At 42.0% G+C, this 72,089-nt stretch overlaps 1 protein-coding gene and 1 pseudogene across 1 annotated transcript; one reads left to right on the forward strand and one right to left on the reverse strand.

The window, feature by feature from the left end:
• Positions 1 to 694: 694 nt before the first annotated feature.
• LOC116423505 (aryl hydrocarbon receptor-like) lies at positions 695 to 60,164 on the reverse strand. The gene is made up of 11 exons (XM_031968260.1): positions 59,503 to 60,164; positions 56,853 to 57,040; positions 32,571 to 32,683; positions 23,384 to 23,473; positions 18,531 to 18,654; positions 12,488 to 12,618; positions 10,472 to 10,674; positions 9,801 to 9,910; positions 7,347 to 7,488; positions 5,528 to 7,124; positions 695 to 4,089 (listed from the first exon to the last, which is right to left on the reverse strand). Exons 1-11 carry the CDS (start codon positions 59,541 to 59,543, stop codon positions 3,934 to 3,936), a joined length of 2,895 nt encoding a protein of 964 aa, XP_031824120.1. The 5' UTR covers positions 59,544 to 60,164; the 3' UTR covers positions 695 to 3,933.
• Positions 14,730 to 15,257, forward strand: LOC100915693 (annotated as a pseudogene).
• Positions 60,165 to 72,089: the final 11,925 nt, after the last annotated feature.

Below are 72,089 nucleotides of genomic sequence, written 5' to 3' on the forward strand. Positions count from 1 at the left end.
ATTCATATTCCCATTGCCTAGAACAGAGCCTGACACATGTTCTTGTTAACTGACTGCCAAACTAATTGGAAAACTTCAACATCAGAAAGCTGACTACACTGTGACAAATGTTGTTGTCCCCAGCATCTCATGAAAGATTTGACCATATAAATGTGTGTTTTAGGGAAGGTGTTGTCTCTGCAGAAGTACCACGATAGTGCCTGAAGTCACAGTGTTCTGAAGTCTTGAGTAATCATATGAGCATAGTTTTGAAAGCTAATGGAGTACCAATGTTAAGTGATTTTTAAAGATTACATCGTAAGAAAAGTGAATATACAATTGAATTTTAGTACCCTAAAATCCAAACAAAAATTCAAAGGTAAGGAAAAAAAGTCAATTAAGGTGTTTCTATCCCCTTTCCTACAATTGACTCCAAAGACAATGACACGCGCATGTTATATATTTCCTGCGTATTATCAACACAAGTTGATAATGGCCTCTGTTCTTATACTGGTTTATGTTTATCAACTTCACTGGCCCCTAATTTCCTTTCTTTTCACCTATGATACAACATCAAACTCAAAATCACCCAGTATCTTCTGAATACAGAAAAAAATACATATATATCAAGCTTTTTACTCTAGAGCAAGTATAATTTCTGAAATTTGGGGTATTATTTCTACTTCTTTGCTATCACAGGAGACAATTTTGACATTTAAAGAGATACATTTATTTGGTTATTTTCTCAATAAAATAAGAATAAAAATGTAACCACATTACATCTCACAGGATCAAACCATAGTTTCAGAGTCTATGGTGACGGCGAGAAAGGGGCTCAATAGTTTCCCTTCCTTAATGTGAGCAACACCACTATAGACTAAGCCTCCACTTGAATGTCACTGGACGGTCTCATCAAAACTCTTCGATTTTGTTTTCTTTTCCCTCCATATTCTGTGCAAGTCCAGCCAGAATACAGAGCCTACCCTGTCTCAGGATCTCAGACCAATGACATACCAGACAATTAAGACATTTCTATACCTTTCCTATGCTTGAGTCCAAGGACAATGACACATGGTTTATGGATCCAGCATAGATATGCATTTTCTATATATTACAAATGCCAGTGGAAAATGGCTTGTGTCCACAAACTTCTTTCTTGCCCAATCGGTGATTCTCTATTCCATGACTTTTAACTGTGGATGAACTAAAGTTTTACTGACTTTTACCCTAAATTATAAGGAGTGATAATTTTCCATAATATTTGGAAGGGACCGCAATTCTCCACAAGAATCTAATGGATTACATGCTTAAATTATAGTTATCCAAACTTTTCTTGAAGACTTTCTAAAATGTAAAAAGTCATTGACCCTTGAGGCAGCTGCTAGAAGATGCTTAGGAAACAATTCTCTGAGTGGAGCCTAAATTTGTCTCCTTGAATATTCTATCCACCTCTCCAACTATTGCCTTATGGATCCAAGTTGAAAAAGTCTAATCCTTCTTTTCCAAAGCAGCCTTACAAATCGTTCAAGTCAGCCATCATTCCCATCTTTGAGCCTTTTCTTCTTTAGGTTAAAAGGTTCTAATTCCTTCAACTGTTCCTCATAAGGCACAGGCTTCAGACCTTTCACACCCAGGTACCCTGTTCTAGATTTTCTTCTACTCATCAATGTCCTTTGTTACCACATGCAGTGCTCTGAGATAAATCAGCATTTCCAAATTTAAATGAAGCACTCTTTTAGCTCCAAAATCTTTAAACAAAAACCTTTGCTTAAGCCTTTACCCTCCCAATGATTGCATCTTTCCTCTAAGGTTTGTCTAGATATAGATATAGCTAAACTATAACTCATTCATTTATTTATTCATTCGTTCTCTTTTCAGGTCTGACAATTAGAACACCAGATAGTAAGGGATGAGTCTTCAAATCTTTCTCCTTATACCTCATCTTTATTTGGAGAAACTATTTGGTGACTATTAAAGGTGGAAATCAGCCAGTAGGGGCCCACTATGAATCACACAGTACCGTGACCAGCAATAACCTTCATTGCCATAAAAACTCCAACTTTGGAACCCAGAAAGGGGATTAAGACTGAAGGGAATGAAAAAAAAATGGACTACAACATTTTGAAGGCTACAGTACGCTCCATGTAACATGAGGATATAGGAAAAGTTTTTTGTTCTGAACTAAGTTCCCAACTGGTACTTTGCATCTTAGCACTGACTGACACCATCAATAGTACCCTATTCAGTTCCATTTCTTTCCTTTCCCAATAGCTCTCTCCTCCTCACAGCTCCTGGGAGCTGAACAAGTCTATTTGATCCAATTCTAATTTATTTTAATTTTCTTTTTTACAAGTATGTACTTATTGAAATTCTATATCTGTATTTCATTGCCTGTGAATTGTATCCATCTCAAAGTGCAAGAATATAGTGACGTGAGCGGACAATTGTTGATAATTCTTAACCCAGGACTGGATTTCATATGATTTTTTATCAAATTGGATGTTTTAAAGACACTTGTTATCAAAACTCTGAACAGAGATAATGTGGAATAGCTGGGCTTAAAATAAGGAGGACCTCAATTCCAATCCTACATAGGAAACTCTGAAAAGGATACTTGGCAAAACAGTTACTTCATCTCTGTGGACCTCAGTTTCATCATTTGGAAAATGGGACTAATAGCATTTACCTCACAAGAATGCAAAATAAAATCTGTAAAGAGCTTTGTAAACCTTAATGTGCTGTGGAAGTATGAGCCACCTGCAGTTTCCTTGCATAAGATGGAGGGCAAGAAAAAGCAGGTCTATCCTGAGCCCCACTCAGGTAGGTTTATTGCAGACCAGCGTGGGAAGGATTTCATTAGACCAGTGTCTCCCTCACAGCAGAGGGCCATTGCACAAACCCCATGGACACAACGAAACTGTTGATTTCCTCCATTTGAAAGCCACTGAAATTAAATCTACCACATTATGGAAAACTTGACTAAGATATTAACTTTGTATGATCCAGAAACGTTTCACAGGCTGAGTTTTGTTTCTCCCACCCTCTCGTTCCAGACCGGAATTATGCTTCTTCAGCCAAACAGTGCTTTAAGCTGCATTAGCTGAAAGCCTGGAAGTTTGTACCACAAACACAAATTCACTTACTAAGCTTGAGAGATCAACTCAACTGGAAAGAGACAGGCAGTCAATAACCTGGGTCTAAGCTTGTCACCGGATATCTAAGATCCATGGGACCTCAGAAGCTGTCTGGCCCCATCCCAGCTGTTTTCTCTTTTTCACTTGTGTATATCTATTTCTTTTTTTTTAATGTCATCACCATCAGTAGAAAGAACATGAAATTTGAAGACAGGGGTTCTGAGTTGGAATCCAGTTATGCTATTCACTGATTGGGTGATATCTCGCAAGTCTTCACAATTCTAAATTGGTGAAAATGACTTTTTGAGCCTCAGTTTCTCTGCCTGTAAATGATAGGATGGTACTAGATGACCCCAAAGGTCTCTTTTTACTCCAAATTCTGTTTTCTACCTAAGAATGTGGAAATATCAATAGAAGTACCCTTGAGTTCTGGATCTCTGAATGTAAAGGCTTTTTAAAGAAACTCTTGGCAATGATATGAGCCAATTGCTAAGGTTAATGAACAAGAATAGAGGTAGGTTAGTCTATGAATGTGGCTCATTGACAACTCATCCCCATTCCAGCAGGTGGTAGCTGAACCGTGTAGAACATTGTAGTGAAGATGGAATCGTTTCCGAGAGCCTTCTTTCATCTTCATTTCTCACCTACACATTTCTCAAGTCATTCCATGAGAGCGCCAAGGCTGAAGATGAAGGCATGAAGGGAGAAGAGATAAGCAGAAGGATTAATGCAAACCTGCTTTTTTCCCTCAACTTAAATATTGGCTTATCTCATCATATGGCTTTAAATTGCTCATGTTTTGTCGATGTGAAACTTTTACTCAAAAATAAAAGTCGCCCTTGGAGGAAGAAGATGACTGGGGAAATATTTTGGAGCAGGAGTGTCTCTCTGCGCTGGCATGGGGCTGTCCACTGGGCAGGAGGAAGTCTCCCCAGGATCCCATGGGTCTGTTGTTCAAGCCATGTAAGTTTCCTGCCTGGGAAAAAGGAAAATGAAGAAATTATTCATTGTATCTAAGAAGTAAAGTATGGTAGGAAAGTTTGCACAGAAATTCAAAGATAATATCCTGGATTCTACAAGGGCTGGTATTTGTTATTTTGAAGAGAGAAACCTCTTTAATACAATATCACATCTGACAGGAATGGAAGGATTGAAATATTGAACACGGAAACATTTTCCCTGAGGACTTGCCAGGCTAATGGGGTAAAGGATACTAACTAAGTGTCTTTTGGCTCCATTCCATCTGCATGGGCTCCATTTTCCTACAAGAGCTGCTGCAGCTGTTTAAATGAAATTCCCCTTTTGCACTGAATTGTTATATAGCATAGACCCCATCCAATGCCTTGCCCATCAGAGCTACAAAGGATTGGCAAGTGAATGAGTGAACCGACTGCTCCATTCCAGACAGCCTGCCGGAGCCCAGAATCCTCATGTGCGTGATTTTACACTTATTTGTCCAGAGAAGAGACAAGGACTGGGGAAGAGGAACTTGCATAAGAATCAACAGGATGACATGGCGGGCAGGACGAGTCCTTTGGCTACATTAAGAGGGTCTGTGATAATTCCGATAATTAGATGGCGATATCAGTGCCATCCTCTGCCCTGGCCAAACACTACACAGAATATGGTCACTTGATAAACTAGAAATCATCAAGAGAAGGTCCTCAGAATGGTGAACAATCATCCAAGACTGACTGGAGAGCATTCACATGCTGAGCCTTCACCAACCTGGCGCCTCCCCCGAACACTTTCCAGATGATTCAGAAAACTTCCTAAAATCTGGTACATGAAAGGCAGTGTAGCTGTGGCTCTCTGGGCTGACAGTGGAATTCAAGAGACTGCACGTCCCATTTCTGCAAAACTCAGCCTGTGAAACGTTTCTGGATCGTACAAAGTTAATATCTTAGTCAAGTTTTCCATAATGTGGTAGATCTAATTTGGCTGCTTGATTCCAGGGAAGTCACTTAATGTCTAAATACATTTAGGAAAACCCTTTAAAATAACAATTGGCGGGCAGTCACTGATCTGCATTGGTTAAGGAAGTCATCCTGGACTTCCCAAAACCAGTGAACTCCTAAGTCTGGTTCCTCCAAAATGGGACCTACTCCTTTTGAATCTCACTCTGAGATTCCTCAGTTTCCAAAATGAGCTTTTCCCTATAATCCCTAGCAGTGCAGGCTGGTGAGCAGACTCCCTGATCTGGATTGCTAGAACATGTAGCATAACGTTCTGTGAATTATACGAGATGATACATTATTGTACCTATGCTTATAATTGTTACAACATGACTGGAAAAGGCCGGTCCAGCTGTACAAATGTGCTTCAGGGACACACCGTATTGGAAATAGCCAATGAGCATTCTGCTTTCTGAGTAGCATCCGGGTTAACTGCCATGCCATCCACCCAGAACTCACCAGGCATCCATCTCCATTAATGAGATAGTCCGAAGTGAAATTCTGCAGTGGAAACGTGCCCTCAGGAGAAATGGATGAAGAAGGTTTTGAAGGAATGGGGTGACATCTGCAGGGGTGTGAGAATCTTTGTCCAGGTTCCATCTCAGCTTCAGTCCCAAGACTTTGGACGGTATCCATATTGTCTAACTTATCTCCCTTGACCCGGGTCAGGGACTTGTTAGAGCATCGCCAGTCATTTCTTGAGTGGAGCGGTGGTCCAGGGCTATTCCTTGCCTGGCCCAGAAGTTTTGTTTGAGTTGAGTACTGAACCCTGGAGATGTGGTTTGGCCATAAATTGCCACCTAGAATTTGCTGAATGGGTGAATCACAGCTCTGAATCCTCTTCATAAATAAGCTCTGGTCGGTGTTAGCTTGTGGAAGGGTTTCTGATTCTAAGGGGCCATGGCCATGGAATTGCTCTGGTTGAACGTGAAGTTGGTTGGGGGGCTGATGCTGAAATGAGGGTTGGAGACCTCCAGGCTGTGATATCAAATGACTCTCCGGCTGCTGTTGACTTTGTTTGGGATTTTCTAAGGATTGATGAGAAAAGGGGGAACTCAGAAGGCCTGAGCTATTGGATGGTGGCCACGGCTGCTGGAGCCGTCCAGGTGACTGTGTGAAATGAGCAGACAGAGCGTGAGATGTCACTGACGGCTGCCTCCATGATTCCCAACTGTTCTGGTGATGGCTCTCATTTGCCACAGGCTCCCAAGGAAGGAGACATGGCTGCTTCTGGCTTACACCATGCTGGTCCATTGTATTTGGAAGGCACAGAATCTGGGCTACCTGGATGGGTTGTGGTTCTTGGGATAAATGAAGTAGATATTGATGTGCCATTTGAGAATCGTGAACATCAGGTTCTTGGCTTGGGCTCGACAAGGAATGAGTTTTCAAGGAAGCCTGGGAATCCTCAACCTGCTCCTCCTCACTTTTGTTTAAGAGGAAGCCATGAACATGGGACACAATTTCCCTGTTTGTTAACACATCTTTAAGAGATGGACTAGAGCTTGGAATCTCCCCTCCCTTCACCTTCCACTCATCCAGCAGCAGGAGCTCTAGCTCCTCAGCATTAAGCCCCAGGTTTTCCAGAGCACCCAATAGCTCATTATTGGAGCAGTTCTCATCATAGTCGAGAGAGAGGGAATCCAGGGTAGTTAGAAGGGCAGCTCCTTGATTCAAATCAGCCAATTCTTTCTGCTCATCCTCTGAGGAAATCATCTTTGAAGATCCATCCAGAATGTCTCCCACTAGCTTAGCCACCAAGGGATCTTCAATCTGACTGAAGCCTAATTCTGGAGTCACACCTGCACGTGACACATAGACAGCTGCGTCCTGTCGCATCATGGCCCCAAGAAGTGAATTAGGAGCTGGGGGATCTTTCTGACTCCTTTCTCCTTTGGGAGACTTTTTGAATTTAGGAATTTTCCCTGGAGTTTGGAAAGGGGCAGGAAAAGCAGGATCTGGATGGGTGGCTTGGTACAGAAGGGCTTCCCCAGTAAGAAAGGTAAAAGGGTGGTGGAGGGACCTTTTCTGAAGGTGCTCACCTCCTTCTTCATCCCTGCAGAGGAGGAAATAGCAACATTTTCAAAAAACACAATAAATATGCAGTTTCTCCACATAGAATTCCTAATCAGTGTCAAGAGAATGGCTTTGTCTCTTGGCATCTGGCAGAGTTGATTGGCTAATGGAGGATCCATCCTGCCCCCCCCCCCCTTAATTTCTTAGCTGTCTGGGCACCTGAGAAGGAAATGCACAGCTGCAAGAGAAGCTTGGTACTCACACAAGAGGCCTTTGGGTGGCGATGATGTAATCAGGCTTGCCATTTCTGTAGACAAGTCTGGCGTTAGACTGGACCCATCGCCAACGATTTTCTTTGGTCAGGAGACGAAATACCGTCAGACCGCTTTCCCCAGTTCTCATCACTAGGAAACATGTGAATGGTTAAGATTAATAAGATTATCATCTTAGGTCTTTAACAAACTAAAATTTTCTAGACATTATCCGATTTGATTCTGGTGATAAACTGTGAGAGGGGTACCATGGGAATCATTATTCTTTTTTTCCCCTGAGGGAATTAGGATTAAGTGACTTGCCCAGGGTCACACACACACAGGTAGGAAATGTTAAGTGTCTTGAGACCAGATTTGAACTCAGGTCCTCCTGACTTCAGGGCTGATGCTCTATCCACTGAACCAACTAGCTGCCCCCCAAGTCATCATTCTCTTGTGCCAGATGAGGAAACTCAGTCCAAGAAATGGCAAGTTATTGCTTCATGGTTGGACAACTAAATGTCACAATCAGAATTTGATCCCGGGTTACCCTGACTTCTGGTAGAGGCATCCCTCATTGCCTTGGAACCTTTAATAAGTCATTTATTTTATTTAAAATTCTCACATCTAGAGCTGGAAGGCACCTTAGGGATCAGGCTGTCAACCCCATTCCTTTTCCATATGAGGAAACTGGGGCCAGAAAAATTACAAGATTTTTCTAGAGCCATACAGAGAGTAAGTGGCAAAGACCTGATTTAAGCCCAGGGTCTCTGATTCGAAAATATCTGCTCTCATTGACTCACTGAAATCTGTATGCATCTGATTTATTTTTCTCCTCATACCATGTCTGTCCCTTAGGAGGCATACAGCATAGGGACTTAATATCTGTTGACTTGAACTGAATTTTCTTGTTTTTTTAATTATAAAAAATTATGACATTAACTTTATTTTACAACTGGGAGAGTCCACTAATGAAACCTAAGTTCCCTGAAAGCAGAGACTGTTTAACCCCCTATCCTTGCACCTCTGGTGCCTCAGACAGAACTTCATCATTGGAAGCTTCGGTTTGGTTTTTCTAATCCCCAAAAAAGGAGCAGAAGGAAATGCAGATGTTTAGTCTGGAGAAGATGTGAGGTTGAGCTTGGAGTGGGCTTCGAAGAGTGGTCGCCAGAAGGTGGAATAGCGTGTTCTGCTTGTTCTCTAAAAGCAGAACCAGATGTGGCCAGTACCTCTCTTTGACTTCTACTGGCTGCTCTGGGTTCTGCCTTTTGGGGAACAAGCAAAACATGCTATTCCACCTTCTGGGTCTCACTCTTCAAAGCCCACTCCAAGCTCAAACCCAGATCTTCTCCAGATGAAACATCTGCATTTCTTCTTCTGCTTTTTATCTGACATCATTTCAGATCGACAGGCACTTTCTGAAGTCGATTGAGCAAATATTATTGTTCCCATTTTGTAGATGAGAAAGTTAAGGTCCATAGAGATAAAACTACTTGCTTGATTTGCCCGCAGATGGTTTACCAACTAAGGATCTAAACGTGTAGCTTTCAAACCAGAGGCTCATGCCCTCAAAGCGTTTCTAGGTACAGCTGGACACTGACAGCAGATTTGAGGGAGATAAACCAGTTCCCTCCTTCTGCCCTACTGAACAGCAGCAGAATATTCAGAAGTACATGGACAATGTGTCCATGCCCATCTGCAGCTATGAAAGGGAAGGAGTAAGCCACTTAACTCAGTTTGCCTCAGTTTCCTTATCTGTAAAAATGAACTAGAGAAAGAAATGATAATCCACTTCAGTATCTTTGCCCCCAAAATCCAAATAGGTCACAGTGATTAAAAACAACTGAACCATGACATGTGCCATCTTAAACACTGGAGCAATAAAGGGGCTGCCTGGGAAATGGGCGCATTACCCCTCACCAGAAGGAGCTCTTTGATAGGAGGCTTATCGGGAAGGTTGTAGTTCAGATCTGGGTGACTCTGAGAAGGCGAATTTCCAAAATTCTCAAAAACTGAGAATTCCTCTCATCTTGGGACGAGATGCCCCTGGGGTCCCTTTTAGCTCTGAGACCCTCCATTTTGTAACTTAATATTCCAATACCCCAATGGACTTGTGATTGATTTATGAAAAACTGTAAACTACAGGTCCTCCATGGCTGCCCATCCCATGCCCCCTCCTCAAACTGCTCCCCAGGGCACCGTAACTAACACCCCTCCAGAAAGGCAGTGGTGGGCTACCCAGGAGTTCAGGCACCATGCTGGCCGGAGCCTGGGTAATGCCCCAGAACATGAAGACCCACTCTTGGTGCTGTTGCCTGATATCACGTGCTTGTTAGTGATCTGACAGCTAGAGAGTCTGCAAGGAACTGTTCCCCTTTTGGAGGATGATAAATCAACACAGTCATGTTCCTTTTAGCAAGAGGGGCAGGGCAGAACAGAGGCCGGGCAGGGCTCTCGACTCTTACTCCGGATGTGCTTCTCGGCACAGTAGAGCATGTCAGCAGCGTGGATAAACTGATAGCCGGTTCCTCGCATGCGCAACTCCGCTTCTGTGTATCCGAGCACTAGCTTCCCTCTAGGAAGAAGAGGCACAGGGGAGGTCACAGAGCAAGCCGACATCACCCCCACTTCTCTAATTCTGGTGCACAAAAAAGCATTTTCCTCTGTTCAAAAGATGGAACTTATTCCCATTTTGTAGACGAGACAGAGAGAGGCAACATGATCTATCTCTTCATTAGACCTTTCCCTTCCAGCTTAGCCAGACCAACCTGACCTCAGTCTCTTCCAGGTCATATGTGTATATACATACATACGTACATATATACACACATACATATAAAGCTTTTTATTTCCAAAACTCGTGCATAGATAGTTTTCAGCATTCACCCTTGCAAAACCTTGTGTTCCAATTTTTTCTCCCTCCCTTCTCCTCACTCCCTCCCCTAGATGGCGAGTGATCCAATATATGTTAAACATGTGCACTTCTTCTATACATATTTCCCCACTTATGATCCAAGTCAGCCTTTAAATACCCGGGATCACCCGCCGACCTCAATGGGGCAGCGGAGCAGGACGGATGCATCGGAGAGCGGCAGCCACTGGGGTCAGCTCCCACCAGCCCTGCCCTCGTGCTTACTTAGCGTCACAGGCCACAGGTGTAAAGTCCAGTTTGTGCTTGGTCCGGAAGGTCAGCGTTTTTGTTCTGATCTCCAGAATGGATGCAGGCTGCAGAGGCGTAGAGATGGCAAAAAGCGCCAGCTGAGGGGGCACTGGGGAACCATTCTTGGATCTGTGGTTCTGCCCATGGAGGGGTTTCAACCTGCCTTGGAGGCTTAAAGCCTGCAGAAAAAGAATTACAGCTTAAATGTGTGTGTATTTACATATAGACACATGTATTCAAATTTATATACCATATGTTACACATAACATTGTGTACTATAACAACACACTGGAGTTTTATATAATTTTACATATGGTCTATTACATGACATAATCTAACATAACATGACATCACATGATCAAATATAATATAATGTGCTAAATTAATATATTCAACATAGGATATGATTTTTGGATTTGGCTCTGCTCCTGAGATGATCACATTTGCATGAATCACCCCAAGGTTACAATTTCTTCTTATTCTAGTGACTGGGTTGAATTGATTCATGCTATTTTTTCCATTCTGCTCATGGTCAAATTACACCCCGATTTAGGGACTGAGCTTTTCTCCAGGAGCTGCCTTCTCTTCACAATTCAATCCCTCCCCCTGTTCCAACAATTAACGCTTTTTTTAGTTTGATAACGATGTGCCTTCTCCTTTGCTGGACTTTATATTGCACCAAACTCGGTGTAATCACAATAGCTCAGAATATATAATATAATCACAACTGCTCAGAATCCTCAGTTAGGAATGTTCTGAACATCCAGGCAGAGCTTGGTCCCTCTGGTCTAACTTAAATGTGTTCATTTCTCAGTAACTACTGAGCTCTTTAAGCTACAGTCGGGGAAGGCAGTTTACATTGTCCTGGTGCATCCCGGGCCCCAGTGGCTCTTTTCCACACATATTTACTTTATTTTAAATGTTCCTTTTCATCATGAACTCAACAATCATTATTAAATGCCCCAATATACAAAGACGATTATATGAATGACAGTCTATTTTTAGCATAAATTTCTATATCTATATTAGAATAATAGCTTTTTTATTTTTCAAAATAAATGCAAACATAGTTTTTAACACTCACTCTTGTAAAATCTTGTGTTTCAAGTTGTTTTTTTTTCCCTTCTTACCAACCTTCTCCTTTCCCTAGATGGCAAGTAATCTAATATAGGTTAAATATGTGCAATTCTTCCAAATATATTTCCACATTTATCATTCTGTGTAAGAAAATTCAGATCAAAAAAGGGGGGGAATGAGAAAGACAAAAAAAAAACCCAAGCCCACAATAACAACAAAAAAGGTGAAAAAATTATGCTTCAAACCACATTCAGTCCCATAGTCCTATTTTTGGATACAGATGGCTCTCTCCATCCAAGTCTATTGAAATTGGCCTGAATGACATCAATATAAATTTAAACTTAAAAAGGTAGTAATAAAGGGCCTTGCTTAACACAGTTTTAAGTCACCTAAACTTTCTCAGTGTTAGTTTCCTCATTTGTATAGATAAGGATGATGGGGATATAATGTATAATGGGGATAATAATAGCTTCTTCCTCTCAGAGTTGTTGCTAGAATCAAATGAAGTAGCATTCATAAAGTGTTTTGTCATTCTAAAAGTACCAGATAAATATTATCAGGGCCTCTAAGGTCCCATCTGGTCTTATGACACTAAGTCCCTGCTCTGTCTGGCCTCCATTTCCTTCTCTGTAAAATGAGGAGATAAAACAAAATGATCTCTAAAGCCTCTTCTAGCTCTAGATCCTTTGGTCCATCACAAGGTTATGAAAGAGCAGATCATTTCATATAATTCACAGACCAAAGGAAAATGTCATCCTGAAGAAAGAGGAGGTGTGGCTACTGAGTCAAGCTAGCAAGAGTGGGATGTGAACACTCTTACTCTACACCCTTCAGTTCCATTTGCATCACACTGAAGGATTAAACACATTTTCCACTGAGCTGTCTAGATCATGCTCCAATGGGGCCATGACTTACCCGAAACCCTGAGGAGTTATCCAGCAGGCACCGGAAGCGGCAGACAAAGCTCCGTTCCAGGAGGGCTGAGTTCTCTGGAGGGAGCTCCTCTGTTTTGTCACTGCTACCAGATGGGCTGGACGTTGTTTCACCTGAACAGCACAGGAAGAGGAATGACCAGAGAGTCTCCATGGCCATCTAATAGAAGTCTCACTTTAATAATAAGGACAATCTGGCCCTGTGATTAATCAAGGTTTCTCCTCTGCTCCCACCTATGTTTGAGTTAGGAATGACTCACAGGTAGTAGGTGAGAGAATCTCTGTGAAAAAGAAATGGAGGGTGAGTTCCCACCTGTTGCTTTCTGGTACATATAACATGAGGCAGAGGATGAATCCTACAATATAGAATGCTGCATATAGAGGTCCCTGTTCCATGGGCAGCTTGTGACCACATTGTCGCCCTTTCTGGAATGTACTACCCCACCTACCCATCAAGAACCATATTGAAAATAGCAAATGCCTAAAAGAGGAAGGGGCCGCTGCCTGAATTACTGAAATAGGTTATACAGCCTGTATAGAACCTGAGGAACTTTCCAGTGAGAAAAATTAAAGCCCAAAAAGGTTCATGAGCTGGTCAGATGAGAAATAAATAAGAATACGAGAAGCAGAGGAACCATTGGATTGCCCAAGACCATAATGAACAGGAGCTCTCCAATGTAGTGGCAGGATCTTCTATGCAACAACATGAACAAGAACTACATTGATAAAAAGAAATCTTTCCCAGAGTGCCCTAGGAAATCTGGGGCACTCTAATGCCAAACATTTTTATCAATGACTTGGATAAAGGTAGATGCTAACAACACAAAGATAAGAAGGAAGGGCAGTTAACTCCCTGTGTGACTGAGTCAGGATCAAAAAGATCTTGACAGGCCAGAGAATTGGATTGAATCTATTAAAGATGGATTTTAATAGGAATTAATTAAAATCATATGTTTGGGTTCCAGAGATTGACTCAATAAACTCAAAACTGGAGAGATGGTGCTATAAAGAAGTCTGTCCATGAGATCCGGAACTCTGAGAAAAAATTGAAGAAAGAGAGAAAGGATTTATACATACAAATATATTAATAGCAGCTCTTTTGAGGAGTGGCCAAAAATGGGAATGAGGGTATGCTTACCTATTGGGGAACAACTAAGCCAATTATGGTATTGTGCCATAGAAATTATGAAATGGACAGTTTCAGAGAAAATTGGGAAGACCTTCATGAACTGATACAGATCCAAAAAATGAAACACATAATTGCAACAACTTGATATTTAAAAAAAAACTTGGAAAGACATAGACTCTGATCAATACAATGCCCCCAAAGGGATAAAGATGAAACCCTCCAATCTTTTTTTTTATTTAATAGCCTTTTATTTATAGGTTATATATATGGGTAACTTTATAGCATTAACAATTGCCAAACCTCTTGTTCCAATTTTTCACCTCTTACCCCCCCACCCCCTCGCCCAGATGGCAGGATGACCAGTAGATGTTAAATATATTAAAATATAAATTAGATACACAATAAGTATACATGACCAAACCGTTATTTTGCTGTACAAACAGAATCAGACTCTGAAATAGTGTACAATTAGCTTGTGAAGGAAATCAAAAATGCAGGTGGGCATAAATATAGGGATTGGGAATTCAATGTAATGGTTTTTAGTCATCTCTCAGAGTTCTTTCTCTGGGCGTAGCTGGTTCAGTTCATTACTGCTCCATTGGAAATGATTTGGTTGATCTCCTTGCTGAGGATGGCCAGGTCCATCAGAACTGGTCATCATATAGTATTGTTCTTGAAGTATATAATGATCTCCTGGTCCTGCTCATTTCATTCAGCATCAGTTCATGTAAGTCTCTCCAGGCCTTTCTGAAATCATCCTGTTGGTCATTTCTTACAGAACAATAATATTCCATAATATTCATATACCACAATTTATTCAGCCATTCTCCAACTGATGGGCATCCACTCAGTTTCCAGTTTCTAGCCACTACAAAGAGGGAAGCCCTTCAATCTTAACAGAAAGATGAAGAAATGCAGGGAGTTATCTGCATTTTGGAGCATGGGAAATGTGTGAAGTTGTTTTTCTGGTCTATATATATATATATATACATTTATATATATATATATTCTGATTTATAGTATTTGCTGTTTAATTGGAAAATGAGGAGACAGATTAAAATGTGTCTAAAAATGAATTCTGTCCCTTTCCTCTAAGATGGCATCAAAGACAAAGAAGGAAGACATTGCCCTCCCACCAATAACAAAGCCAAATCCAATACCTTGAAGGCCAAGAAGGTGATGGTAAAGGGTGTCCATAGCCACAAGAAGAAGATCTAAACATACCCCACCTTCTGACGACCCAAGACACTAAGACTTCAAAGGCAGCCTAAATAACCTAGGAAAAGTGCTTCTCAGAGAAACAAGCTTGATCACTGTGCCATCCTTAAGTTTCCCTTGACCACTGAGTTTGCAATGCAGAAGACTGAGAACAACTACACCCTCGTCTTCATTGTGAATGTCAAGGCCAACAAGCATCAGATCAAAAAGGCAGTGAAGAAATTGGACAGCATGGACATGGCCAAGGTCAACACACTGATCCAGCCTCATGGAGAGAAGAAGACTTATGTCCCCCTTGCTCCAGACGTCGATGCTCTAGATGCTGCCAACAAAATCAGAATCATCTAAGCTGTGTCCAGCTCTCCCACTTCACTTACAATAAAAAGGTTTTCGGTAAAAAACGACTCCTGTATTTTTAAAGAAAAGATCTGAGCTTTGGTGGACTGAGGACTCAATATATCATTCAACAGTGTGACCTGAAAACCAATTAAGAAATAGGAAAAAAAACCCAAACTTTATAAGTTCTTGGGCTGCATTAGGATAGGCAAGATATAGCTTCTAGGAATAAGGAGAAGTCCTGTGGTGCTCTCCCTAATCTAGAAAATTGTATTCAGTTTTGGGCACTGTGATTTAAGGAAGACATTGACAATTGGAGAAAATGCAAAGTATCTCCTCCACTTAAAGGAGCATGATGAAGTCTTTGACATGAGCACCAGGTGAAGGAGCTGGGGATGTTTAGCCTAGAGTTGCTGGGGATGTTTAGCCTAGCAAAGAGAAGATTCAGGGGGGGACATACTAGCTGGCATGAAGGGCTTAGGCTTCTACTGGGACCTAGAGAGCAGAACCAAGAGCAAAGGGAGGAGAGAAGGCACATTTCCAATGATCTCACCCATCCAGAAGTGGTTTGCACTTGGGGCTGGAATGATTCCCCTCCTTGTAAGTCTTCAAGAAAAGTCAGATGGCCTCTTATTGGTAAGATTTGAGAATGTAATCTCCTCGAGGGAAGGTTCTATCTTTTTATTTGTTTGTATTTGTCCCAAGAACTTAATACTATACCTAGCACATAACATTAATAAATGATTATTGATTTAGAATTTGGGAGAAAAAGCTTGTTCAGGTAGGAATTGGACTTGATGGCCACTTTTAGCTCCAGACCTAGGCCCAGATCATCTGCCAGGATCTGGAGGGCAGACACATACTCGACTGATCCTGGAGGGATTTAAGCAACCCCACACATCCACCAAACACCACCATAGACACATACAAACAGAGCAAATATAAATATTTACACATGAAAGACAAATCCACTGGACCACTCTCAAGCAAGTAAGTAATTGGAACCAGACTGGAGATGTGAGCTCAGGCTGTGCTTATATAATACCAAAATAACAGTCAGACCAATTAAAAACAGAAAATCTGGGGCATTGATTCTCTGGCACTGGAGATACCCAATAGCCCTAGGCCTTTTTCTTTTTCTTTTTCAACTTTGAACCCGTCCTTTTAGCATGGGACAGATATGCTCTAAAAGGAAACAGGTGGCAGGGCAGGACTTGTCCAGGAGGCTCCAGGTCCTGGCTCAGAGGTTTCTACCAGACCTTTTATTCCCATTCCTATGATAGACTATAGTGTTTCCAGTGTGGTTTTCTCTTTGGGAGAATATCAAAGATCAGAGCACTTGGGGTTGCTTGGAATCTGGCACTCCATTATCCTTTGGACAAAGACTAAAACTGGGAGTTAAAAATTGTGAAGTTGTGAATTTTATGCCCCACCCCTACACACACACACACACACATACACACACACACTCCTTGACACCTCCCCACTAACCCCCATCCTCCTTCCCAAGGTCAGTTCTATGACTCAGAATTGATGAGAATAGTTACATGAAATGGCCTCTAGGGTCCTTTCCAGTTCTAATATTGTCTAAATCACACTCATCCTTGTCTCTAAGGCGGGCGAATAGAAAATACCGAGTGCATTTTTATCAGCAAACATGGCACGAGGAGGCTGTTCTAGGTTTCCAGTTTCTCCTTTCCCAAAGTCCTAGTCACAGGTGCCAAAGTAATTCTTCTAATACATAAGTCTGATCCTGTCACTGTCCTACTCAAGAGCCAAGTAGCTCCCTGTTGCTTCTAGGAGGAAATATAAAAGCCCCAGCTTGGCAGAAATGTCTCCACAGATTTGCTCTAACCCACCTTTGCAGCCTTATTACACATAACTTGTGTCCACAAACTCTATGTTCCAGTCAAACTGGCCCATTTATTGGTCCTTACTATTTGATCTCCTGTCTCTATGCCTTTGCACCTGCTATTACCCTGTGTCAGGAATATTTTTCTCCTTATCTCTACCATCATCAAGCCATCATCAAGGCTTAGCTCTAGCTCCTCCTCTGAGAAGACTTCCTTGATGCTGCTAGTTATTGGTTCTTTCTGTTCCCCAAACTTATATTGACAAATTGTGTCTTCCATGCAGGAGAATATAAGCTCCTTAAGGGAAGAGACTGACTTCATTCTATCACTGAATCCCAAGGCCTAGCCAAATGATGGGAACACAGTAAGCACTTAGCACATGCTTATTGAGTTGGACAGTATCATTTATTTCACCAGGAGATCATCATTTCAGCTAAGTGGGCATAAAACCGATAGGACCATAGAGCTGAATGTTCCCTAAAAACGGCTATTACATCCTTCTGCAGCAGCCAAAGGAGCTCATACCTTGGGGTCAAGTAGCTGCTCTAGTTCTGCCATTAAACAGAGAAGTAACCCATGGGTAGGTTCCTTCCACTTTCTAAGGCCCATTTTCCCATATATCGATGGGTAAGCTCCTCTATGGGGTATTTGATAGAACATGGGGATAAGACGTAACAGAATGGAAAGGTACAGATCGGTTCACTGCATGAGAAGACCACAGACTCAGAGCTGTCAGGGATGTCAGAAGTCACCTAAACTAAATCCTTCAATTTGTTATTGATAAAGAAACTGAGACCCATGGAGGTGACATTTCTTACCCACAATCTCACAGGTTGTAAGTGGCGACGCTTAAGAGATGAACCAGAGCTCTCCCCAATGGCCCAGGGCCTCCTATTCTGGGATCAGCCCATGGAGGACCTGACACCATTGAGAAGATTAGGGATCCAGTAGGAAATCGAAGTCAACAGAGATAATAATTGTTTTAATACTTTCCTCACTGGTCTGTTGTGGGGAGAAAGTGAGAGCATGTAGGCAAAATGCTTGGCAAACCTTATTGATCCTTAGAAGATCAGATAATCTACATTTTATGTTTCTCTTCTCATTGGTCCTTTAAGAAACAGACATTCAGCTGGTGGTGGGATTAGCCAATATCTGTGTCAGTTCAATAACTATTTATTAAGTACCTACTGTCTGTCAGACACAATGATAAACACTGGGAAAGCAAAGAATGGCAAAAGGCAGCCCCTTCCCTCAAAGAGGTCATGGTCTAATAGGGAAGATATAGACAAGATAAACTGTCTATATAGTAGTAGAATCAGAGGGAAGGCATGTATAAAATGATGGGGCTAGACTAAATAGCCTTAAGATTCCCTCCAGCTCTAGATTTAATCGTCTGTGAGGGAATTGTATTCGAGGGCCTCAAAGATTCCAACCTAACAGACAAATGACCACAAAGTGTCCCAAGTTAGTGCAGATGTCCTTGAACCTACCAGAGCATGTCGGATCGCTTTCAGGCTTGGGGGTTGATGTTAGCTTCCAGTGAAGATTGCGCCTGAATTCTGGCTGGTCTTCTGTGTGGATCAGTTCAAAGACACTTTGATGTAAAACATCTGTCTGGCAAGGAAAACAAATGCCACAGTAGGGTCATAGTCTGTCCACCGAGTGTTCAGTAAAGTCATTAAAACGGACAAGTCGACAGTCATTTATTTCTTGAATTCACACATGAGATATTCCCCCTCCAAAGTCTCCCTAATACCATACCAGCCTCTGAGGTCGGGAGTGATTTGGAGATGTATAACTTTCCAGACATTCTAAAAAGAAGACCCCAAACATCCAGAAAAATGGCCCCTGTTCACCATCTTTGCTATTCCATCCTAGTCTATTGATCCATTTGGAGGGTGACTTGACAAATGTCCGTGGATCACCTGAGGACCCCAGTTCTCCCCAGATCCAGCAATCTGGTCAACAGGTTTTGTTTCAGATTGGGAGGGAGCAAATGTCTAGCATTCATTCTACTGTCCCACCTGCTTCAATGGAAAATCACAAGCCTCCAAAGCCTCCTGGAAGCTCTTGCCTTATGAAATGTAAATAGGGTTTAAGATGCCCAAGGGCCATCTTGCAGACAAACCATCCCCATACCTTTGATCTCTCAATTTCTATTCTTTTATTAAAAAGGGAGAGGACCCCTTCACTGGGAGGAATCATCTGTGGCCAGCTGGACGTCTGAGCAGCTGTGGGATGAAAACACTCCATGGCATGTTCTAATTCTGAGGGATTATTTGGAGGCAGCTCAATATGGAGGAAGGCTTTGTAAACACGTCAAAAAGAACACATAATTCGACTCAGTTGCCTTCAATAATTAAGAGGAGTTAAGGGAGGCCAACTTCAAATGGGAGAGATTAAGCAGCCCCATCATAGGGCACAAAGCACACTTTGAAGAGTTTCAGAGAATATATTAAAAAATAGTAACTCCAGATGAGAGAGAGAGAGAGAGAGAGAGAGAGAGAGAGAGAGAGAGAGAGAGAGAGAGAGAGAGGGGTTTTTATTTCTTATATTTTAAAAATGAGGTGTCTTTCATGGAGTTTTCAATAGAAATCTGGTCATTTTCACAATAACAGGATTCAAATTCAAGAACACTGTATTTACAGTCTGGAAGCATGGATTGGACTCCCACCTCATCCACTTACTCATTACATAATCATTTAATCTTCTGTGCCTCAGTTTCCTCATCTATAAATCCCTATAGGACCTACTCCACAAGGTTACAGGCCGGTGAAGTTAGCTCCTATAAAAGCCTTCCATGAAAGAGATTATGGGAGGTCTGGCCAAGCTGATGAAATGACGAGTAAACAGTGGTAAATGTCATCTTCTATTTGCTTATGGGACCTGTGTTTTACAGTATTCATTCATTCAGCAGAAACTCATTAAACCCTTCTGAGCTCAAAGAATAGAGCTAGACATACAAAGATAAGAGGAGAGCTTGGGAGAGGGGGCAGAGGATCACAGGGAGATGGGACATATACAAGATTCTATCCTCTGCAATCCGTCCTTCACACAGCTCCCAAGACAATATCCCTAAAGCCTAGATCTGAGCTCATGGAGCATCTTCATTAAGTTCTTGCTGCTACTAGGGCACACTAGAGACTCAGCTGAGAATTGAGTCCTCCACAGCTGAGTTCCAGATGACTCCTTTAGACTTCCTTTGTGCTCATTAGTCTTCTTTACTCAACGGTCCAGTAAAATCGACTATTTTCTATTGCCAGACTCAGCACTGCACCTCCTGCTCCCTGGTAACTTTGTCCAAATTGTCCTTCGTGGCTGGAATATCCTGCTTTGTCTCTCTGCCTCTTGGAAACTCTTGCTATCTTCAAGATTCAGATTATGTGCTACCTCCTTCCAATTTGTTTTTCTGAACACACACTCACACAATTTTGCAAATGTGTCATACCCCTAGATCAGGTGTTTTTAATCTTTTTTTTTTTGGCCGGGGGGGAATCATTGCCTCCAGTTCCAGTCTAGTGAGTTATGGACCCTCTTCTGGAAATGTTGTTTTTAAATGCAAAAAAAAGACATTAAGAAGGAAATCAAATTATTGAAATCGTTATCTCAATATTTTCCCATCCAAGTTCATGGAGCCCCTGAAATCTCTCCATATACTCCGAGACTCCTAGTTAAGAACTTCTATTCTAGAAGTCTATCAACTCATAGAAAGGGAATACTAATTCATGGCTTTGGAATCCTTAATATCTCGTAAAGTAGTGCTCAAAATCTCATTCCTGAATGGGTCATCCATTAAATACCGGAGGCTTCCAAAGTGCTTTACTTCCATTCAATATACCCTGTGAGACATTTGCTACAAGTATTATTATTCCTATTTTATATTTTATGAATTATATACATTAGGAAACTAAGGCATATGGTGGCCAACTAGCCTGTTCAGGGTCACATTGTGTGATCCTTTTTGCAGTGAAGTTGACTCCAGATCTTTCTACTTCCAATGCTGCTCTCCAGCCATTGTAACATATTGTCTCTAAGAGAGGGCTCCAAATTTTGCTTTAAATCAAACTGTGATTTGTGGACAAGGAAGGAGTTTATGGCCAAAGAAGAACTAGCAAACACGGTGAAATGCAAAATGGATGGTTTTTTTCCCTTTTATTTTCCCTTTTTAATCTGATTTTTATTGTGCAGCATGATAAATATGGAAATGTGTTTAGAAGAATTGCACATACTTAATCTATAGTGGATTACTTTGTCTAGGGGAGGGGAGTAGAGAGAAGGGAGGAAAGGAGAAAAAAGTGGAATACAAGGTTTTGCAAAAGTGAATGTCAAAAATTATCTTTCCATGTATTTTGAAAATAAAAAAGCTATTGTTAATAAATAAATAAAATACATTCAAGCTGTGAGGATACTGGGAATAGGAACCAGGGAACTGGAAGCTGGTGCTCTAAAGAAGAGTTTTGCTTGACTTCATTGGGAAGCTTTCTATTTCTGTATGTATAAACTGTCTCTACCCAACAACTTTGCCCCAAAAGCAACTTAGGGAAGAGTTCGGGTGCTTGGGTCAGGTTCAAGACTGAGCCCATGTCTGTGTGTGGCCAAGTAGCCGGAAGAAGGCAGGAAATCAGTCAGTCACCTAGATGTTTCTGAAGAGCCCAGTTGTGGTCACACAGACCAACAGTCTCATTATTTAATTAGCATCCTCCAGGGATTTGGATCATGAAAGCTAAGCTAAGGTCTAGGTGCACAAATAGACAAGGGAGACAGTCTCTGACCTCAAACACTTTCTAGTATGGGAAGTGGCCCATAAAGAGGCGTTCAGGGGCAAAGCCCATCGGGCCTTAGTATGCAGTGACAAAACAGATAACATTGTCCAGCCCCCTGAGATTACAGGAGAGAGCAGGGAGACAACCGGGTCCAATGGCCCTGCAGTTTACTACAAAGATTATAGCTGTGATTCTCCGCTCAGTGAATGGCCATGAACAGCCCATAGAATGGGACCTGGGCCCATCCTTTTAAGAAGGGGAGGTGGTAGGGGGATGCCGAAGGTCAGGGGTGGAGTCGGGGCCACTGAATTCATTCCAGGATGATTCCATCATCCTCCACAGTACATAGCCATGCAAGACTGAGCCGCAAGTGACAGCATCTCAGCCCTTGAGCAAACCTAAGGTGCACATTTACAGATTCAATGTCTGAAGTCTAAGCTGCCTCCTGGCACTAGGGTTTCCAGATCATTTTGCTTAGCAGGGACTCTTGGGCCTTGGGGTTTTCCTTGCTTCTTCTCACCAAGATATTCTCTCCTGGACATTGCTGAACGTCTTCCTGGTATTCTCCTTCCTTTGTTGTGCCTCCTATTAAAACGTGTTATCTGACTACTTCCATCTAGGTGGGCAGTTTTCTCCATTTATTTGAAATATATTTGAAATTTTAAAAATTATTTGAAAATGTCTCCATTTTCCATTTAAAACCCTCTTGGCCTAATTCAGAGCAATTCAGGTTAATATAGTTTTGGCGTCCTCTTATTAGGGGAACTGTGTACCCAGACAGAAGCTCACCAAATAAAAACTGACATGCGTATGTGTATACTTATGTGTGTTTCTGTATATATGTGTGTATATGTATATTTGTGTGTATATATATACATGTGTATATATGTGTATATTATATTTGTATGCATATATGTGTATACGTCATATGTTTATATAGTATATTTGTATTTATATATGTATATATAAGTATGTATGTATATATGTATATACAAATATATGCAATGGTCATTAGCAGAATGGATATGGCTGAACGACCATGTTCAACTCTCTGCTCTCACACTATTCCCCCTCCGGTTTTGCAGGGAGCCGTTACTGCTCCTCCCTGGACCACTGTGGCTCAGCAGTGCTTCTGCTGCTACTGATGAGGTCATTCCTTATGTAGCCTAGTGTTTGTCATCCTCATAAAGAATATTGGTTTGAAGGACACCCAATAAGTGCATGACAGAATGGGTCCGGACATTCCCTGGACAACACTGAATGCCTTGGATTTCAGTAGGGCACAGTGGATGGAGCACTGGGCTGGGAACTAGGAAGATTCCTCTTTCTGAGTTCAAATCTCACTTACAGCTATGTGGGCCTGGACAAGTCACTTCATCCTGTTTGCCTCAGTTTCCCCATCTGTAAAATGAGCTGGAGAAGGAAATAGCAAATCCCCTCCAGTGTCTTTGCCAAGAAAACCCCATATGGGGCCACAAAGGGTTGGACATGACTGAAACATGACCAAATGACAAGAGTGTCTCAGGATGTCTGACCATCCACAAAGCTCGTACCTGGGTTTCAGTGGGAGGCACACTCACCTGATGGAATCCCAGGTAGTCCTGAATCGTGTGAGATGAGTAAAAGATTAAGCCCTCAGAGGTGACCACCAGCACAAAGCCGTTCAAGGCCTGTAGGACAGAAAAAACAGACACATTCAGGATCAGCTTCTCTTCTCCTCTTGTCTCTCAAGTCACACAGCCCAGCAACAAGCCTTTATCAACTTTATTAGTAACCTACTGTTTGCTCTGCACTGTGCTAGGTCCCCAGGTACAAAGACAAGAAATAGCCCTTTCCCTGCAGGAGCCACAACATCATCTTTGATTGATTGAGGGAGCCTGGTTTTCCGCTGCTTTCTCAGGATGTAATTCTAAGGAATCATGGAATTTTAGAACTGAGTGGAATCATCTCGTCTGTCCTCTGAATTTTAAAAATAAAATGCCAGAGACCAAGAGGTCAAATAAAAGTAAAATTCCCAAGGTCCCCCAACAACTTAGCAGCAAAGTTAGGATTCCAGCCCAGAGTTCCCAGTTCCTTCAGTGCCCTCTCCATGGCCTCCGTGGACATTGCGTGGAGGCTGCCAGCAGGGTGGGAGGCTGATCGCTGGAGGACTGATATGAGACTGAGTCACAGTTTGCCCTGGTAGAAGGTGTGCGTATTCAAAGGAAGAAAATGAGCATTTATTTTAAAAAACTCCTATTCTGTGCCAGGCACTGTGCTAAGCGCTTTGCAAATATCCTCTCAGATGATGTAGTTCTAAACGTGTTAGAATAACCCAGAAGTCACTTTACTTCTATGAAGGAAGGAAGGAATAAGTAAGGCATTTATTAGGACTTTACTGCACACAAAACACTATGCTTTACTGGGACTCATCTGGTAAATGGGCGAATTATATAACGTTATTTCCTAAGGTTTTTCATAGATCTCTGATGAACTAAAACCTATCTGATTTCAGGTTCATTCAGTCAATCACCAGTCCATCTGTCCAGCCAGACCAACAGATGGCCTAGAGAACTCAGAAGAAGAAGAAGGGCTTCTTGATTCATGTCTAAAGGCTGGCCTATTTTCTGCTGTTGTCAACCAGTTTGTCCTTGAAGGAGATGAAGAAAAAGAAAGAAAGGTGAGACTCTGAAATGCGTAGCTGGGTGACCGTGAGCAGCTGGTGTTCTTGGGTTTTCTCATTTGAAAAAATGGGGATAATCATAATCGTCGTTCCTATCTTCTAGAGTTATTCTGTGGCTCGAATGAGATGATTCTGCAGTCTCTGATATGTTCATGTCAGACGTGTTGTGAATACGAGGAATATTGTTTCAGGACCGACTTTCTGTGATATAGTTACTTTATTCAGATCATTCTATCTCTTCCTTCTCTAAACCACTAATAAAAGTATTGGTTTTCCCTTAAGTCTCTAAATTTCTAATTTACTTTTTTGGAATGATGAGCTCAGCCACTATTTTTTCTCTTATTGAGAGGAGAGACCTTTGTACTTGGAAGCATTTTCTTAGGCTCTAGGCCAAAAAATAAAATAAATGATTGATCGTCTCCTGCCATTCTGGGATCTTGGGACACTTGCTGTCCTGGGCTGTGTCCAGATTGCTCTAGGAGTATTTACATGGCACGCAGCTACTCTGTTTACTTAACCACACAGCAGGCAAACAGGCTCTGTGTGCGATATGTGTGAAAGATGCAAAATGTGATTTCCTGCTGAGATGATTTTCCATGGATATTTATTCTAGGGCAAAAGAAATCATCCAGATTCTCTCCTCTCTCACTTAGGAGTTTTACACAAAGCGAGTCAGTAAAAAAACTATATTTAACCTACCCTTTGCCCTGAATTTATTAAAGCACTTTTTAATGGGATCCTCCCGCCTTTTCCTGTGCTGGAAGGATAACACTGACTCTCTCCTATAACAGGGATTCTGAATTAGAATGCTTAAAGTTTAAAAAAATAAGTATCTTTCTTTATAACTAGCCTTTTCAATCTTCTGTATTTGAGTTAAGGCATTTAAGATTCTTCTTATGAGAAGGCGTCCTCAGACTTCACCAAACTGCCAACTGCCAAGGGGAACCAGGGGAGGTAAAGACCCTACAAAGATCCATATTGGTCCTGTACATATATTTTAAGAGATCATGGCTTTTTAGGTGATTTCTAGATGGCATTTCTTCATCACCCTACTCAATAGCTACTACATAGAAAATAGTAGAAACAAAAGAAATCCAAAATCACATTATAGTAAAAAATATCAACTTCTTGCTTTTGGACTCTCCATGCCTTTGGACATTCTGTCCTCCATGCATAAAGTACAGATCCCAGTACCTGTCAAAGCTCATTTTAGGTGCCCCTCCCACACACATCCTCTTCGATCCAGCCAGGCGTTGGTGCTCTCCCATACCCAAAATTATTTTATAATTATTTACCTGTTTATTACCCCCCCCCCAACTAGAGTATAAGCACCTCAAGGCCAAAGAGGTTTTGTCTTCATTGTCATGTGGCTTAGCATCTTACCCACAGTAAGTGCTTTCTAATTACTTTTTTGGTCATTTAGTTATCAGAATTGTTAACAAAAATGATAATTGTTAACTATTGTTAACAAAGAACAACATTTCAGTGATTTTTCACCTCTTCTTTTTTAGCTCTTCTATCCACTGGGGGAAAGAAAAAGATTGCTGATTTCTAAAACAATTGAAATAAAGATAGATATAGATGCCTGAAATCTAAAAAGCAGGAAGAAGAAACAAGAGAAATAAAGATAAAAGGAAACTAGCAATGGGTTTCTGTTAGAGAAGAACTAAAGAAAGCTTTTATTTGCATTTGGGAGTTGGCAAGAAAATACCTAATAGAAAATGAAGAAAAAAAAAGCCATATTTCTAAGAAAAAAAATCTTCCTTGAAAGTTAGCTCTTTGATAGTCTTCAAAATGACTCTATTTATTAGTGTTACATTTATACTGTCTGTCTCTCTCTCTGTTTTTCTCTCTCTCTCTATCTTTGTCTCTGTGTCTTTGTCTCTCTCTCTCTCTCTCTCTCTCTCTCTCTCTCTCTCTCTCTCTCTCTCTCTCTCTCTCTCTCTCTCTCTCTCTCTCTCTCTCTCTCTCTCTGTCTGTCTCTCTCTCTGATTCTCTTTCTCATTCTCTCTCCCAGTTAATTTTCTCATTTTGTATTAGCCCACACAGTTCTTGGGATGAGGAGTGGAGGTTAGTCCTGGGCACCACCACAGTATCACAATTCAGCTCTTATGGTCCCAGCCATAACCTCTACAGAAAAATACACTGCACTTCTTGCTCTAGCTCCTGTGCTCCTAACAGTGTGCAATCTATTTAGACAAAATTAGTCACAATGACAACATTGACTCTTAATCATGAAACACTGACTAAACAAGAAAACAAAAGCAATAACAGTTGAGTCACACCGTCACGCCAATGCAAGGAATGTCCACAGGGACAGGGCATATATATTGCAACCTTACGTGGATTTCTGTAATTCTCTTCTTGGAGCACCTCACAACTCTAGACATCAGACCTCGATGCCCTTGGTTTCTTTACAGTCTGTAGCACACACTACCTCTGGTGAAGACTGCTGCTCTGAAACCCTTGCTCACTGAAGCCGTGTCAGACACTTTTAGCACAAGGCCACCCTTAACAGGCTACTGAAAAAGTGTTAACCTATTTCAGTGAAAAGCAATTCCATTAAGTCAAAGAACTACAAACTCTTCAGACACTCTCTTGGGGCTCTGAAATGTCTCCCTCTTGATCCAAAATGGCTCCTTCTGGGTAGTGGAGAGAGACTACTACTGTCAAACACATGGAAGTTTCCCAACTCTTGAGATGGAAAGGGTGAAAAAGGGCAATAAGCCCTGCAACTTTCCTTCCCCCAGAAGCCAGCTTCTGAAGTCCTCTAGCAGCCTTCATCAACTACAAAGCTCCCCTCCAACAAGTAAAGCAGCTGCTAAGCCTATCTGATTTCAGTCAGTGTGCTCGGCTGATTCACAGGAGATCTCTCTTGTCTTCGGATTTTTTTTAATACAATACTCCTTCAAGTATCAGGGGCAGCCTTCATCATCAGCTTCTCTCTTCACTGTATTTTTGGTTGCCAGCTTCTGATTCCTGCCCTTATGCTTCTGACTGACTTCCCTTCCTCAAGGCAGGACCTCCTTATAGTGACTGATTCATCCCTAACCAAGGTTGAAGAAGCCAGAGTTCACAATTCTATCATTTGTAATAAAAACGATAAACAATTTCCCCATAATTCCTACGCAGTTCTTGGATTTATGGTGGTGCTTGTTTTTCAGATATATCCTTCAATACCCTGAAAATAGACTACATAAGTGAACTGGTGGATAATGACGCCTTACAGAAATCCCAAGTTTGGTCTGCATTTGTGTCTTTCAATTCCCTTCAAATATATTCTTTCCATACATTAATCTGCTATTGACATAGTGATAATGATGTTGGTACCTTTAAATGCAAGATCATACAATATTCAATAGATTAAAAAGGACATGAGTCATACTGACTGGTAGTTGGTGAGTGTCCCAAGGGATTACTGACAACAGAGAAAAGAAAAAAAATGACTTTAATTATTATTTTGCTTCTGTTTTCTCTGTTTAAAGAAGGGATCTTTAGAAGGGAAAGTACATAAAAATGGTTAACAGGGAAAGAAAATTCAGATAAAAGAATTCAAAATGCCAGATCCAGATGAACTAGATTCCCAGGTTCTGAAAGAGGTGGCAGCGATGACTGTGGAGTCTTGGGCAGTGACTTTGCAAAACTGTATAAAACAGGGACATTATAAAAGAACAAGAGAAGAACATACTTTGTACTGCTTTTCAAAAGAAATAAAAGTCTGAGGTAAATGGGAAGGTCAAAAAATTAGCTTTTATTTTTGTAACAATTTGGGTATGCATTATTAAAAGGATGCTTTGAAAGCACTTAGAAAGAGAAGCAATAATCGCAAAGAGCTACATGGTCTCATCAAGAAAAAATAAGGTCAGTCTAACTTGATTTTTAAACAAAACTGCTGTAGCTTAGTCTAACAAGAGAATGGCACCAGCGTGGCAAACCTGAATTTGAGATGGTCCCTCCTGCCAGCCTAATGGAAAAGAAAATGAGAAAGGCTCTGGAAGTTGCCACAGAACAGCCAAGGGGCTCAGAATTAGATTAATGATTAAAACAAAAGAATTTATATGGTTTATTAGTTTTATCAATGAATTGGATAAAGAGATGCCTCATGTTTATCAAAGTTGCTGATAACACAAAACTGAGAAAGAGAGAAACCATTTTAGATAAGAATCCAAGTTCCAAAAAAGACCTAAAAATGAGCTTATCTTAATTAATGAATTAATGAATCTTAATTAATTTGTAATTATCTTTGGATAAGACGAAAAAGTGGCATTTACTGGGATAAATATAAAGTCCAACAATTGGGTTCAAATAATCAACTCTACAAGGACGGGGTGATGGAGACACTGACAGGTAACAGTTCCAGTGAAACAGATCTGAGCCTTTTAGAATATCCCAAGATCAAGGTGAATCCACAACGGGAAAGAGTTTCTTCTGAGACAGTGGATTCCTCCTCCATGATGGATATTGTCAATATTCCAAAGGTCAAAGGTATACAGACAGTCTGGGTCAAAGTGAACTGGGAAGGCCCTTCCAATTCTCAGATTCTGTGAAAAGGATGTAAACTCCAGGGAAACATTGGAGGGCCAGATGAGACCCACAGATAATTATGATCCTATCAGGGTTTTAACCATAACGAATGAAGAGTAGAAAGAAAGTAGTTCATTTCCCTTTCATTTGTGAATACAAGAAAGGCCTGAAGGCTATTTGGCAGGCCATTCATTCCTCATTTGGCAGACAAATCAGCTTCCTTTCCACCAAAGTTGGGGCTAGGACTGAGATAAAACAGAAAAATTTTTGAGTCCTCTCCTTGGCCTCCAGAATCATGAGAGCTCTTCTAAATGGACTCGCCTCTAATCAAAAAGATTCAGTTTTAGAGAAAAAAAACACAAAAAACCTGGAAACAGGGGCTACCTGCCAACCTGAAAACATAAGACAGGCCTTTGGGGCCAAAACTCAATCCCACTACTTGGAAGAATGTGTGAGCTGGGATGTGTAATTTAGAATAGGGCACTCCACCTCTCTAGCTCTCACTGGGGAAAGAAGGGGGCTACATTATTTGATCTCAAAAGTCCCTTCCAAGTTCCCATCCTAAATTACAGAGTAATAGAGCTGTCCTGGCCCTAAATTCGCGTTTCTAGTATGTATACTTTTTTATATTTTCTTTGAATCCTCAACATTTGTGCCTAGAACTCAGTACGCAATTAATAAATACTTAATCGATTGAATTATCTACTATAATTGCATTTCACCAAAAGATAAGATATTTGTTCTCTTCTGCCACTTCTCTAATACACACACACACACACACACACACACACACACACACACACACACCCCAAGTCTGCTGATGAAGTACAGCCCTCCCATCACTTGAGCTAAAATCATTGGCTCCATGACTTTCACTGCTAATGGCAATCTGAAACCTTGACATCCAACCCCAGCCCACTTTCTCCGACTCACTAATGCAGAGACATGTCAGAAGTCATTAGGGTCTGGCGAGCACATTGCGCCAAGCTCAGCTATTGCAGCTCACCACTCCCCTTCATTGCCCAGGTCTGCATTTTTCCCCTTCACTTTCCTTTATTCTGGATACAAATGGTCTTTCTTTTTATTGAGGAGGACCCAGTGGGTGGGAATTTACTCCAGAGGTTAATTAGTGCCCCCAGTGCCTGGCCCTCAGCCCATCATGCTGATCGTCAGCAGAAATGTCAGTGGCCAGATCTCAATAAGCCCTTCACTGAGGTTGGATTGTTTGTCCTGAGTTAGCAATAAAGACTGTGATTATAAGTTATAGGACCAGAGATTAGAGCTCAAAGGGACCTCAGAACCATCTATCCCACTGCCCTAATTGTTCATATAAGGGATCTGAGGTCCAGGGATGTAAAGGATTTGCCCAAAGTCACTAAGGTAATAAGGAGCAGAGAGAGAATTCAAACTCAGTCCATGACTCCAAAATCAGAGTTCTTTCCACCGAGCCACAACTAAATGGAATCCTATAAAACTGGTCTCAGTGATACTTGCTAAACGGATCTGTGCTGGGTTTTGATTTTTGGTGGTGGTGGACTGTGGCTTCCTTAGCATAGGGCACTCCTGATGCTGAAATTCCACCTATTAATCCAAGTCAGAAACCCTCTCATACAATTCCATCCTAGGAAATCGTCAACCATCCTGAAAGAGCTCATGACCTTCTCAGACTTACACAGCCAGGATATGTCAGGGGCCAGGTCTTCCTGACCCTAAGAAGGACTCTGTTCCATATGGCATTTTCCCATGATAAGAACAAATGATTTTTTAAAAGAATTAATGATAAATAATGCATCCACATTGTAGATTAATGTATATATAAATATATGTATATATTTGTGTGTGTGTGGATAAGTCATTGAATAAGTCAGTTTAAAAGTGTAACTATAGTTCATTTTTAAAAGGTCTTAATAGAATCTTATAATTTCCAAGTTGAAAAGGAGCTCCAAAATCATTTTTTCCTATCTATCCTAGAGCTGAAATCTCCCTTAAATTATCCCCCATAAAGGACACTCAGTCTTTACTTCAAAGGCACCGATGTTGGCCACCTTCTTGTTTAAGCCCTCACCATTTCTCCCAAGGGCAAGAAGTTTTCACTTGTACATTTGTGTCCTCACTATCTAGTGCAGCCTTTGGTATTTAGTAGATACTTAATAAATACATGTTGAATGAATGAACAAATGGATGGGTGATTGAATGAATGCAAAGTAAATGGTTCTGATCCCTGGGCCAGGTCAATTCTAATGAAATCAATTAGAAGCTTGAGACTAAACAGGTTGAAATGTGTGGTGTATTAAATTAATTAAGTAATAAGTCAGCAGAGAGATTGGTATCTTGGCCAGAAGTTTCATAGGGAGAGCCTCCCCTGGCTTCCCCATTCATGGGTGCTCAGTGATCAGGAAAATAATAACTCTCCTCAAAGTTCCCAGCAAAATGCTATATACCCTTAGCCCAGCGATTCCACAGCTAGATAGAAACACTCCAGTGATGTCAATGACAAAAAGAAAAACACCACACAAAACTTCATAGCAGCACGTTTTGTAGTATCGAAGAGCTGGGAACAAAATAGATGTCCATTGATGGGAAAATGGATGAACAGATCATGGTACATGAATATAATGAAGTATTACTAAATTATAAGATACAGTGATAAAGAAAAGCAAGATGGAAATGTGAAGTGGTATACATAAGAATAAGCTCAACAACATATATATGAATATATAATATATGTATGTATATAGACTATAATACAACTTGAATATGATGGAATTGGCAGTGGCAGAGAAAAGTGGCAAAGTAGAGAGAGTTCTGGGCCTGGGCTCAAAAAGACATTTTCATCAGTTCCTCAGAAATTTCCGAGCTAGGGACCCTGGACAATTTACTTAACCCTGCTTTCCTACGTTGTAAACAACTTTAATAGCATTGCCAAGAAAACCCCAAATGGAATCATGAACACATGAACGCGACTAAAATGAACAATGAAATTATGTGAAACAAATACAATATTATAAAATATGAAAAGGCACTTCCCTCCCTTCTTTAAAGAGATGGAAGGCTGCAGATGTGGAACACTATGTTTATCAACTTCTTTGCACTGATTTGTTGCTGATATGGACAGATAGAAATATAGATGTGTATTTTTTTCTTTTTCATTCTCTGTTATAAAATATGGCTCTCTGATTAGGGAGGGATATACTGGAAAATATTAGCTGATGCCAAAACAATAGATATTTGTTATTAAATTAAATTAATATAAATTGTATGTTACATATAAATTGTTATATACAAATTATATATAAAATATATAAATTTAAATTTTTATTTTTTTAAAAAGCAAACTAAATAGATTTGAGAATATGATAAGTTAGCCAGAAGGCTTTGGTAGAGTAATTTAGGCTATGACTCAGCCCCACTCACCTCCTTTCTTTGCCCAGCCATACTTAATCTGACAGTTCTTTAGTTTAAAAAAAAAGGTACCCACTGTTAGGAAAATCCCTAAACAATCACTATCAACAAAAGAGAAGATGCATCTTTCTGAGTGTGCTAGACAGAGTCCAATGAGAAAGCATGCCTGGAGCATTAACCTGGAGGAGGAGTTTGCCCTCGGGCACAATTCTGCCAGGGCAGCGCCAGCTTCGGTCCCCATCGTGGAGGCGGCTTGTGGACCAGTCCTTGGCACATCGCTTCTTCTGGGTGACTGCAGTAAAGCAAAGGAAAGTATTTCAGTGCTGAGCTAATGTTTACCAAGGAACTGCTGGGAATGTCAGCTTCTTTTACACACGCCTCATTCACAGGGCGTGTGGGGCCAGACTTCTCCAAAGGAAGATGGCATTACATTACACACCCAGTAGGTGCTCAGTACATGTTAGCTGGATGCATGGGGTTCCTATTATTCAGCAGATGAGGGAATTGTTATGGATGATATGTTTCCCGGGCCCTTCGGTTTGTCGAAAGGATATATTGGGGATCTGGTTAAGAACACGATCCTTTTTATGCAATAATATTATTAAAACAGAAAACACTGCCCAGCCTAACCAATGATGGGAATGATGGATGTTGGAAATACATTTTTCATTAGATTCTAAATTTTATTTATTTTTTTTATTATAAGGACCACTTGAATCCCCTTTATAAAAAAAGTTTCATCAATTGCTTCCTTTTCATTTCCACTGCGGCCACACCAGCTCATTTTCTTGTGCCTAGACCAGAGGCCAGAACAGCTTCTCAACCAGGATTCTTAGCTCCCTTCCTGCTATTCCCTTCTACACAACCGTTCTTGATACCACAATAAGGTTAATCTTTCTAAAGCATAGTTACATCACTTTCCACCTCAAAAATTTTCCATAGAGCCCATGAAATAAATAAGTTCTTGACCTCACAATTAAAAAATATCATAATGTAATTATAGGCTTTATATCCCTAGTGCTCAGCACAATGCCTGGCACACAGCAATTGCTTAATAAATGCTTGTTGACTAACTATAACATGGTAAAATAGGACTGAAATTAGAAAAGAGCTGGGTTCAAATCCAGTATTTGCTGCCTTCTAGCTGTGTGATCTTGGTTAAATCCATTGATCTCCTTTTCTTCACTCCTTCTTCCCACTGGTCTCCAATTCCCCCTTGTAGGGGTGGATCAATAAACCTAATATTTTATGAGTATTCCATTCCAGTACCTTTCTGAAAGTATCTATCCGCTTTCCCTCATATGTATTGCCCACCCTCTTAATTCAGATATAAGATCCTTAAGAGCAAGGGCTAATCTTTGCTTTTGTCTTGGTATCCCAACCCTTAGAGTCATGTTTGACATTCAGTAAGAATTATTAAGAAATATTTGTTTTCGGGGCAGCTAGATGGCCTAGTGGATAGAGTGCCGGCCCTGAAGTTTGGAAGACCTGAGTTCAAATATGACCTCAGACACTTAATATTTCTTAGCTGGGTGAGTCTGAGCAAGTCACTTAACTCCACTTGCCTTCAACAACTACAATAACAACATAGGAAATATTTGTTATCATTCACTTGTTCATTCATTCTTTGTTTTCAGATATTTAAAGACCACCAAATCACTTCTGAATATTCTCATTTCCACTTTGAACATTCTGGGTTCTTTCAGTTATTTCTCTTATACTATGACCTATATATAGCCCAGGGCACTGAGACTTTATGTGACTAGACCAGGATCACAAAGACAATAAACATCAAAAATAAAAACTTAAATGTGTGTCTTCCTGGCTTTAAGGTATTTCCTTACCTATTATGTCTCTCCCCTTAATCAGTCAATAAATAGTTGTTAATCACCTACTGTTTACCAGGATACCAATACAAGGTTAAAAAGAGTCCCTGCCTTCAAGGAGCTTACAGTCTAACAGATACATATTCAGACTTCATTCTTCAAATACACCCTGTGCTTTCTCATTTTTGTGGATTTGCTCATGGGACTCCTTTGGAATATCCTCCCTCCCTTATCTAACCCCCTCCTTCAAAGTCCACCTTAAATCCCCCATCCTTCAGCAAGTCTTTCTAGAAGCTCTACCCTTTGGGGTATGAATCAAACTAACTTGCCCACTGAGGTCCCTTCCAGAGCTCAAGTCCTGTGATCCCTTCCAGACCCACACAACACTTTGCTCTGCCTCCTTTTTCTGTACTTCTTAGGTATAGATCTTTGAGGGAAAATCTCAAGAGGCAAACTTTTCACTAGTACAGATGAACAACCTTTAAAAAGTATCTGGAACAGTGATGTTAAACTCAAATAGAAGGGGATGGGACGCTAACCTGTAGAAAAGAGTCGCTATAGATTGCAGCATCTAAACAGTTCTAAAATGCAACATTACTTATAATTTATTTCCGTTTCTTTATTTTAGCAAATGTTTTCCAATTATATTTTAATTGGGATTGGGCTGTTCACAGGAGCGGGGCAGTATGTTTGACACATCTGGCCTAGAGCACGAAGGTTAAGTGACTTCCTTCAGTCCCATAGAGTGTATGAAAGAAGCAGGTCTTAACCCCAAGGCTTCCAGACTGTAATGAAGGTCACCTGACCTGCAGCTGCAACCTGCCTCCTCAGACTGTGAGATGCTTGAGAGATGCTGTCTTCCTTTTCTCTGTATCCCTTAGCACAGTGCTTTGACGGTAGTGACTATTTAACAAATGCTTCATTTATTCATTTAACTGGGCAACAGGGGAGAGATGAGGTCCATGCCCTATTTAAACACTGCATCTCTAAGAGCTAAGTGTTGTGGATTGTAAACCGCAGACTCAATTAATTTGGGAGGGTTGAATTAAACAATCTCGCTTAATCTTCACAAAAATGTGAATTGCAGAGTGCAAATGATTTTCACCCACTTTCATTGATGAGGAAATTTAAGCTTTGAGAGGAGAGAATTTGCCCCAGGCCACACATATGCTAAGTGCCAAAACCTAGATTAAAAACCCAGGTCTTCTGACTCCCAGCCCAGTGTTCCCCTGCCTTCCTTGTGTCACCTCCTATTTGTGTCTTAAAACACTGAAGTGGAAAATCTGCTCAATTCTGGAAGAAAAACATTACCTATGTCTAACCCTCCTCTTCAGCCCTCTAGCAAAGACTAGACACCTGATCCCCATTTTAGCAGGATTAAGGTTTTAGCAAAAGGCTGACCAGGCTGTTAACCTCTGCAGAACCAAAGCCGATTGTACTTAGTCCTCGCCCTCCAGGCTGCTTCCTCCTCAGCTCAGTTCAAACCATCTCCTATAGGGGCCCCTTCCTGATTGTTCCAGTGCCCAACAGCTGCCCACCCCAAGCCCTACTCCCTCCCACATGTACAAGTTATTCTGTGTATAAATATGTATGGATATGTACATAGGTGGAATGTATACACACATTTTTTAAATTGAGTTTTCTATCTATATGCTCTTTCTCCAAATTGAGCACCTTGGAAGCAAGGATATTCTTTTTTTTTTCTTAGCACCTGACCCACAGAAATCCAGTTTCTGTTGTCATGTGAATCTCTCCCTCTTTTTTAAGTGGATGTTGGAATAGTGGGTTTAATCCCAGGGAGGGAATTCTTGTAAGAAGCCTAGGTACACATTTAGTCCTCTTTTTTTGCTGAGAGGCCAAGGAGGGCCCCTGGTTCCAAAAGCGTTGCAGTAACATGGCCAGTAGCAACCCCCTTCCCATGATCACACGATACATTTTGGTCTCTACGTCACAGACATGGGAACAGAGGGATATGGATTTAGTGCTAGGAAAGCCCTCAGAGATCATCCAATCCAATTTATTGTGTAGATAAGGAAAAGCTGAAGCCACAAAGAAGGGAGCTGTCCAAGGTCATGTAGTTCATAGGCAGTCAAGCACGATTAAGATACAGGTTCTCTGTGCCTAGCATTCTTCCCATTACACCATGTGCTCTTCCTACTGTGCCCAAACTCAGTTTGGGCCATTTCCAAATCCTTTGTCATTTGCATAGGACATGTCCTTTTGAAGGGCAAGCGATGCAACTAGAGATCAAATAGTTACTTAGAGATCTGGGAGCTACTCTAAGATCCTCAGAAGATGTCTTCAGACCTCCTCTTTGAAGGGATTCTAAGCATGGGATGGGAGAAAAGGCACAAGTTGAGCACTCCCAGTATCCATTCTCAGCCTGGCCATTCACTTTCTGTGGGACCATGTGTAGGTATCTGGCCTTTAGTTTTTCTTTTGTAAAATTAGGGGGCTGGACTGGCTCATTTTCAATGCTCTTTCTCTCTCCAGCAATCTGTTTAGACAGACACTTGAGGGTCCTAGTCCTCTAATACATTTTAATAGGGTCTACTCTGCTCCCCAGGTACTGAGCTAGAAGCTATGTAACTATCCCAGGTACTTGAAATAGAGCTATAGCCCTTTTTAAATTTTTTATTTATTTTTTAATTTTTTTACAAAAAATCAGTCCAGCCTCTCTTTTGCTTGCCTCTCCTTTGTCTCTCCACAAATAGCCTTGCAAGGTCTCCTGGGTCTCTCCATCATCACAGCTGTCACACCAGTTCAGGTTGATGGAGTGAAGACCAACTGGAGACCTGATAATGGCCTCCCCTGCATCTGGGTGGAATGCATCTCCCTCCTGTCTGTTATAATTATGTCTCATTTTAAGAGCGGGCCAGAGAATCAGGCTGATCTTATTTCTAACAGCACAAAATCTGAAACTCCAGGGCCAAAAACCTGGAATATGGTCCATGCCTTGCCCTCAGGAAGCGACTCTTCTGGTAGCAACCAGGGGACTTCAGGGAAGAGAACTCATGGCCCCATCTCTATGGAGCCTTAGGATGAAAAGGCCAAAATGACATTTTGATTGGTAAGGTAATGGAGTCCAAACCTTGGTCCTGACAATGGAGGAAATGTGGAAAGTAGAGAACTGGGACCATTTCAAAATCACATAAGCTAGGAATTGGTAGCCATATAAATCAATTGGTACATAAAAGGGAGGCAGAGGCAGGATAGTCAGAGGGTTGCCACTGACTAATGCAGGTATAACTTCACACAGTCCACTAAATTAATGATTCTTTTTTTTTAAAAAATTATTTACTATTTTCCCAGTTACAATCAAAACATTTTTTATATTTGTTTTTTAAAATTTTTGAGTTCTAAGTTTTCTCCCTCATCCCCACTCACAATTAAGAAACTACGTGTGAAGAAACATTTCCATAAAAGTCAAATTGTGAAAGAAAACATGGATTTCCCACCCTAATGAAAAAAAAAAAACCTTGAGAAAAACTAAACTAAAAATAAAAAGAGAGCAATAGAGCCTGTTTCAAGCTGTATTCATACACAATCAGTTTCTTCTCAAACTATAGACAGAATTTTTTATCAATAGTAGTTGTGGATGATTGTACTACTGAGAATAACAAAGTCATTTACACTGCTTGCCATCTGAGGGATGGGGTGGAGGGAGGGAGGGGAAAAATCAGAACAGAAGTGAGTGCAAGAGATAATGTTGTAAAAAATTACCCTGGCATGGGTTATGTCAATAAAAAGTTATTAAAACAAAATAAAAATTTTTTTAAAAAGTCATTTACAGCCAGTCAATCCAATACATTTCTATTACTTTGTATAGAATATATGTCACGTTGTTCATGGAGGACTTTCCAAGTTGTTTTTCTCTTTCCTGAGAACATCCTGCTCATCATTTCCCAGAGAATAATAATATTCCATCAGAGAAACTTGCTTTGAATTTTTTTTTTACAATTACTATTGCTAATTGTATTTCTTCCCTATTTATTCTCTCTCTCTTTTCACCCTGCTCCTCTTCAAAAATGTTTTACTACTGACCACTCCCTCCCCCACTATGCCCTCCCTTTTATCACTCTCCCCCCCTTCCCATATCCCTTTCCTCCTCTATTTTCCTGCAGGGTAAGATAACTTTCTATAGCTTTATTGAGTATGTATGTTATTCTCTATTTGAGTTAATTCTGATGAAAATAATGTTCACTTATTCACTCCCCCTCTTCTCCTCCACTGTATAAGCTTTTTCTCGCCTCTTTTTTGGCAGATATAAATTAATGGTTCTAAGAGAGAATCATTCCTCATTCATTTCTTCTGCTCTCCTCCTGATTCTACTCCCTGATCACTTTCAGGTAGGAAGGGATGATGAGTTCAAAAAAGTCCTCATAAATGAGAGAATCCTCAAAGCCTTGACAAAGAATTCTGAGACTGGGCTAGAAGAAGGAAGCAGCAACCAAAGGGAATTTCCTTAAGCACAAGCCTGACTATATGATCCCCCTCTTCAGTAAGCTCCAATAAACCCCTATTATCTCTGGAATCCAATATCAAATCCTCTGAAATTTAAAGCCCTTCATAATCTGATTTTTCCTACCTTTTTAGTATTACAATACCTTACTTCCTCTCATATTCTTGTTGTTCAATCATTTCAGTCCTATCTGGTTCTTCTTGACCCCATTTGGAGTTTTCTTGGCAAATGTACTAGAGTAATTTTCCTTTTCTGGCTCATTTTCCTCCTCTAACTCATTTCCTTCTCTAGTTCATTTTACAGATGAGGAAACTGAGGCAAATAAGGTTAAATGACTTGCTTAGAGTCACACAGTTAGTGTCTGATTCCAGATTTGAACTCCAGATCCAGTGTTCTAACCATACATCACCTAACTACTCACACATTCTGTGATCTTAATACTTAAACTAGGAGAAGATTAGGCAACATATTAATATCTAATCAACATTGATGCAAAAATATTGAATAAAATATCAGCAATGAAGCTGCAAGAGAAAATGTAAAAGATTATACACTATGACAAGGCCAGATTCCTACCAGGAATACAGGAATTGTTCATTATTAGGAAAACTACAAAGAAAATAGGTCATATTAATGATAAAAGCAATTTTAAAATCACATAGATGTAGAAAAATTGTTCCTTTTTTTTAACAAAATGTAACACATATTAAATAAAATTAAAGCATAATAAGAAAATGGAGTTTTCCTTAATAAAGTAAATCTTATCCATCTAAATCCAAGATTTAACATTATCTATAATGGTGAAATAGTCAAGGCTTTTCCAATAAGACCGGAGATAAAATCTGTTATTCGGTCAACAAGTAATAATTAAATTTTAAGTGCTGGGGAGAAAATTCAAAGCAAAAAGTGTTCCCTGGTCTTGAAGAGTCACATTCTAATGAGGGAGAGAAAGTGTCAATAACTTGGTAATTATAAATACATACAGCGAAGACAATGTAATTTCAGCCAGACAGGATTTAGCAAGTAGAGGGTCAGGAGTCTGGGTTCAAGGATTCTAGTGGTAGAGACTGAAAAAGGCTTTCTGCAGAATGTGGGATTTGGGCTGAGTCTTGGATTCATCCAAGGAAACTAAGAGGCAGAAAAAAGGGGTATATTTCAGGAATGGGAGCAAAGAGCCAGCAAAAAGTCCAGAAATGGAAACTGGAGTGTCTGGTGTAAGGAACAAGAGCTGGTACAGCTAGGTAGATTGGCGAGTGTGTGGGGGGTAAATAATGCATGTTAAGATTGGGAACATAGGAAGGAGGCCATTGTGGAGAGCTCTAAAGCCAAAGAGTGGGGCCAGGAACAACAAAGAAGTCAGTGTTGAAAGGTTTTCTTATCAAAATAGTATGATGGAGGAGCCAAGGATATGGCATGCTTTAATATTTTTAAAGAGGGCATTGTTAGGGATGGCTAAAGACTAAAAACTGGGGCTAATCCCATCTGACCTAACTAGTCACAGAGAAGAAACAAGTCCTTTCCCATTGACTAGAATTAAAGTAGTAGGGCTGGAAATTCTGGAATACTGGAACCTTCCTTCTCTGATCCCTTAATCAGACTAGCCTCGGGGGGCCTTGGAACCTCAAAGTCTCAAGTACTTAGAGGAGGCATCTGGAGGTGCTGTGATGCTTAGAAGGAAAGGGGGAGGGCATTGAGGAGATCAATGGGCATGGGGAAGTGTAGGGAGAAAGGAATTAGAAGGAAGAAAAGAAAGAGGACCAGGAAGGACCTTCTGCCTGACAGAGATACCAACAGAAAATACCCTCAGGGCCATCACTGATGCTTAATGGTGCCTGGCCTGGGCCAAGTGGACCAGAAGGACTGAAAACATTGGTCTAGGAACTGCTTGACCAAGTCTTCTGTCAGATCCCATAATTCAGTCCTAGGAAGAGCTCTAGACCTGAAGTGAGAAGAGCAGGTAAAATTTTTGGGTCTAGCACTTCACAGATACTGGACAGAAGGCCAGAGGGTTGAAAAGGCAGAGTCCAGTGGAGTGTGCATTGGTTCTAAAGGTCTGAATTCGATTCCTTCCTCTAATATTTAATATATTTTGCAACGTAAGCAAAGCACCAAACTTCCCTGGAGCTCTAGACAACCTCTGTGTCCCTTCTAGATCAAGATCCCCAGTCCTATCATCCATCCAGAGGAGTGTAAGTTTGCTACAGGAGGGACAAAAGTCTGTTATCTTGTCCACTAGAGGTACTAGGACATCTCTAGCATTGTGCCTAATGTGTTGGTAAGGTGCACAGTTAATTGTGAAAATGACTTAAAGTTAGGATGGTTAGCTACTGAATGACAGATAACTCCAAGAAAACCTTACTATGACAGAATATTGGGCTGAATCTGACAAGATGAAACTTAAAAAGAATTGTCACTATTGGAATTGAACAAAAAGGGAAACTGAGGTAGATAGATCTCAGCAACATTTATTATCAGGGACTTGCCACCTGTCAATAAATGGTTTAATTTATACTAAAGACCCCAAGTAAAAATACAGTTTCCCAATAGAAGGTTTTGGGGAACACAGAACAAAAAACAGAACAAGGTAGATGATATCATGGGATTATTTCATGGGATTATATCATGGGAGACAAGGAACCATTACTTAGGCCATTATAGGACAAAAGCGGTTACAAGACAAAATCAATTATTTATGAATAGGATCAATAATAAAATGATACAGGATCAATCTTAATCCGTCTGAATGAATAATCATGTCTAGTTTTAGAAGTTGGCAAAAGTATGGCTAAATGCAATTTTCTTTAATAAAAATAGATCCTGGGGCTCCAATAGACTGCAAGATTAATAAGAACCTAGAGTGTGAAAAGTTAATAAAAAAATACTAGAATCTTGGTGGGATCACTAAATAAGCTAGTACACAGGAGGTTGGATTCTAGGAATAAGGAAAGGATCCTCTCCTCTGATACAATAATGTCTCAAATATCACATGAAGCGATGGATCTAGAGTTTAGTTGGGATACTGATGGGGTGAAAAGGGTTCAACCAGGATGACAAAGGATGCTGCATTAGACCTGCATGGAGAAAGGAGCCATATCTTGTCTGGAGGAGAGAAAACTCAGGTGGGAAAGAGTAGCTATTGGCAAGTCCCTAAAGAGCTGTCATGTGAGAAAGGATTAGCCTTTTTGTTGAGTTGGGGCCCCAAAATAGCATCCGCCCAGGAACAATGAGTGACGTTGGAGTTTGGGAAATTTAGTCCGAATCTCGAGAAAATCATCCTAACAATTAATTGCCCCCAAATGGAATGAACTTTCTTGGGAAATGGCTGGAAATTTTCTTTGTTGAAGATCTTTGGAGCAGAAGCCGCTTCTCAATCAGTTAATAAACATTTCTTAAATGTCTACTTTGCTAAGCACAGGGGACAGAAATAGGGGCAAAAGGCAGTCCTTGCTCTCAAGAAGCTCACAGTCTAAGGGAAGATCCAACATACAAACCAATACAAACCAAGCAAGCTGTGCACTGGACAGGAAATACTTAGGAGGAAATGCAGTGGTCAGAGGAGTTGGGGAAGGCTTCCTGTAGAAGATGGGGTTTTAACTGGGGAGGTGAGGAAGCAGAACGGAGGGGAAAGAGTATTCCAGGATGCCCAGAAAAGAGAGATGGAAGGTCTTGTTTGTGGAACATCCAAGAAGCTGATGTCGCTAGATCAGAGTATATGTCAGAGAGTAAAGTAGAACTAGGCTAGAAAGAAAGGAGAGGGGTAGATGAAAAAGGGCTTTGTAGAGCAAATAGAGGATTTTGTACTAATCCTGAAGGCAATAGGGAGCCAATGGAGGTTATTGAGTAGGGGGTAACACAGTTAGACCTGAATTTGGGAAAATCACTTTAACAGCTGAATGGACGATGAACTGGAGTGGGGAGGGACTTGAGGCGGGCAGATTCACCTCCTCCCAAGCAGACTCCTGCAATAATCCAGGCCCGAGGTGAGGTTGTAGAAAAAAAATTTTTTTTGGGGGGGGGGTAGCATACAAAGGAGATTAGGTCATTTCTGAGCTTCTGGACCCTTGAATGCAAAGATTTCACGGCTAGTGTATATTTCTTCAGATTTAAAATGAAAATCATGTGTGTGGGGGGCTCAGAATCCCTTTGAGAATAATTGGTGCCTCATTTCTTTCTTCCAGTAAAGCAAAATCTGAAGAGAACAGCATGAGCACTGCTAGGGAAGAAAGTTTACTGAACCTGCTGGGTAGAGGGCATATAGTGTCAAGTGAATGAATGAGAGAGGATTACACGGGGATTAAGCGGTCTACTGGGCACCACCAGGCAGGCAGATCGGTCAGCACTAGCAGGATTGGTGTGGGGCCGAGAGTTCAGCACACAGACACCCAGAGAGCAAGGCAGAGCCCTAGGAGAAATGGGGTCGGGTTTGGGGGGGCCAGAGACGGATATCGCTCCTCTCTCCTATAATTTTATTAAAGTAAAAGAGCAATAGAGGTGGGGTGGTCAAGCCTGAAGTTTTCTAGGTATTGGGAAGTATTATGGGCTAGAAAGCAGGAGAAATGTTTGGCCAAAGATTCTGATTCAAATCTTAAGAGTTCCAATTACTTCCTTTGGAAAAGTCATTTCTTCTTTCTGAACCTCAGTTTCCCTTTCTATAAAAGGAAGTCACTGGAGATGACCTCTGAGTCATCTCCTTCTAGTTCCTTCTAGTCCTAAACCCTGGATCCTCTGAACTCAGATTGACTTGTTGCCTCCACGAACATTTTGAGTCTCGTAGACTGTTCTCATGGGAATTAATCCTATTCTATTTGGGGAATCTTACCTACTTTGGAGTCTGACATTCTCTCTCCTAGCAGGAAATGATCCAGGATGCTCCTGGAGACCCTAAGAATCTCCTAGATCATTGATGGTGCTCCCCAGCAGAAATCTCATCTGTCCGATTTTTTCCCTCGATTCCTTCTCTTCTTTCATTCTCCTGCTGCTATCCTTCCTCTTCCCATTTTCCCGTCTTCTCTCTTATGTCTAAAGGCAGCCATCATTACCCAAGAGCAGAGCTGTCTCCCAGGAATACTGGCGTTAGGAGCCGGTCAGCCAGCCAGGAACAGGGATGCCTACCCAACAGTTGCTGCTACACAGATTCATCCGCAATCCCTACTTGATCTCTCTCCCAAGAACTGAGGCTACCAAGAGGGGTCAAGGCCCCCTTCAATGTGTATAAGTTGCCACCTGTCTCATCTCCTGATCCCTAACGTCCGCCTTGGACTCCTTTTAACCTGCCTCCTCTCGTGAACAGATACTGAGATGCGAGTTCACACAGTGATTTTAGTGGAGTGTACAATTGGAAATGACCATCTACTACCATTTTACACATTAGGCAACCGAGGTCTGGAGAAGTTAAAGTTATTGCCTGAGTAGAAACTGATAGAAACCAGATTGGGGATTCAAAGCCAGGTCCCTTAATTCTCTCTCTCTGTGTTCCACTATGGAGTCTCCCGTGAGTTGTTCCTTGGCTTCATGGCCAAGCATCACTGGCCCAGCTCTGCCTTTCGGGCAATGGCAGAGGCTGATTCCTGCTCTGACTCGAAGGGTCATGGGCCAGTCCATCAAATCTTCCGACATGAGTATGGCCCCAACGTGGCTTGTTTCATGGGGAGCCAACCTTGCAGAAACTTCCCTGTCGTTAGTTACTCGCCCTGGCTTCAGTGCCAGCTGATTTCAGGTGCCCTGCTTGATGCAAGCCCAGGGGAGGGTGCTACCTCAGGTGAGGGGGTGAGCTGAGTGAGAGCTGATGGCACGGGGAAATCTCCTCCATCTGCAAGCAGGGAAAGTGGACAAAGCATCAGCAAAACAGCTGCTGGAAACTTTTCCCTCAGAAACCAGAGTGAACCAGTTTAAAACTGGCCTTCGTAAAAACCTCTGGGTAGGGTATGTCTTGTGTAAATGCACCTAGATACACAATGCATTTAAACGTGTATATGTATGTCTTTATGCATTTGTGTATGCATGTATATATACACTATGTGTTTGTATGTCTAAAGATCCTAAAGACCATTGTTAATGAGGATCAACCAAAGGGATTATGGGTATTTAACTTGGAGGACCCAGTAGGATCGTGACAGCCGTGCCTACGGATTTGAAGGGCTAACTCTTGGACTTGCTCTCCTTGGTCCCTGAAAATAAAAGAGCCATCAATGGGAGCTGCAAAGGGGCTAATTGGAGCTCAGTTTGCAGAAGAACTTCCTAAGAATGAGAATTGTCCCAAAAATGGATTAAACTGCAGATCTAGTAGAGACTGGGCTGTCCTGACAGTGAGGTCTTAAAGGAGATTCTCCCTCAGGGATCCTTAGAGTAGAGGACCGCTGGGGTTCGCATCCTCTAACTCTTTATTCATGATTCCTCATCCCCACAGCAGCCCTTTGAGCTCATATTCCCCCCTCTGCTGGCTCTTAGCTGAGCCCCTTCCCATTCTCGGCTCATCGGGCTCTCATCTACACAGTGGGGAAGAAGGGGTGAACCCAGTGCAATCTGGGGCCTTTCTTTGAGGGTCTATGCTGATTTATCTGCTAAGGTTTTCTTGGCGCTCCTGAGCCAAGCAGAGGGAGTGGGATTGCCAGCTGGGAAGCTCCCACAGCTTTTGAGTCAAGCTGTTGGACGCCTTCTCCCTGAGGGCGGTCGATGCATTCTCTAAGACGCTGCCCCTCTGCTTACCCTTAGCCTCCCTCACGGCCACAGGAGGAAGCCAGCCTGGCAGGGAGCTGGTCACCTGTGATCTGGTGGTGGTTTCAGTTTCACCACTGAGCTCCTTCCCAGGATCACTGATCGGCCCCGGACAAAGTTTACTTAAGGCAATCTGGCTGCCCAATTACAGAGTCCTAAGTAATCTCTCCTGGCACAGGGCACTCCCTGGGTTCAAGCCAATGCACGCAATGGGCCAGCTCCTCCTGCTGCCTCTCTCCAAATCCCCAGCTAATTTCGAGTACAATGAGTGGGTTTCAAAGGTGAAGGGCCTTCACCAGCCAAGATAAACAAGCTGACTTAGGGCAGAAAAGCCGGCAGGTGGGAGGGCCCAGGGAGGAAGATTAAAATTTCTGCCATGCTGTGGCACACTTGTGGAATGCAAAAAATCAGACCAACGTATTCCCCAGTGAGACGACTCAGGAGGAGATCTATTGTTCTGGGAGAAAGTTCTCTCTAGGCCAGAAATGAATTTACAAAATCCTCAAAGGCCTCAAATTCAAGAAGATTGATATTCAAAATACCCAGGGATCTAGCAATCCAATCTTTTTTTCAAATTTCATTTGATTTTTTTTTTCAAAGACCAAGTATTTATTTCTCTCTCTCTCTCTCTCTCTCTCTCTCTCTCTCTCTCTCTCTCTCTCTCTCTCTCTGTCTCTCTCTCTGTCTGTCTCTTTCTCTGTCTCTCTGTCTCTGTCTCTCTCTCTCTCTCTCTCTCTCTCTCTCTCTCTCTCTCTCTCTCTCTTTCTCTCTCTCTCTTGAGAGGATACAAGGGAGCCTGGATTTCTTATTTCCCTTATAAAGGACATGCCCTCCCAAAAAAGCTACCATCAATCTTTAATATAAAATCAAAATATCACTGACAGCATATCAAAAGCATACCAAGGCAGGCCAGGGAAGCATTCTGACACAATTTTTAAAAATGTGGCTATAAAGAAATCAAGGTCAAAACTCTGGTAGAAGAGTGAATTGAAATAAGATTTTGCAGAGCATAAAGAAAGAAAGGCAGATTTTTTTCCTAAGATGCAATAAAATGTTTAATACACACATTGAAGGAATTAAAGGAAGAAAGAAAAATTGTAAAAAAAAGGACTTTGAAATGAAATTGTGCTTTAATCATTAGCTACTTTATAGTTGTAATGACCTAGAAATGTAATTAATTAATGCAATTAGGCTACAGAAAAATAAAACACAGCACTAACATCGTGGGATTATCTACTAGATGACACCTTCTGATCTGAGGGGAACAGAAATAGGGAGGTATAAAATGAATGAGTAAAATGTAGGTTTAATGCACAGAAAAGAAAAATTGGCAGAGTGATGAGCATGGAAAGAGAGGGAATAGGCAATGCCAAAAGGAAACTCCCATTTTAAATAAGGTTAGGGATAAGATTAGAGTTCTTCTTAAACTTAAAAGTTTAAAACATAACATGCAGAAATTATGGAAAATGTTGGGAAAGATTTGGTCCAAGTTTAATAAGGAAGATTGTATCTTCTGACAAAATAAGTGCTTTAACAAAGAATGATAAAAATACCAATTTAATATGATAAGCTCAAGTATACATGACCGAATTGCCTAATAAAACTAAAATGGGCTAATGAATGGATTAAAAAATAACCTAAGAATAAGCACGTAAAAGAAACATATCTAAAAGAATAAGATTTGGCAAGGAAGCCTGAGAAGTGAAGGCTAACACCGAGGTTTTTGAGCCTGAGAGGAGGCTGATGCCCTTGAAAGAATGGGGAAATTTAAAAGTGGGGAGAGTTTGGAGAAAAGTAGAAATCTCCACACATGCATTCATCTCGTGTTTGAGATCCAGTTGGAGATGTCTGGATGGCATGAGACTGATGCTCAGGAGGAAGACTAGTTCTGGTTTTAAAAATCTAAACATTATCTGTATAAACATGACAACTGAGTCCATGAGAAGAAGACAAGAGACTCTATGACAGAGCCTTGAGGGAAAGACACAGATAGGGAGTTAGGGATGATTGTCAAGTAACGTGATTTTCTGGAGGCTTTTGTTTATGTATTTACTTGAATTTGGGGGTTATGTAAAATAATCTAATAACTGATTATTGAATTAAATTGAATTGGATTGAATGGGTGAAACCCAATAAATCCCGAGCCCCTCCCTACTCTGAGAGTGAGGGGTCCTGCGCTTTACAATGGCTTTGCCATTCCTCCGGAGAGCTATGCCGGAGATTATCAAGAGAAGAACTAGCCCATCCTGGGCTATTAGGACCTGTCTTTTAAACTCCACAAACATTGATTGTCCTGCCCTTCCATGTCAGACTGCTCTGTCAAGCACATGGGGGTCATCTGCCTGACACTCAGTTCCATGACCTCGCTGAGCAGCACCTATACAAACTCCCCATGAATGCTGTTTTTGACTGTAACTTTAATTGAAAGAGTCTTCCTTACAAACCCAGTGACCTGTCAAAGGCCTTTTCTGACCTTTTCCTAAAGGTCCCAACCTCATTGACCCTTTTGTAGTCCCCACTCACTCACACATTCAAGAAGGAAAATCCCCGAGCATCTGCCTGCTAGGGCCACGTCCTCTCTCTAAACCATAAATACTTACAAGGAAACGTCCGAGGATATTCCTAGAAATCTTTAATTAAGCATAATCATGACAATCTTTTGCCACATCTACCAGAGCTCGTTCATTGTGTACAAAGCAGGGGAGAGAAAGCGTCGATGGAGCTCTTCGGGGCCCTCTGGAGATGAGCACAAGCTCTGGCAATATCTACCAGCAAGGAAAAGCTCTCTATCCCTCTCCATGGTGAAGTCTCCTCTGGTTCTGAGACTGACCGAGAGGCGAAGCACTTGTTGATGATGTATTGGTTTCTGGAAGCCCACGAATCCACAAAAAAAATACAAAATGGCCCCATCACTATGTCTTCCATCCCCCTTCAGATTCAAGAAGCAACACAATCAGAAGTCACAGAGGAGGAGAAGCATGATTGGGCTGTGATCTGCACCGAGGAGATCACAGATAGATAATAATTATTTTTAGAAACTCCCTTCATCTTTCTTTTTTATTATACCCAGACAAATGACTCCCAGGAAGGGATCAAAAGCAAGATGGTAGATTGACATGCATTTGTGTGAGCACCTGTATCAACAGGGGGCCTTAAACATAATTTGTGTGAACCTTTGGTGATTTCTTTTTTTGTGCAATAAACACGATTTCTTTTCTAGCGCCTCCAGATCTAGTCAATAGCTCTCAGGCTGACCTGTCTGTTAACATTACATGCTGAGATTTACCTCAGACCGGACACGCTGTCACACATGCCCAGATTGCCGTCTTTCATTATTCAGGACACCAAAATACAACATCTCTCACTCCGGGGGGTCACCAAAAGTGGATTCTAGACATGGGAGGCCTCCCACCGAGAGGCAGCCGGGCTTGGAGAATGAGTGAGTGCAGCTAGCGCACAACAGCAGGAAAGCGTGTTTGGGCTCAGGGAACTAAGCAGCATCTTAGAGCTAGCCAGGGGCACCGTTAGATCACTGCCCGCTACCACCCACAAACACTTAAAGACGAATGTGGGCAAACATTGTAGCTTCTCCCAAGACACTTGTGCCCGTCAGACCTTCCATTTCTTAGCTCAAGAGTTTGTTTCGATTTGATTTTTATGGAGCGAAGATCTACAAAGAAATTTCTATAAAATGAGAATGTATTTCATCAGAAGATCTGGTTCAGAGAGAGAGAGAGAGAGAGAGAGAGAGCTTGCACACACACACACACACACATATTTGTGTGTATGTGTATATATATATTTATATGTATGTATATATATTTGTATGTATGTATATATATATTTGTGTGTGTATATATTTATGTATATGTGTATATATATGTGTGTATGTGTATATATGTCTTATATATGTATATGTGCGTGTATGTGTATATATACTACAAATGTGTGTTGCACATATGTAGCTACACGCGTACATATATGTATGTGTGTACACGTGTATATGTCACACACATACACACCCATCTGTGTGAGTCTCCATTCTGACACACCTTACACAGTCTGGGTAAATCACTTCACCTCTCTCAGTCTGCCTCCTCATCCGTTAAATAGTCGGGTTGGGTAGTCAACCTCTGCGATCCCTTAATCACAGTCCTACAGATGTGTCTGAGTCTGGGTTTCCTAATTATAAAACAAGCTGAGTGGACTGGCTGACCTCTGAATCACTTTTATTGTCCATGATTTTGACCTTGCAATCTTATAAGAGCTTCTGACTTCAAAGGTAGAAAGGACTTGAAAGATCATTTAATCCAACTCCTTCATTTGGCAGATGAGGAAGCTGAAGGGGAGAGGGCTGGAGTGACTTGCCCAGAATGACAAAATGAACAAAAAGTGAATTTGAACCCAGGATCTCTCCATCTCATAGGCAGTTACTGAGGAAATGGAAGATCGGGAATTTTCTCCCTGCCCCACATCCTTCCCACAATTCCAGCTGTCTCTTGTCTATCCACTTCTTCCAAACTGTTCCCAGATGGGACCATCTTCCAAACACCATACCCTGTTCAAGAGTCCAGAGTGGATCGATTTCCCATTAATCCCCCACAGAGACCAAATCTGAGCAATTTAGCTCAGGATTTCAGGTTTCCTGACAATTACCTCTCTCCAGCTCACTCTCTCCAAGAATCCTAAGGACTGTGGTCACATCCCAGCCGAGCCCGGGACCTTGGACGAAAAGACAGCAGTGGATCTTAAATCATGGATCTAGCTGCTCTCCTTTGAATGACTCTGGGACTTGTAGGGACTAGCTCAGAGGGGTCATAGCAGTCTTTATGAGTTAATCATTACTTTTTACTTCTGTTCCAAAGCACAAAAGGGGATTTAATTTTATTTGCCATTTCTGATCTTGCACCCATCTGAAAGAAATGAAATTTCAATGGACAGGAGGAGTGCTCAGGGAGTGAGATGATTGCTTTTCCCCATTTTTAATCAACTAAGGAAACTTTCCTCCATGAAAGTCTTCAGCTTTCCCTTTCCTGTAGTGGAGGGCATCCTGCCCCCATCTGCAGAGGCGTTCTCTCCAATGCCCCTAAATTACAGGTTCACTTCTGAGGAAAGAGTCTTAAGCATATCAGACAGCAAAAGAATTACCCTCAGATTGCTCCCAAAGAGGGAACACTTAGAATCTGCCTGAGAGGACAAAAAATCCACGCCTGAAATCATTCGATTCTATTTTTCTTGTTTCTCTGAAAGATTTGTTGAATTTCTTTTCAAAACCAAATGAGATCGTGCTGTACCCTACCCTTCAGAATCGTATTCAATTCTGTTATAGGCGTTTTAGTTTTGAAAGGTTAAGGAAAATGAATCCAAAAAGATAATGGGTCCTTTAGTACACTCCCAACTAATACCTTATTTTTTGGCCCAAGATCACTCCTCTGGTGGTAAAACATGGATCTTGGGGAGTACAGGCAACTTACAGGCTGCACCCAGGGATGTAAGATTTAGCTTCCCAAATTCAAATCTGGCCTCAGACAATTACTGCCTGTGTGACTCTGGGCAAGACACTTAACCCTGTTCACCTCAGTTTCCTTATCTGCAAAATGAGCTGGAGAAGGAAATGTCAATTACTTTAATATCTTTGCCAAGAAAAGCTTAAATGGGATCGTAAAGAGTCAGATATGACTGAAATGACTGAACAACATCAACAATAATAGTAACAGTGACAGATGTACAAATAATAATAGCATTCATATATATAAATATTATCTCATTTTATCCAAGGTACATGTCATTATCATCATCCCCATTTTACTGATGAGAAAACTAAGAGAGACAGAGGTTAGGTGACTTGCCCAGGATGTCACAGCTAATAAATGTCTGAAGCTAGCTTTGAACTGGTATCAATCAATCAATAAACATTTATTAAGTACCTACTATATGCCAGGCATTGGGCTAACAGCTTAAGATACAAAAAGAGTCAAAAGGTAATCCCTGCCCTTGTGGAATTTCCAATTTAATGGGGAGACAACACACAAACAAATATACACAAAACAAGCTCTATGTGGGATAAATAGGAGATGCTTCACAGAGGGAAGACACTGGAATTAAGAGGGTTTTGAGGCTTCTTGTAGAAGGGGGAATATTAATAGAGATTTAAAGAAAACCAGAGAGTCAGTAGTTGGAGAGGAAGAAGGAGAGGATTTGAGGTATGGGGGACAGTCAGAGAAAGTGCCTGGAATCAAGATCCAGAATGCATTGTTCACAGAACAACCATTAGATCCAAATGTTGGGGAGTGAGGTTCAATAAGACTGGAAAGGTAAGAGGGGGCTAGATTAGGAAGGACTTTGAATGCCTAACAGAGCATCCTGTATTTGTTCCTAGAGGCAAAAGGGCCACTGGAGTTTACTGAGAAGGGGGATGACATGGTCAGGGCTGCACTTTAGGAAAATCACTTGGTGGCTGAAGGAGGATGGACGGGGAGTGGGGAGAGATCTGAAGGAGGCAGACTTACCCACAGGCTGTTACAATAGTCCTGGTGTAAAGTGACCAGAGCCTGCACCAGAGTGAGGGCAGTGTCAGAAGAGAGAAGGAGGAGTTTTCAGAGGAGAAATCAATAAGCCGTGGCACCATATTGCATATGGGGAATCTAGAATGCCTCCCGTTTTGTGAGCCTGAGGGACTGACAGGATGGTAATGCTCTCTACAGTAATAAGGAAGGGGGCACAGGGGGAGGAAGCCGTCTTTAGAAGGAAAATAATGAGTTAGAGACGGATTTGTTTAAGATGTCTTCCTGACTCGAGGCAGAACACGGGCATCCACTGTGCTACCGAACTGCCTCATGTACATTGCTAGTCATCCGAGAAGCATACTGTGTTTCCAAACTGCATCATTAACAGGGATGGGTAGGTTCTAAATTATCCCATGATTGGGGAAAGAAGCATTGTATCAATTGAATGAGAATGATTCTCTATCTGTATATTTTGAGTATCTGTAGCTTCATGTTAGGGAATACTTTCCATTGGTGAGTTTCCTCCTATGGTCCCTATTTTGTGGACTGGACTTTCTAGGCTTCAACATTATGTACTTGGGCTGGATGTTTTCATCTCCCTCCCCCTCCTTCCCCTTTCATACTATTTTCGTGTGTTGTGTTCTTGAGGATAGGAAGGATCTTTCTTTTCACTTGTATTTCTATCTCCTGCACTTAGCAAAGTGCCTGGCCCTATGTAAACATTTAATCCTTCCTTCCTTGCTTCCTTCCTTCCTTCCTTCCTTCTTTCCTTCCTTGCTTCCTTCCTTCCTTCTTTCTTTCTTTCCTTCCTTCCTTCTTTCCTTCCTTCATTCCTTCTCTTTTTGCCTCCCTCCCCTTTTTCCATCCTCCTACCTTGCCTTCCTTTCCTCCCTCCTTCCTTTCTTCCTCCTTCCCTTCCTCCCCCTTTTTCCCTTCCCTTCTTCCTTCCTTTCTTTCTTTCTCCCTCCCTTCCTTCTTCTTTCCCTCTATTTCCCTTCCTCCTTCCCTTCCTCCTTCTTTCCTTCCTTCCTTCCTTCCTTCCTTCCTTCCTTCCTTCCTTCCTTCCCAGATCCACATCAATCAAAACACTTCATCTGAGATTCATTCACAATCACCTCTCCTTTGTTTATGTGATTTCATGCTTATCTTAGAGTCATAGAACTGAAGATTCTGAGTTAGAAGGAAACTTAAAGTCAAATCACCTCATTTTAAAGATGAGGAAACTTGGGCTAAAAAATACTATGTCCTTTTAACCAGAATTAACTTTATAGCAAGATTGAGAAACTCACATTTGATTAACAAAAATGGCATCTGCTCATCTAAAGACTAAAGGCTTTTAAAAAAAATTCTGTCTTGCAGACTCTCCTTAGTAAGGTCTCTCTTCCCTAGACCCATCCATTTCGTTTTCCATTTTGCTGATTCGGATGCATGATTATCTTGGAAGCATTTTCTTTCCAGGGCAAAATAAGCACATCAGGATTCTCGGTGACTTGATGAACCCTTTCAAAGTTGCTGTTTTAAGGCATCCCTGCCCCCCTCCCTCTCTCCCTCTCTCCCTCCCTCCCTTCCTTCCTTCCTTCCTTCCTTCCTTCCTTCCTTCCTTCCTTCCTTCCTTCCTTCCTTCCTTCCTTCCTTCCTTCCCAGATCCACATCAATCAAAACACTTCATCTGAGATTCATTCACAATCACCTCTCCTTTGTTTATGTGATTTCATGCTTATCTTAGAGTCATAGAACTGAAGATTCTGAGTTAGAAGGAAACTTAAAGTCAAATCACCTCATTTTAAAGATGAGGAAACTTGGGCTAAAAAATACTATGTCCTTTTAACCAGAATTAACTTTATAGCAAGATTGAGAAACTCACATTTGATTAACAAAAATGGCATCTGCTCATCTAAAGACTAAAGGCTTTTAAAAAAAATTCTGTCTTGCAGACTCTCCTTAGTAAGGTCTCTCTTCCCTAGACCCATCCATTTCGTTTTCCATTTTGCTGATTCGGATGCATGATTATCTTGGAAGCATTTTCTTTCCAGGGCAAAATAAGCACATCAGGATTCTCGGTGACTTGATGAACCCTTTCAAAGTTGCTGTTTTAAGGCATCCCTGCCCCCCTCCTCCCTTTGAGAAATTCTTTAGCTGCAAGTTTTACATTATTAATGCCCCAGAAGAGCCCAATGGCTGCACTGCACCACTGACTTCCAACAAACAACATGGTCAACTCAAGAGAAAAAAAAAATCACATATGAGTTTCAGACAACAAAAAATAACTTTGATGATTCCGAGAGCACTTTGTTTTAAGAATCCAAATATTCCATGTCTCTATTACATTCCCACTGGAGAATGAAACACACTACTCCAGAATCTTCGTCAAGAAAACTCCAAATGGGGTCACAAAGAGTCGGACACGACTGAATGGCTGAACGACAACAAACATTAAATACCCATTATTTCTATTTTCAACACACTTTCTTTTCCTATTTCATTCCTAATTCATCAGACCTGCTAGTGACATGGTAGTGGGGAAAAAGAGCTTCATTTGACAGCAGTATGCTTACTAATTCAGAAGAGTTCAAGCTAAAAACAAAAAGCCTACGAAATGTGAAATTAAATTATCAGGAAAAAAAAAAGGAAAAGGCTAGATGAGCATCATTAAAGAGATGCTTTCAAATCATTTGAGAAGTAGAATGACTTCAACTCAGTTCCTATTTAGATAAAATATTCAACATAAAATGAGTGAGATATTAAATTCAGGAAAATTTTTTTTCTAGACAGAAACGTGAATCCTTTTCAAGTAGATATTTTTGGAACATACATTGATGGCCCCAATATAATTGTATTGATTAATTCTAGAAAAGACTTTTTCAGTCAAGTATATTCATCTTTGTTTTTTCTTAGTTTTTTTTTTTTTTTAAATTTAGGACAAGCCAATTCCCACTGCCATGAGATATATAATAGATTGACTTTAAAATCCCACTGGATATTTTATGCAAAACATTCCTCAATTTCAAACTGTCGTTGAAATCATTTATACCGAAACACGACAAAGGACACTGCAGTGTTTCGGTTTAAATGGTTTCAATGACAATTTATTTAATCAATGTATCACTAAATAGCAGGCAGTAAAATAAATGATGAAATGCCTGGCAAACCCACTCTCCAGATTTCTTTTTTATGAATTAGTATGTATGTTATCAAATCTATCACTAAGAGCCCAAAACATATGAACACACACACAGATACACACACACACACACCTGCCCAGAGGAGTGGTGTCCACCCTACAATAAACAGATGCACTCTCAAGCACACCTACAATACAGAAGTCTCTATCAAATGAAAATGTTCATAATCTGCTGTTTTTATAAGGATGCAAGAAAAATATAACACAATTGTTGTTTTTCTAAATAACAGATTGTTTTTTAGCTTCCTAATCAATGTCAAAAGACCAAGTCAACATAACAAAGAAGCGCCTCCTTAGATCACTTTGTGACTTCCAATAGCACCCTTCAACCTTCATTCTAAACATAGGTACATTTCCATGCCATTCGTGAAACCCTCTCTACCAAAGCACAACAAAGGACACGGCAGAACTTCTGTGTCAATGATGTAAGAACTGAAGAAGATCTGGAAAGGTACTGAAGGCTATCAAAAGAAAGGAAGATGGAGGAGAGAATGAAAGGATATTTGCCAAACATGTTACAAGATGGGTTAAACACTGGGGAGTGAGATGGAGGGTGGAAAACACACTCTCCAGATTTCCGTAGTGTGAACTAGTGAGCTCTAATTACCAATACTTTTATCTCTGACACAAATGCACATGCAGACACATACATATAAACACGTACAAACACACAAAGTACATCTGGAGGAACAGCTGACATCCCAGAACAAACAAATGCTCTTCAAACCAATGAATGGAAGCATGTTCAATAAATATTTTTGATTGTTTATCTGAATAACTTCCAAAAGAGAAAACATTAGGTAAGCCAAAATAACAAAGACCTCTTTTTAAATGAAAACAAGATCTAAAGATGGAATCATCAAGCGGAAACACGGATCGTATTTGTATGGAAAACAGGCTGCATTGTATAAATAAAGAAATCATGAAAGGAGCTTAGGACATACGCCTGGAAGACAACTACTCTCTTGTAGCCAAGACTGTACCTGCCAGCTCTAAGCAAGCTTGTTAAGGTGATTTGAAAAGATGAATAGGAGTATGTATGTGTGTGTGTGTGTATATATTTTCATATATATATATATATATATTTTCTGGAGTAATAATCTAGATTTCCTCTAGAGAAGGGATTTTTTAAATTGATCCTTGACTTTCAGAGTTGAAACTGCTCTTTTCGTCAGGAGAATGATTAGAGCCTTCTAAGACAGGACTTCCTCCTTCCTTTGCGTCCTTCTAGCTCACTTGAAAGGCTAGAATCCCAGAAAGTGTACTTCAAAAGGTGAGATTTTTTGGAAATAGAATGTAATAGGATTGGAGAAATATTGTCTGTGAAGAAAATCAGTTGCTTTTAAGCTTTCACTAACCTTCCAGCGGGTCTTCCCTCAACTTATACCAGGAGCTAGGAGTCAGTCTTCATCTCCGAGCCATGTTTGTTTGGAAAGTTTGGGGTATCCAAGCAATCCCCATATTTTACCCTATAAACTGACCTGTCATCAACTTCAGAATTCCCTTGTTTTTTCCTCTCATGATGGAAAAGAATTGATCTTGTTCATGGAAAAGGACAAAAAAAATGGAATCCCACTAAGATCTGATGTGGGAGGAAGGTCTTATTAGGGAAGAAGATTTGATACAGATGATGATGGTCAAGTTTGGCCACTTCCAAAACACTTTAAGAGAATAAAGCATTTCCCAAGCAACTTCCCTTGCTGGAGATCGCCCCTGGCCTCTTCTCCTCCCCTTGGCCAAGAACAGGGGCGAGCTAGGGGCCCGGGGCTTACCTTGGAAGAAGCTCTGAGTCCGCAGGTAGCTGACAGTAAGCCGGAGGATGGACAATTTATCCAAGCTGGAGATGACCTCATTGGGAAAGGGCAGCAGGCTAGCCAGGCACTCCAGCTCAGAGTTCAGCCTCTCCCGGTGCCGCTTGGAGGGGTTTGCCTTGACACCTTCTGAGGGAGGCAACTTGGCCCTGCAGTTGGGGGGTGGGAGGGGCAAAGGCAGACATGTTACAATGGTAGGCCTTCCCCCTCCTGCTCCCAACCACTGCTGGTCCTCAGGAAACAAGGGGAGAGGAGGACCCGGTATTTGTTAGTGGCCTTCTAGCCACACACCCCCAAGCTTTCTCTGAATCAGCTGGCCTCGGAACCCCTGATGAATGGGCAGGCTATACAGGTTTATTTTGGCAGGATCTTTGATCCTGGCTCTTCGGATGCAAAGTAAGGATCTGAAGAGAGTTCATCCACTCGAGGGAAATGGCCACTTTTCAAGCTTTTCTCGGGGTTCCAATTCAATTCAAACAGCCTTTAGCTGGGTGCTGCCTGCCAGGCTGGAGTCGGTCCCTTTCCTAAACCCAAGACCTTCAAGAAGGCCCGGGGAGGAGCCGAGACCTCCTGTCCCACCATCTTTGTGCTAAGACATCCCCCCGCCCAGCTTCAGAGAAAAGACCGCAAGGGCTCCATGTCCCCCTCCGAAGTCTGTGGACAGCTCCTGCTGCACCTGTGCAGGCGAGGCCAGATCCTGTACCTCCTACACAATGCAGGCTCAGATGGAGGTTCCTCTCCCAGTAACAACAGACTCAAACTCGGATTCCCTGCCCTGGGCTGGAGGCCCTAGACTGATAGTTCTCTGCTCATTCTCAGTGGGGCAGACAATGACGCGGAGGGGAGAAGAGAAGAGAAAATAGTCTTTCGGAAATGGAGTCTTTTATTGGAGAAATCCAAATCTGATCCCTTGTGAAGGGGGAGTGGCAGGCTAGGCCTTCTGCTCAGGCCAGAGAAGCAGCTGCTGGTCCTGCTCCCCCTCTCTCGGGGTTGGACGTGGAGTCCATGGCAGCCCGTCCAGGCCAGACAGCAATGGGGGAGAGCAGGTGGTGATGGAACCAGTGGGAAATTGGACCCTTGCCTCCTCTGCAGAATGGAACTTGTATGGAAGGTTTGTGTCCCAAGAACCAGAGTCTGGGGAAGCTGAAGGAAGTGGGATGGCCAGAGTGCCCCAAAAAGTGGGGATGGCCAGAGTGCCCCGAAAAGAGGGAATGGTCAGAGTGCCCAGAAAAATGGGCATGGCCAGAGTGTCCAGAAAAGTGGGCATGGCCAGAGTGCCCAGAGAGCTGGAAACACAGGCTGTGGGTTCCAAGTCCAGCTCTCTCCTGGTGCACTCTAGTGATCTCGGGGATGTCTCCAGTTTTCAGCTTCCTCTCATGGGCACTGGTGCTAGTCTTGCCACTGGTGGCGGGGCTGCTGCCAGTAGTTTAGACTGAAGCCTTTGACCCCTCTAATTCTAGGGGCCTGACAGAGAGGACCGGACACGTGGTGCTTCCTCTAGTGAACCCTGGAGGTGGGGGGGGGCGGCACATTAGCCTTCTCCCCCCCCCATTCCTCCTCCTCGAGGAGCAGACAGCAAGCTCTCAGGGGCAAGAAGGGGCCTGGCTCCCACTCAGCCTATGGGCCAGCTCCGGGAGACTCCCGCAAGCCTCCCCCTCCCCACAAGCTGACCGGGGCCTGGAGGCTGGAAGACAATGGGGGCTTATTTGATCCAACATTCTCTTTTCGTGGAGCAGGATATGGAAGACCTAAGGGGGAGCGTCTTACCCAAAGCCCCAGAGACACACTGGAGAGCGTCAGTATTTGAACCCGGCTCCTGCCTCCACAGGGAATGCCGGACGTTAACTGGTCCGTTCCTCCTTTTTATCGATGGAGACCCCGAGGCTCGCCAAGGTGCCCAAAGCCCCACCACTCGCTCTGCGGCGGCCCTTACTCTGACGCCAATCGGGGCCTTTGAGGGGAGCTACGTCTCGGCCGCGGCTGAGGAGGGGGCGGCGCCTCCCCCTCCCCCGGGTGGCTCATCCTTGAGCCCCTAATCCCTTCCAAGGGAAGTCGCAGCCGCCGCCCGGGAGCCCCTTTAGTCCCGAGAAACTTCTCCTCCCGGGGCCGGCGCAGGTCCGGGATGCAGAGAGCGCCAGAGAGCGGCCAGGGAGCAGCCGAGTCCCACTGCAAAGCCGGACTCCCGACTCTCAGGCGAGGAGCCGGGGCCGGGGCTGCGACCTGTCTGCTCTCCGGGAGAAGGGGGCGACTGAAGGACGAGGCGCAGAAAGGCCTGCCCTCCCAGCGCTTCCCATTAGAGGGGCCCAAAGGGGGCTCGCCAGAGAGGGACCTGTCCAAGGTCACACAGCTGGGAAGGAGAAGGATGGGGAGAGGGAAGGGGCAGGACAAAGCCCGCCCCCGCCTCCCGCCTCCCGCCCCTGGCTTTCTGTCCCAGACCCCTCGGGTGGCCTCCAGTCCCTCGGCTTCCCGGGAGAGGCCCACGCCGGACCCCCCTCCCGACACCGCCCCGGGTCTTAGAGCGCGCCCCGCGCTCCCGGGGGTCACAGCCCCAGCCCGGCACGAGCGGCTCCGGCGAGCCCCCCGCCCCCCCCCCCCGAGGCCTGGCACTCACGTCCTGGGCACGGGCTTCCTCCGTCGGCGGCCAGCATACATGGTACCGTCGGCACGGGCTGGAGCTCAGGGTGCTGTGGGCTTCGGGGGGCCCGGGCAGGCTCGGCGCGGGACCGGGGGGCGGGACCAGGCAGGGCCTCCCTCCCCCTTGGCCGCCTCGCTCCTCCCGCCTCCGCCGGGGCTGAAGGCGGGGGGCCGGTGCGGGAGCCTCCGGCGGGCCCGGGCCGGTGCGAGGGCACCCTGGCTGCTGCCGGAGGCCCCGCGGGGGCTGAAGGCGGGGGCCGGCGGCCGGTGCGGGAGCCTCGGCTGGGCTCGGACTGGGCGCGGGGCGGAGACGCAGCGGCCGGCGGAGGAGCGGCCCTGCCCTCCCCAGCCTGTCCCCTCCCCGGCCCGGTCCGTCACCCCGCCTAGCCCGAGATCCGGGAGCTGGCAAAAGCGGCGCGCTGGGCCCCTCCGCCTGGCCCCGGCGCCGTCCGCAGCTCCAGCCTCCGGGCTCCCGCCGTCCCGGACTCCTGCGCCTCCTCGGAACTTGGCCGCCTCCTCGGACACCCGCCCCCGCCCCGCTGCCGCCCCGCTCCGGGGCGCGGGGGACACAGCTGCCTCCCCTTCGGAGGGGAGGCGGCTCGTGGCGGTCCCGGCCTCCGATCCCCGCGGCGCATCCCAGGGCCCATCAGGGACATCCCCATCCCGGGAGGGCCGGAGCCTGGGAAGTTCTGCAGGTCGGGGTGCGCCCAAGGGCGAGGCCCCGGCGCTTTGTATTTGTCAGTATAAAAAGGGGTCGGGGGCACAGACTCGGGGCGGGAAGAGGTCAAGGAGTCCCCCTCCTCCCTTTCCTAGGCAGGGGCCGGCCGGCCCCGAGCGGGATTTGGGGGACGTCGGGGGCGCCTCTGGAACCAGGCGCGAGTCAGCCGGCAGCCGGCTCCGTGCGCCCCTCGCTGCTGGGCCCTGGCGAGCAAACTCCGAGACGCTGCCCTCGGGCCTCGAGGTCAAGTCCGGAGCTGTCAACAAACGGAAGGGAAGCGGGCTGGGAGAGGGCCCGGAGCTCACCGGGCTTCCTGCCGCAGGCTCCACCAGGTGCGAGCGAAGGAGGCCCGGGACCCTCAAACGGGAGCGCCCGAGGAGCACCCCGCAGGCCAGGGGCGCAGCCAGCGGCAGGTTCTGCCGGGGGCCTGCCGGGCGGCGAGTGGCGGCCGCCCCACGCTCCTCGGCTTGGCCGTTTGGCTGCCCCGCGTGGCCGGTGTCCCTGCACAGAGTGGGCCTCCCCACAGCTGGAGGAAAGGTTGCTAGAACATCTTCTCGAAGTCCAGTTCTCCAGTTCCTCTGGAGCAGAAGGAAGTGGAATATACTGGGGGATCGTCATGGCAAAGGCAGGGTTTGGGAGTGTTACATTTCGGGTCCCCGGCTTTTGTCCACCAAGGGGGCAGAAGCTAGATCCAGCTGTGCTCCCCAAACCTGGTTCTGTAGGCAGGAACCTTCATACTTGCAGGGGTGGCTCAGTGGATCCGGCAGAGGACTCACTGGGTTTCCCAGTAAATCCCCAACTCCTCCTAAAATCTGAGTCCTCCTTGATCCTCCCTCACCCCAGCTCCATAGTCACTCAGTTGCCAAGACTAACTAACGGCTTTTAAGTCCACCAAGAGTCATAGTCTGGAAGTGGAAAGGGTTGAAAACCCTCTTTATCAGATGAGCCACTTGAGACTCAGAAGCATCAAGTGATCTCCAAGATCAGGAAGAGCCCCTGACTAGCACCGATATTCTTCCCAAGGATCACTCACATCACTTACAGTGAACTAACACATAGTAGGTGCTTACTACAAGTTTATTGATTGAAGTATCAATTCCTTTCTCTCCATTCACAGGCTCCCCATCTTGTTTTGGATCTCCCTCAGCTCTTAGCTTTATGGAAGTTCTCTGCTTGGAATGCTGGACCCCATTTCCCCTGTCCCTGCCAGATCCTCCACATGGCTGCCAGACTCACCCAGGAACGCCATTCCTCAAATTCAGATTGCCCCCCTTGCCTCTAGCAGAAATTAATCTTTTAAAATCCTTCCCGCAAAAAGAAAGAAAGAAAGAAAAGAAAAAGAAAAAGAAATTTAAAAAAGAAAAGAAAATCCTTCACACTTGGCTCTAGCCTACCAGATTTGTTTCTTGCCCCCATCCCATCCAAACTTTGAACCCTCCCCCTAGGACTCTGGGCTCCAGCATGTGAGCTTTACACTAGGTCACTTCCTGTCCATCTCCATCCCAGCCCACCACACATGCATCTCCCTGCGGCCAGCACAACTTCCCAGCTTCCTTTTGTGTGTTGTCTTCTCCCATTGGAAAATAAATTCCTTTGTGAATTGATCCAGTTCCGGAGAGTCATAAAGCCATCCATATCCTTTGATCCAGCAATGCCACTGCTAGGTCTATACCCCAAAGGCATCCCTCTAATAGAGAAAAGGACCTTTTGTACAAAAATATTTATAGCAACTCTATCTGTGGTGACTAAGATCTGGAAATCAAAGGGATATTCATCAATTGGGGGAACAGCTAAACAAGCCATGACATAGGACTGTAATGAAATATTATTGTGCTATAAGAAAAGACAAGGATAATTAAAGAAAAACCTAAATTATAGTGAAATGAACAAAACCAGGAGACTGATGTAGACAGTAACAATATTGTTCAATAAAGAACTGTGAATGATTTAGTTATTCTTTTTGAAATCATAGCTTTTTATTTTCAAAATACACGCAAAGATAATTTTCAACATTCACCCTTGCAAAACCTTGTGTTCCACTTTTTTTCTCCTTCTCTTCCCTCACTTCCTTACTTCCCAGCAAGTAATCCAATATATGTTAAACATGTGCAATTTTTCTACATATATTGCCATAGTTATTAATGCTGCACAAGAAAAATCAGACAAAAAAGAAAATAAAAAGCAAGGAAATAATAACCAAAAAGGTGAAAACACTATGAAAAAACACATTCAGTCCCCAAAATTCTCTCTGGTTCAAATGGATCTCTCCATCACAAATGACTTACGTATTCTAAGCAATATGACGACAAGAGAATCAGTCCCAAAGGACTAATGATGAAGCATACTATCTGCATCCAGAGAAAGAACTGATATTGACTGAAAATAGACTGAAGCACATTTTTCACTTTCTTTTTATTTTTTTGTTTGTCTCCTTGTACAAAATGACCAATATGAAAATGTTTTATGTAACTGCATATGGATAACCTATATTTGATTGTTTATCTAAAGAAGGAGAAGAGGAGAGAGAGGGATAGACTTTGGAACTCAAAACTTTAAGTAAAACTATTAAAAAGTGTATTTATCTGTTTGTATACCTATATATAAACTCTTTGGGGGAAGGATTTTTTTTCCCTAGGTAGTAAAGGAAATATTAGAAAGTAGCCTGGTACATAAAAAGAACTCAATGGTTTTTGTCCTTCATTCTCAGAGGACCAAAATGGCATCAGTATGCTAGAGTTGAATTAGAGTGTGTCTGACTGTGGCTGATCAGATTAATCAGAATATATACATATATGTATTTATATTATTCAATATATTACAATAATATAATATATTATATATTATTATTATTTATTATAGCTCAGAATGTTCTGCCACAGAGACCGCAAATAGACCCTATGAACATTTGGCATGGCTTCTCTAACTGTGTATCTCACATCTCTTCTGGGCTGATTCAATTCTGCCTTGCTCATAGAGCACAGCCCCTTTTCTGATGAAGGTACGCCATCTTGGACAGTCCCGTGCCAGTGTCTCCCATGTCATACAATAGATTCTAAAATTCTCAAGAGAGAACTGCCTTGTATCATTTATTCTGACCACTTTGGGAGCGCTTGCCCTTTGTGAGTTCTCCATAAAATAATCTCTTGGCAAGTGTACATTTGGCATTTGAATAATGTGGCCAGCCCATTGGAATTGCACTCTCTACAGTAGAGATAGAATGCTCAGCAGTTTAGTTCCAAAGGACCTCAGTATCTGGTATCTTATCCTGTCTTGTGATCTTCATAATCTTCCTAAGACAATTAAATTGGAAGGAATTCGATTTCCTGGCATGGCACTGGTTAATGCCCAGGTTTCACAGGCGTACAACCATGAGGTCTGCACAAGTTCTGTAGACTTTCTAGATTATAGTTTCTACAGTCTTCTAGTTCTAGACTGTAGACCAAACTGTAGTTTAGTAGTCAGTCTAATATCTCTTCTCTCCCGCACTTTCCTTCAATAAATGTTTATTGAATGACTTGCAGAACACTTCTATCTCCTATCTCTGGCTTTGCACAGTCTATTCCCATACCTGAAATACTTTCTTATCTTTGACCCCATTGAACCCCTAGCTCTATTTAAGCCTCAGTTCAATTTTCCCTTTCTACAAGAATCCCTTCCTGATGCCTTCTATATTTAGTGCCTCTCCATAATCTTTTTAAAAATTGATTTGTACATATTGTGTATGTTGTTGTTGTTCAGTCATTTCAGTTACATCCAACTCTACATGACCCAATTTAAGGTTTGTTTGGGTTTTGTTTTGTTTTTTGCAAAGATACTAGACTGGTTTTACATTTCCTTCCCCAGCTCATTTTACAGAAGAAGAAACTGAGGCAAAGAGCATTAAATGACTTGCCCAGGGTTAGAGAACTAGTAAGTGTCCGAAACTTTATTGACTATGGGGCCTCGCTGCCCCTTTGTTATCTACTTATCTATGTCCATGTTGTTTCCCCAGTCCTTTGAGGGTAGCTATTGCTTCTTTTACGTCTTTATTTCTTTAGGACCCAGCACAAACAAAAGAGTAATGCAAAATTGGTTTCTGAAAAGGTCTTTTCACTTTAAAACATTATATTCGATAAGTCGGAAAACCAGCTGAGTTATGAAGGCAAAACTTCAATTACACTGTCATTTTTTCTTGCATGAAAATAAATCCAAACCTTCATAGGTCTCCATCAATATTTCTCTGGGACTGCTTCAGATAAGGAAGATCTGTGGCTCAACTATCTAAGAGAATTTGTGCACAGGGATCAATTGTTACCTGGTAAGAGGCCATATTATCCATCCATGATAAAGAGTGAATTCTTGCTAAATGGATTTTCCTCCCTACAAACTTTTTAAACTGTATTAATTTTCCCTAATTAAATGTTTAAAAATGTTTTCATATTAAAACTTTAAAAAAAACATTATTGTAAAGTTTGAGTTCTAAAGGAAGTGTCAAGATGGTGGCGTAAAGATGAAAGACTCTCTTAAGGCGCTTCCAAATACCTTTAAATAATGGCTCTAAACAAATTCTAGAAGAGCAGAACCCATCCAAAGATGGAGTGAAATGATTTTTCCAGGTGAGACAACTCAGAAGGTCAGCAGAACCTGTCACCCCTGGGTGAGAATAAAGCACAGTCCATAACAGTACTTATCTGCACACCCTAGCCCCAACAGACCAGAAACAGGCTTTAGTAGTCTCTGAATCAACAGCTGCTGCCTTCAGAGCTCTCAGCCCAAAGCTGATAAGAGAATCAAAATCTGATCGGGAAGAGATTACAGAAATATCTTTGCTAGCACTGAGGCATGATTCTGTTGCTTTGCCCATTCTTAGATGCAAGTTGCAGTCCTTCAGGGCAGTCCCAGGGTGAGAAAGAGCACTAGCATCCCAAAACTCGCAGTCAGAGTAGAGCAGAGACCCTCCCCACAGTTCCAGGGTAGAAAAGAGTGCTTGTAGACAGTCATAGACCAGAACTCAGGCCAGGAGACTAATAAATACTTCTATCCTTGGATCATACCACCCTGGAAAAACTGGAAAAAAAAATAATTCCCTAGAAGTATTTCTGAAAACAGCTGCACAAAAATCATGAAGCCTGGGACAATGCACCCTCCACCCTGGAAGCAGAGCCCTACTTTAACAAGAATTCAAAGTCAAGTAATAGACTGGGAAAATGAGCAAACAACAGAAAAAAATTCTGACCATAGAAAATCACTATGATGATAAGAAAGATCAAAACATACTCAGAGGAAGATAATAAAAGCAAAGCTCCATCTGAACTATCAATTGATCTCAAGCCGGGGAAGAGCTCAGAAAGGATTTTGAAAATCAAGTAAGAGAGGTGGGGGGGGGGAAGGAAAAGAAATGAAAGTGCTAGAAGAAAGTCGTGAAAGGTAAAGGAGACATAAATAGTACTGAAGAAAATTACACCTTAAAAACAGAGCAGACCAAATGATGAACGAGTTATAAAAAGCCAATAAGGAGATGAATTCCTTAAGAAGCAGAATTTGCCAAACAGAAAAAAAGGAACAAAAATTGACTGAAAAAAGGAAAAAAAAAACTCCTTAAAAAGTAGAATTGGAAAATGGAAAAAAGAAGTGTAAAAGCTCATTGAAGAAAATAATTTCTTAAAAATTAGAATGGATAACAATGACTTTATGAGAAATTAAGAAACAATAAAATAAAACCAAAAGATTGAAAGAAATAGAAGACAAAAATATCTCATGGGGGAAAAAAGACTGACCTAGAAAAATAGATCCAAGAGGGAAAATCATTTAAAAATTATTGAGCTACCTGAAAGCCACCATTTTTCAAGAAATTATCAAGGAAAACTACCATGACATTTTAGAACCAGAGGATAAAGTAGACACTGGAAGAATCTATTAATTATTGCCAAAAGATATCCCAAAATGAAAATTCCATTTGGCTATTATAGCCAAATTCTAGGGCTACCAGATGAACAAGAAAATATTACAAGTAGCAAGAAAGAAATAATTCAAGTATTGTGGAGTGACAGTCAAAATTACAGGAGCTTTTACATTAAAGGATAAGAAGGCTTGGAATATGATATTCCAGAGGACAAAGGAGCTAGGATTACATTCAAGAATCACTTACCCAGCAAAAGTAAGTATAGTCTTTCAGGAGAAAAGTTGGTTATTCGTTGAAAAGACCAGAGCTGAAGAAAATTTGCCTTTCAGTACAAGCATTTGAAATATGCTTCAAGAGGAGCATAAAAAGGTAAATAGGAAAGGGAAATTATAAGAGATTTAATAGGTTACATTCTAACAGGAGAAGACAGTATTTCTAACTCCTAAGAACTTTCTCATTATTAGGGTAGTTAGATATATAGTATATACAGACAGAGGGCAGAGGTGTGAGTTGAATATAAAGAAACAATACCTAAAAACAAGAAAATTGAGGGGTAAAAGTGGATATACTGGGAGAAAGGGAAAGGGAGAAGTGGAATGGAGTAATTATCTCACATACAAGAGGAAAGAAAAAGTTTTTTATAGTGAAGAAGAACTAAAGAGGAGTGAGAGACTTCTCATCAAAATTGGCTCAAAGAAGAAATAACATCCACACTCAATGAGTATAGAAATCTTTCCTACCCTAAAAGAAAGTAAGAGAGGAAGGAGGAGTGATAGAAAGGAAGGCAGATTGGGAGAGGGAAGTTGGAAACAAAATACTTTTGGGAAGGGACAGAGTAAAAGGAAAGAGTATAGAATAAATGGCGGATATGATGGAGAGAAATATTGTTAACAAAAGCAAATGTGAAAAAAAAAAAGTGAAGGCAGTTTCTCTGATAAAGGCTTCATATCTCAAACATATAGAGAAATGAGTCATTTACAAAACTAAGAGTCATTCTCTAACTGATAAATGATCAGAAGATAAGAACAATTTTTAGATGAAGTAATCAAAGCCATAGGAAAACTGCTCTAACTTACTATTGACTGGAGAAATGCAAATGAAAGCAACTCCAAGTTACAAACTCATACTTATTAAATTGGCTGCTAGGACAGAAAAGGAAAATGATGGATGGTGAAGGGGATTTGAGAAAAATAAGATTTTAATGCAGTTAGTAAATTTGTGAATTTATTCAACCGTTCTGTAGAACAATTTGGAAAAATAAGATTTTAAGGCACTGTTAGTAAATTTGTGAACTTATTCAACCATTCTGTAGAACAATTTGGAACTCTGTCCAAAGGGTTATAAAACCATACCTACATACTTGACTAGTAATAGCACTGTTAGATCTGAATCCCAAAAGAGATTAAAAAATAAAAAGGAAAATTATCTAGATATACAAAAATATTAATAGCAGCTCTTTTCTGGTGGCAAAATTAAAAATTGAGGAGATGCCCATCAATTGAGGAATGGCTGAATAAACTGTGGAATACTATAAGAAAGTAAGTAATATAGAATATATGCATTCTATATATAGAATATATATTCTATAGAATATATAGGATATTCTATAGAATATATATAATAGATATAATCTATAAGTACTATAAGAAATAATGAGGAGGATGCGTTTAGAAAAACCTGGAAAGGCTTACATGAACTAATGCAAAATGGAATATACTCTGTATAAAGTAAGAGCAATATTGTAAGCTGATCAGCTTTGAATAACTTGGCTATTTTCAGTAATACAATGATTCAAGACAACTCTGAAGGACTTAGGATAAAAAATGCTATCTGTTCCCAGAGAAAGAACTCATGGTGTCTGAATACAGATTTACTTTCTTCATTTTTCTTGAGATTTTTTGTCTGTCTTCTTTTACTACAGGATTACCATGGAAATTTTTTTGGCATGACTACACATGTATAACCTATATTAAGGGGCTTGCATTCTCTATATTCTGGGGGTGAGGGAGGAAAGGAGATAATTGGAAGCTTTAGAAAGAAATGTTTTAAAAAATCTCTTTTTACACATAAATGAAGAGAAATAAAATACTATTTTAAAATAAACTTTTGAGAATTCCAAACTCTATCTCTTCTTCTTTCCTTGCCCTCCCCCACTGTGAGACAGCCAGCAGTGTGATATGGTATGCACTTATGTAAACCATTTCCATCTTAGTCATTTCCTCACAAACTTTTGCTTTAACTTATAAAGATGGGGGCCTAATATAGTCAGAGTTTCTGAAAAAGCAATAGGTAAATAGTATTAATAGCTTTCATTTCTTCCCTTGAGAATAGCCCTTCATATCTTTTGATTAAATATCAATAGAAACTTTTTTTTTGTGGTGACAAAAATAAGAAAGTAAGGGAGAGGTTGGTGTCCATCTGTTAGGAAATGGTTGAACATACTTGGTGTGTGAATGTGATGGAATACTATTGGGCTGTAAGAAATGATCCAGGGGACGATTTCAGAGAAACCTGGGAAAGCTTCTATGAACTGATGCAAAGTGAACAGAACCAGGAGAAACATTCCACAGCTTTTTAAACTATCAGTCTCAATCCCAGATGGGGTCCTTTGGCTGAATGTGGGGGGGGGGTCACAAAATTATGATTATTATCAGTAAATATTTGAATTATATACTATTTTATATACCCAGGATCATGTAAAAATTTCTCAGGCAAAAAGGAGTTGTGAGTAGAAAAAGCTTAAGAAGCCCTCACTTAGATAATGACAACAACACTGGAACAAATCTAAAAGACTTAAGATCTCTGTTCAACACCAAGAGGTACCAACCTCCTGACAGAGAAGGGATGGACTCACTACCCAGAATGAGACATACAGTTGTAGATGTGGCCAAAATGAAAATTGATTTGATTTTGTTTACCCAATTACTAGTACAATACTTGACCCCTTTCAGGGGCTCCACAAATGCTTGTTTTTTGACCTAATTAGGTGGGAAGTGGTTAAAGAACCGGTGGTCTTCTGAGGAGACACTATCCCGTCCTGGAGCAGAGCAGTAGATGGCTCCTTGATTTGTCTTTCTTTGGTTACTTTCTTCAGCTTGTCTTCCATTTGTACTTTCCAGAGCTAAGACCCAGGAGACCTCCCTGGCTGCAGGTCAGAGTGGGGCCCCCTTTCTCCAAAAGATAAGGATTATTTACAAAAGTGTGTGTGTGTGTATGTGTGTGTGTGTGTGTGTGTGTGTGTGTGTGTGTCTGTATCTGAGTCCTGGAGTAATACAGTTGAGAACTGCACTCATTTAGAGCTATTATTTTGGAGGAATTGATAGGATTGCCCCACGCCCAAAATTCTCCCAGACACGAATTCTCTTCCTCCTTCCTCTTGCTCAGAAGTGTTCCTTCCATGTAGTTCTTTCTGCTAAGTAATCCACAGCTTGCTGCCCCGAGTTGCCTGAAAGGAAGGAGAAGGGGAGAGGGTCCCATGCAGAATCCCTCCTCTGAGGAAGCAGCAGTTTTACCAAGTTTAGCAGGACTGTGGAGAAGGACTAGAGAAGAGGAGAGGGCCAGCCCCACCGTGAGGACCATTCCTGCCAGCTGCAGTCGCCTCCAGACCACACTGGGACTAGACTCAAAGACTCACAGCTTGGCAAGAGCTGCCAGAGCTTGTCCTCCACTGGCTGGGCTTTCCAGGCCAAGGTCATCACCACAGCGCTCTGCTGAGGCATCCGAGGGTTTGGGATCAAAAGAGATTACTCAGTAAAAACGCAAAGTGGAACACAGTTGTTGCCTTTCCCTACCCACAGGGTGTGACGTTCAGCTGGGAGCAAAGTTCAGGGCATACGGGGCCAACTTCTCTGAAAGGAGCTAGGTTGGTCACTCATTGCCAGAAAAAGCTTTCTCATGCAGGGCCAGAGGCTGCTGGGGCTTGAGGTTCTATTTGTGATTTTAGATTAGGGTAATTTCCAACAGCATGTCACAGGGATAAACCGTCCGTACGGGAGCAGCCCAGGGAATCTATGTTCCACTAGACATGGGCCAGGCAACAAGAGTGCGTCCCTAACCTGTATGTGCCAAAATGTTTGTGGCGACCCTTTTCATAGTGGCCAGAAACTGGAAACTGAGTGGCTGCCCATCAGCTGGGGAATGGTTGGTTAAATTGTGGTATATGAATGTTAGGGAATAATATTGTTCAGTAAGAAATGACCAGCAGGAAGATTTCAGAAAAGCCCGGTGAGACTTACAGGAACTGATGCCGAGTGAAATGAGCAGGACCAAGAAACCATTATATACTTCAACAACGATACTGTATGATGATCAATTCTGATGGACCTGGTCATCCTCAGCAATGAGATGAACCAAATCAGTTCCAATGGAGCAGGAATGAACTGAACCAGCTACATACACCCAGCAAAAGAACTCTGGGAGATGACTAAGAACCACTACATAGAATTCCCAATTCCTCTACCCTTGTCCGCCTGCATTTTTGATTTCCTTCACAAGCTAATGGTACAATATTTCAAAGTCTGATTCTTTTTGTACAGCAAAATAACTGTTAGGACATGTATACTTATTGTGTGAATCCTTGGGAATTGTCTTGGATAATTGTATCAGAGCATCTAAGTCTCTCATAATTGATCATCCTTTCAAGATTATATTATCGTGAACCATGTTCTGCTTGCTTCACTTAGCACGGATTCATGTCTTACCAGGTTTTTCTGAAATCATTTTGTTCATTTTTTTTTCTGAGGAATCGGTGTTAAGTGATTTGCCCAGGGTCACACAGGTAGGAAGTGTTAAGTGTCTGAGGCCAGATTTGAACTCAGGATTGTTCATCGTTTTTTATACCACAATAGTATTCCTCTCCCTTCCCTTCCCTCCCATCTTTCCTCCAAAGTTTGTTTTGATTCTGGCCACTGTCTTGTTTCATCCACTCTTCATTTTATCATCTCCCTTCTCCTCCCTTTATCTTCTACTTCCCTGTTTGTGTGGCAGTGGGAGTTCCCTTTTGAATCAATTGAGATGTAAGGTTCAAGCATTATCCACCCTTCCCCTCACCATTTTCCACTCCAATGTAAAAAAAAAAACAACTCTGCCTTGTATATCTCATTTATGTGAGGTAATCTCCCCCATTCTTTTCCTTTTCTCCTTCTCCTGAGACATCACTCTTCTTTCTGAAATCATCTCACCATGATCATCTCACTCCCATTCTCTCTTCCTACACAGAATCCTGCCAATTACTCTCACAATGAAGCTATTAAATGAAACAGGTGTCATTTCCTCATATACAAAAGTAAACAATTTAGAACTTTTTGAGTTCTTTATGATTTTTAACGTTTACTTTTTCAATTTTTTGTGTCTTATATGAAGTCTTTATCAAAGAAGCGTATTGTAAAATTTTTGATATTACTTCATTGTCTATGGTATTTTTTAAAGCAAAATGTAGTTTCCCTATTATCCTTTTTAATAGGGTCTATTTTTGCTTTGTTTTGTCTGAGATCATGACTATCTCTGCTTTTTTTATTTAGTGATGCACTATAGCACATAATAGATTCTGTCCTAAACTTTTACCTCCATGTGTATCTTTCGGTTTCAACTGTGCATCTTATAAATAACATTTTGTTAGATTCTGGTTTCTACTCCATTCTGTGAAAATCATTTTTGAGAAGCCATTGGGGTTAAGTGACTTACTCAGAGTTATATACACAGAGATAACAGTGTTAAGTATCTGGGACTAGATTTGAATTTAAGTCCCTCTGACTACAGGATTGATGCTCTAACCACCACCACATCTAGTTTCCCTGAAAGTTATTTTTTTTTAATTTCAGTTCTGGTCTTTTCATCAGGAATGGTTGACTCAGTGTTTGTTGCCTTACAACTCCGGGAGAAATGCCAGAAAAGCAGTCTACACAGGGTGTTCATGGATCGGCGTGAGGGCTTTGATACCTTTAGTCACAAGAGCCTGTGGAAAATC

This window comes from Sarcophilus harrisii, chromosome 4, assembly GCF_902635505.1.
Source record: "Sarcophilus harrisii chromosome 4, mSarHar1.11, whole genome shotgun sequence".
Lineage (NCBI taxonomy): Eukaryota > Metazoa > Chordata > Mammalia > Dasyuromorphia > Dasyuridae > Sarcophilus > Sarcophilus harrisii.

Bases quoted from the DNA above. Each gene is read 5' to 3' on its own strand.
- LOC116423505 (XM_031968260.1), bottom strand. From the start codon at position 59,543: ATGTATGCTGGCCGCCGACGGAGGAAGCCCGTGCCCAGGAC. The intron at 32,684-56,852 runs GTAAGCCCCGGG...GCTTTACTGCAG, and splicing joins GACTCAGAGCTTCTTCCAAG to TCACCCAGAAGAAGCGATGT. The intron at 10,675-12,487 runs GTAAGTCATGGC...CTTTTTCTGCAG, and splicing joins ATAACTCCTCAGGGTTTCGG to GCTTTAAGCCTCCAAGGCAG.